The sequence below is a fragment of the Adiantum capillus-veneris genome, chromosome 10, assembly GCF_014529385.1.
Source record: "Adiantum capillus-veneris isolate H3 chromosome 10, ASM1452938v2, whole genome shotgun sequence".
In the NCBI taxonomy this organism is placed as follows: Eukaryota; Viridiplantae; Streptophyta; class Polypodiopsida; order Polypodiales; family Pteridaceae; genus Adiantum; species Adiantum capillus-veneris.
The window spans coordinates 70,510,170-70,571,117 of NC_140940.1; the positions used below are offsets into that span (position 1 = coordinate 70,510,170).

The 60,948-nt window shown below is 43.4% G+C and overlaps 2 pseudogenes; both read right to left on the reverse strand.

Annotated features, from left to right (window-relative positions):
• Window positions 1–44,869: 44,869 nt before the first annotated feature.
• Window positions 44,870–45,768, reverse strand: LOC147449033 (uncharacterized; annotated as a pseudogene).
• Window positions 45,769–45,833: 65 nt separating this feature from the next.
• On the reverse strand, window positions 45,834–60,700 carry LOC147449034 (uncharacterized; annotated as a pseudogene).
• Window positions 60,701–60,948: the final 248 nt, after the last annotated feature.

The following is a 60,948-nucleotide window of genomic DNA, read 5'->3' on the forward strand; positions in this document are numbered from 1 at the left end:
GGCTCCAAGGCCACCTTTTCATACTAGTATTACTTGCTAGAGCTTCAACCTGTTCAAATACCTCATCACCTGCAACGTTGGCGGCACCTTCCGCCTTGCATGGAGCGTCACTCTTATAGTCTGCACCTGTATCACTCTCCATAGAATCATCTGCCGGAGCTAGCTCTCCACGGCCACAAATAAACTCCGAAACGTCAAAGTGCACCACGACATGCCCACCAAAGCAAAGTTGCCCCACCCCCTGCATAGACAAATTAACTTGACCTACCACTCCTTTTGTTCCTAGTTCCTACAAGTCATCCTCAAAAACCTGCTCTTCAATTAAGTCGGATACACAATCAAACCATACCTCTTCCTCCAATAGTGACTCACCATATCACGAGAGATAGGGTTGCTCGACTGGAAGATTCACACAAGGTGCAACACTATACTTCTCTTTGACATTTAGCTAGCTAGCAGGCAACTCGCATACATTTTTTTCCACTTCCTCTACATGAAAAACATCATAAGTGTCATAGCTAGAAGACATGGATTCTGTCTCCCATGTAGCATCTGTATCCAAACTGTTGCTGGAGCTATGAGAGCTTTTGGACTCTTCTAAACTTGTTGATTCTTGCACCACTGATGTTGCTGGCTCTACAACCGACACCTCTTCTTTAAGATCTTCTATCACCTCGTCTTCTTGAGCAAGCAAGCTGGGTGGCACTCTGAATATGCCTCTCTGTATCTTTTGAGACCTGGTTGGCACTTGTTCTACCTCTTCTAGCCTGGCATCAACTTCACGTGCTTTGGTCAAATGCATATCAAGAAAAGGAGCTTTTACCTCGTGATGCTCATCCATCTGTTTGGGCTTAGGTCCACTGGCTACCATGATTGCCAACTGTATCAATCCTATCTCCACCTTCTTCATCTTTTGACTCTTTTCTCTAGTAACTTCGACAGCTTCATCAAAGTTCCTTGGATCTTCATAGTCCACTCTCTAACAAACATAGGGATGCAAGCAAGAAAGAAACCTTTCCAGCATAAAGTATCCCGCATTGGTTGCTTGGATAACAGCCGCAAAAACCCCCCAATAAGCTTCAAATTTATCAACAAAAGCATCAAAATTTGGACTTATGTTCTGCTGCATGCCTTTGATCTTTGCATCTGCTTCCAAAGCCGACACCACTTTTCGATACTTTTGTAGAAAGTGCTCTTGAAATCCGATCCAATTCTGCTTGTGCACACCTTCTAATCCATCAAACCAAACTTTTGCTTTACCTCGCAGCACCAAAGGTAGAGTCCGGAGCTTTGCTTCATCACCTGGCATCTGCAATACTGTGAGCATGAATAGCTCAAAATCGACAAACCAACCATCTGCATCTTCATCTCCTTTGAACACCGGACCAAATTCCTACTTCATCTTGACTCACGAACACTTTGTTAGGAAGCAATCAGTGGATCCTCAGTGGGGGCACCACAAGATGGAAAGGGGGAAATGGGAAAATGAGAAAACCACCAGCACACAATCTGAATGCCTCTCTATAGCCTAGTGATTTCAAAGCACCCCTATCCCCTAGTAGATACACACCTAGACTCCTGATCTGCCAACAATCACTGCCCAAGCCCGTACCCAACCATCCTAGTCCATACATACTCAGTCGCTCGCAAAGTAAACAAGCGTGGCTCTATCTCTAACCTCTCATTGCACTTTGTACCATAAATAACTAGCACTGACTCCCTTAGGCACCCCAAGGTTACAAGTCTATATGATAAGTTTTCCTACAAGCTAGGAAATATCCTTTAGCACACATGAGGCCCGTACAGATACCATTCACATTTATGACACATCATTAGACATGAAAGCGGAAGAGAAGGTCGATATTGATTTGACAAAAAACCCTATTAAAATCCTTCAAAGGAAGGTATATAATGGTGCTGAACCCCTTCTGTTAGTCGAGAATGATGCCTTCGACCCTTTATAGGCGCAATCTTCCATGAGCCGCGGACAACCTCTGTTCACTGTCTTCGATCCCGACTTGTGCTTGACATTCCTCGGACTTTCTCAGCACATGGCCAGCCCCTTCTCTCTCAGTAATAACGACCACTCCTCAGCTCCTTGCCATTCTACTTACATGTAGCATCTAATATCACCCGCAAGCTAGGGTGCCCTCATCCTTTGGCTGCATCTCTGTTTTCAATTCTCCAAGCCCTTGCAGGGGTCGCCCTTGCCACTGGTGAGCACCCCTCATAACCATTTACCCCTCTCGGCTTTGCAACACCAACCCTTTGGCAGCCCTTCAACATTCATCTCCCAGACCACCCCAACTCCCCCTGTATTCAATTGGCGGGTTCCGTTAGCACGAAGGCCAGCCCCTGCTAGCGAGCTTCACTTTTCGGCCTTGCTCTGCAACGCTCTCAAAAGACAGACAAGACCCGCTCCCTCCTGCTTTCCCTTTCTATCGCACTGGCTGGCCTTCAACACCTCCCCAATAACCCTCAAACCTGCTCCCTTCTCAGGCAACTCTCTCTCATCTTTCTCTCTCTCGCCACTTGCCAACCTGCAGGCGTCACTCCTTGGCAACTCCTTGCCTTTAAACCTGATCCTGGGTCCTCCTCTGCACCACGAGCCGCCCATCACTAGCAGCCCTCAGCCCTTCCAACTCTACTGCAATCCATCAACCTGTAGATTCCCCTGTGGTAATCGGCCCCCCTCAGCCAGCCCTTCAAAACCGTGCTACTGGCCCCCCCGCATGAGGCCCATGCACTGGCCTTGCCCTGTGGTTCCACTCCCCCTTGTCCACTCAATAGCGAGGTCCTCCCCTCTGCAAAAATCTACCCCGTCCTCATGCAATGGCGCTCCCCCTGTATCCAGATGGCGCCACCCCATGCAAACCTCCAAGTGGTGTCTCTTTCCTTCAAGCAGCCCGCCACCTGCTGCAGCTCGTTTTTTTTTCTGTTGCAACCTTTAAAAAATGCTTTGTTTCCTTTTTTTGTAACTCCTGACTGGGGCAATGTTCGCACGCGTCCCATGGCTCCGCTCGTCGACCTCAAAACAATTCTCCAAGGCTTCATCATTATTGTTAGTTGGAGAAGTGTCATTCCCCGGTATGCGAGCATCCAAAGAGACTTTGGACTCGTCAAACACGAGGAAGCATTCTGCATATATTGTGGCATCAATTGAAGATGAGATCCTTCATCCCTTGGCACCTTCAAGCATCATGACATGGCAAAGTTTCTTAACCATATCCGACCTATTAAATGTCTCATTTGGCACACATATCTCAACCATGCTAGTTGTACCTTGCATCAAATAGCCATTGAAGCAATTTGCCATCTGTTTGCAAATATCCATGTACCAACTTTTGAGCTCTCTTTGGGCCGACCAAATCTAGCTGCACCAAGGTCCAAAGATGTGAGAGACGTCACCCAAAAAAGCAGGGAACAGGAGACGTTAATAATAAAAGAGTCCTCAAAATAGAGTGACATGAGATGAAAGATTAACGACCATAATATGAATAAAAAAAGCTAAATTTTCTCGAAAAAGTTGACACCAAAATTAGAAAAACGATCGCGGATGCTTCACGAAAACGCACGAAGACGAAAGCTACCTCAAGATGAATTGCAAAACAAACAGCATAATTTTCTGCTACGAACTCCGATTGACGCAAAACTAGAACTCAAATCAAAGAGCTCGAGAAGACGACCAAGTTTTGGATGAAAAGTGCCATATACGTTGCGCTCCATCGCGCTTTTCCCGTTTCTTCAAATTTTGAGCAGAAGACCCCCAAAAATTGAGACGAAGTTCAAGGTGTCAAAAAACAAATCAACAAGAAAACATAATCATTGATTCATTATATCGACTAGCAATAAATACCACAGAAAACACTAATCATATTCTTCTTAACACAAACCAGCCACAATTAACAAGAATAAATCCTCAAAAAATAAAATTTGTATTCTACCTCGAGTCTCGCTGCTGTTGCACGCTCCCCCCCCCCATGTGCCATCGTTGCCCCTCACCCCCCCTCTCTCTCTCGCCCTCGCGCTGCCTCCAACCCCCACCCCCCCCCCCCCCCCCCCCCCCCCCCCCCCCGCGCTGCCCCCCCTTGCCCTCGCGCTGCCTCCCCTGGCCCCCCCTCTCGCCCTCGCACTGTCTCTCTCGCCCAGCCCAGCCTGCCGCTCTCGCCCCTAGCTGCCCTTTAACCCACGCGCTGCCCCCCCATTCCCTGGCTGTTTTCTCCCCCCCCCCCCCCCCCTCCCCTCCACAGCCTTTTGTTCCTTCGCTCGCCACTGTATCCTTCCCTCCATCCCCTCCCCCTGTCCGCATTGCCCCCGAAGGTTTTCTGCACATGGCTCAGCATCGCTTTTTCTTCGGACTAGTGTTCGGCTTACTCGGTTGCAGTTCGTCTTCACCATCCGCTTCTTCAACTCAGCAGTAGACATAGATGGAGGCTCCAGCTCTGCCACAGAGGGACTCGCCTGAAGCCCCCTCGCCCAACCCCGTTGAGCCCACCATTCGACTTGCTCTTTCGTCGACAAAGCAAGCGAGCCTTGCCGCAGAGGTAGAGCGCTTGCAGGCGACTTTTGTCATCTGCAAGGTTCTCGGCACCCGTCCTAGCAGAGGAGAGCTGCGAGACCTTCTCTAGGCCCACGTTCTCGCAGAGGTGGGCAAGATTTTGGATGTCCAGATCCTCGGACGGGGGTACTACCAGATCCAGTTCGAGACTTCCGAGATGGCCTCCAAGGTCATAGTTATGAGTCCACTAGCCATCCGAGCATCACGCGCCCACTTTCGACAGTGGCGACATGGTTTTGACCCGACTTCGGATGTGCTAGTAGAGGAGACAGACATTCCCATCTCAGTCTGCTTTCCGGGTTTACGGAGGGACTACCTTCCACTTCTCTCCAGGATTGGCTCTGCCATCGGGACTGTCCTGGAGACACCTCATACGGCAGCATCAGTAGCTGCCAAGGCGGCTGGCATCCCTTCAGTTCGAGTTTTGGTCATAGATACCTACACGCTCTCGAAGGTCATCCTTCTGCCTCGGGTGAGTGGGGGTTGGTTTAGACAAAGTGTGGAGTACTCGGGTCTCTCGAACCAGTGCTCCATTTGCAGACAGATGGGCCATCTAGCGAAGGCCTGTCCACGGAGGAGGCCACGACCTGCACCTCAGCCTCAGCCCCAGCCTGCCAAGGCTGGGCCGCAACCACCGCCAGCGGCACAGCGCACAGATTTTGAGCCACCCTCCGAGCCTAGGGCTCCAGCGGAGGATGGATGGCAGCACGCCCGTGGCCGTCGACGCGAGGGGCCACAGCGGCAGCCTAGCACTCAGAGTGGCCCTCAAGTGCCTACTCAGCAGCAGTGGGTTCCCACAGGGAACCGCTTTGGTCCTCTTGAGCGGGAGGAGCTCCCTACGCCAGCCTCCACTTCCGCTTCACCCTCACCAGCCACCCCACCTTCAGATTTCCCCTCTTCCTCCTCATCCCCTCCCCCGCCCTCTGCTCCCGCCCACTCCCCATCTCGCCCCCCTGTCTTTGTCGCCCCACCCCGCTTCTCTTCTCCTCCGCCCCCCCCAGCTCCTTCTCCCCCTCCTCCTGCTCCAGTACCACAGTCGACTCAGGAGACTTGTCCCTCGCCGGCGGCTAGGAGATCTCTTGGCAGTGCCTTTGCCACGAGTCGCCTAGCGAGAGAGGGTCAGCCCTTCTTGCTGCCCCCTCTGCAAATTCAGACATCTTCCCTTGCAGCTATCCCTCGTGGTCTGACGAGCATTGACCTCCGACGCCGCTGGGATTTCTTCGATTACGGATTCACTCGCTTTCTCGACGATTCCGCAGTAGACCACGAGGCAGCCTGCTTCAGGGTCCACGCTCTGTTCCTCGCCGCTAGGGGGACAGAGGCCTTGGACTCAGTAGTTGGTTTCTCCTTTCCCCTCTATGGTCGGACCGAGACAGAGTGGTCCCTAGACTCAGTGGTGGGATGGTCGCATACATAGGTTCTCGAGTTCTCTCACCACATGGGAGAACTTGGAGTTACAGATTTCTTGTAGACTTTGTGGCCACTGTCCAAGTTTGCGGTGACACCCCCAGACTCAGCAGGATGTAGGCACATTGTGGTGTACTTTTTTGCTGATACGCAGTGTTTGCCTTGCTATGTATACATTCATGAGGACTCCTAGACAGAGGAGGTTGCTTTGCGCATGGCTCGCTCTGCTTGGGCTTGGGCCAGGCACTCACTACAGGCTCGCCTATCTAGAGGACGCTCGGATGCGGATTACTCCCCATCCAAGCCTGCCTCGAAGATAGCCCGTCTTGCTGGGCATGGACAGCCAGGCTCTACCTGCAGACAGAGTGGCCTTAGGCCTAGCTCAGCTTAGCCACTTTTTTCTCCTGGACTCTTTGGCTCGATGAGGCATTGCTTCACTACAGAGGATGCAGGAGCGGCATCCAGATAGTCCATGGTTGGAGGAGCAGTTACAGCAAGCTCGACAGGAGCTTGCTTGCAGAGAGGAGAGGCGCCATGAGTTTGCCTTTCACCGACAGGCCTCTCAATGGACTCAGGTGGGTGACAGAGTGACAGGTGATTTTTTTGAGACAGTGGGACCTCGGCACTCGCATACCAAGGTCAATCAGCTGAGGAGACCCAATGCGTCAGTTGTTTGTGAGCCTGAGGATATGCGTGCAGTTGCTACTGACTTTTACCGTGAGCTACTGTCGGCTGAGTCCCAGTCAGAGAGACAGGATGCATGCACGGAGCAGGTTTGGGCGCAGATGCCTTGTCTTGTGACTGAGGGGATGCGCCAGAGGCTAGAGATACCTCTTCAGCTTGAGGAGCTGTACACGACTCTTAGGGCCCTCCCTCGTGGTAGCTGTCCAGGTGAGGATGGGCTGACTCCCAGCTTCTTCTTGGAGTACTGGGACCTGCTTGGCCCAGATCTTTGTAGTGCCTTTCAATACAGTCTGCACACAGGAGTGATGCCGGATAGCATGAGTGAGGGCCTCATTTACCTCATTCCAAAGGAGGGTGGCTCCTTGGATGAGATTCGATAGTGGCGCCCCATCACCATCCTCAACTCAGCCTACAAAATTCTTGCCAAGGCTCTGAGTTTGAGGATTCAGCCACTTTTGGAGAGCCTTATACATGGGAGTCAGACAGGTTTTGTCAAGGAACGCAGTATCCTTGACAACATCTTCACTTTCTGGGAGGCTTCTGCCCTGGCACGTCTCCGTGGGGAGGACCTTGTGATTCTTCTTCTCGATTTTGAGAAGGCATACGACAGAGTTGACCGGGACTTTCTAGAGGGCACGCTTCGCAGGATGGGCTTCTCAGATGCTTGGCATTAGAAAAAATATGAACTCTCTAGGGGCCCTTTGGGATTAAGGTTAATTAGAGGCCAGCCAATAGGAAGAGGGTGGTGGACACACTCTATACCCTCAAAAAAGTAGGGGGACAAGGTAGCCTTACACCTCTTAATGGCCTCTTACCTAGTGAGAAGGTAAGGGAGGTGGCTAGGGGAAAGGGAGGGGGGGGGGGGGGGGACCACTTTGACCTTTTTTCCCCCACTTTTTGGCCCGGATTTAAAAATACACTAAAAATTTCAAAATTCAAAAAATTTCAAATTTCCAGTTTTCCCTCCTTAAAAGGTCCCCTAACCTATTTCATGGTCAAAAAAGCATTTTTGACCTCCAAAAGTCAAAAACGTGCACTAAAAAATTCCAAAAAATTTCAAAACATCATTTTCCACCCTAAGTCTTTCCAAACCTATTCTATAGCTAAAAGTGATTTTCTCTCTCTACAAACCCTTTTCCAAGCTCTCCATGGCTGCAACAACCACATGCACCCCCTATAGTCCAACATTATCTCTCTACTAGCTTTCTCCCATCTCCATTGTAGCACCAAGCAAGCTTCTTCCCCATCTCTTCCCCTTGCCCACCACATAGTTCCACATCAAGCTAGCTCCTCTGCCTTCTCTCACCTCCATTACAGCATGAAACAAGATTCTCCTCCTTCTACTTTCATTCACTCGCACTACATGGAAACCTCTACTCCCGAAGGTGGAAAAAGCATCAACTCACATGACTTGCATACCACAAGAACAGGAGGTGTGAATACTGCATGGTCATTGCAAGGATTCATCTCCAACATAAAGAAAGAATGGTGAGAAAACTACCCTTGTAGCTTACATTCAGAGCTTAAGATCATCTCCATCTTTAAGTTTATCATGCTGGAGGGAATTAACCTCTTTATGGCTTTCAATGTTTAGGCTTCACACCTCATAACATTGGGTGGTGCTATTTTGTTGATGGCTTTGGTGCGCCATCTATAGTTTTGTAGCATGTGATTGAGTCTCACAATGTAAGTAAGTTGTGTTATCTATGGAGAGTCATCAAAGATTTTTCTTATAATTTATTCTTTGTATAGTTGTCATTAGATTATTAGAATGATATCATTTTGTACTTTATAACTTTGTGCTCACATAATCTGTTGTTTACTTACAGAGTCAACTTGTTTTGAAAGGACATGAGCAAGCAACCATGTGCAGAGATGGAAATCACCCTATTTTTGTTCCGTGAGGAACCTTTCACTACCGTGTTAAAAGATTTTGATAAGAATAGTAGGATTTTTGTAGAATCTTGAACCAATAGGTACTCTCTAGGAGCTCTTAGAAAAGCCATCCCTATAGTACTACTATCTTCCCTAGTGTCATAGACACACAAATACTCGTGTATATGAATCTCTAGATGAGAAAGACAAATACTTGTAAGAGAAGCCTAAGAGCAACAACATTGTCTCCATTTGTAATTATTTTTATCAGGCTGGATTCCTCTATAAATGCAATATAAATATTTCTTTTTGTTAAATGGTGTCGCACTGAGTGAGAGTATTTTATTTAGATTACTGGAGTTTCATACAAATTTGAGAAATATTGTTTATTTTTTTGGATATTCTGATTTGTCTGTAAGATGTTTGAAGTTTCAAGTCTTAATCATTCCACCATGAAGAAATTCATGCAATATTTTGATTTCAGTTTAATCACTAATGTTTATTCTTATTAAGTGGATCATAACCTTTGTCAAGATGTCCTCATTTGGGGATATATGTTGAATATATATCAATAGCAACATTTCAAAAGTTGAGAAAGCTAATTCTTGCTTTCCAAAATGTTATTGTTTCCATACTATTCCAATGCCAAGCTTGACTTAGAGAAATGACAACTTGAGATGGAGGTGTAGATATATAGGGGTGAATTATTATTGATTCTTGTTTCATCATATATATTATAAAGCCTTTGAGTTTCCACCTTTCTGAGTAGTGTTGACAAGTTTTTGGTATCAAACCTTCTTAAATATCCCTATTCATTCGCTATTGGTAGCTATTTATTTGGTATTGTTAAAGATCATACCAATAGCTATCACCTTGTGAACTTAATTGTTGAATTGCGGATTTGATTTTTACTATGTAGCTCATTTGGATAGAGAAAGTGTAAACATAAATTATAGATACATGCATTGTTAACATAGAAGATATGTATCACTCGAACCTATATAACTGCTAATCAAGAAACCTTTGGTCGCATACTATAACAATAGGGGTCACATGTGGTTTTAAATACCAAAGAAATGGCTTAACCAAAATATTTCCAAGAACACGAGGTGAACACAAGGAAGTAAAAATTGGCTCCTTGTTTGGTTGATTTCTAGTGCTAAATGTTCTGAGTGCACAAAATTTGTGAGGCCTTTGACCTTGCGAGTTCACTAAAGTATATGTAACATAGCACATGTGTTCAACAGAAGGGAATTTATATTCTTGTAAAGTTACAGAAACATGTGTAGGTAAGGCCTATAAGGGCTACTTTCAATCCATTGTGGTGAACGGACATGATATAGGAAAATTTGACATAATGAATACTCCGGACATCAAACACTACAACTCTATCTCATGGCCATACATTAAAACAAAGCCCCTATTTGTCATTTTGAAGCTCCCAGAGACCCTCAACAAGAGGGACCACAACGGCGCGTAGAATGCCCATCCAGACACAAATAGGGACCAAGATATTTCCAAGAACAGGGGATGGACACAAGGAAGTAAAAAATGGTTGATAAGCATGATACAAGGTTTAGGTATCTACCATTTGGGGGGGGGGAGGGGTTGCTATGAACACATTAAACTGCCTAGTTCTATCTCATGGCCATGCATTAAAAAAAGCTTGTACTTGTCATTTTAGGGGCCCAGGGACCCTCAACAAGAGGGGCCACAAGGGCGCGCAAACTGGCCATCCAAAATTTTTGGATGGCCAGTTTGCGCGCCCTTGTGGCCCCTCTTGTTGAGGGTCCCTGGGCCCCTAAAATGACAAGTACAAGCTTTTTTTAATGCATGGCATGATACAATGTTTAGCTATTTGCCATTGGGGGGGGGGGGGGAGTTTGCTATGAATACATCAATTTGCCCAACTCTATCTCATGGCTATGCATCAAAATTTTTGGATGGCTGATTTGCGCGCCCTTGTGGCCAAATTTTGGATGGCTGATTTGAGCGCCCTTGTTGCCCCTCATATTGAGGGCCCCTGGGGCCCTAAAATGACAAGTACAAGATTTATTTTTATGCATGGCATGATACAATGTTTAGCTATTTGCCATTGTGGGGGGGGGGGGGGGAGTTTGCTATGAATACATCAATTTGCCCAATTCTATCTCATGGCTATGCATCAAAAAAAGCCTGTACTTGTCATTTTAGGGCCCCAGGGACCCTCAACATGGGGGGCCACAAGGGCAGGATTTATTTTTATGCATGGTCATAATTCAAGTGGTAAGTTTTAGGCTGTTTTCAAGAGCTGTGTTGGACTTTTAGGCTGTTTTCAAGAGCTTCTAGTGTTCAATTGGCTCTGAATCTGTCTGGGCTTGTCTCACATAAATTTGTTCATCTCGTCGCGCTCTCCGACTATCGTGTGATGCAAAAAAATCATATCCTACTCGGATTTTCCAAAAATCAACGTGCAAGTTGGCAATTTCTTAAAAAATGATGTAAAACAGACATTTCTTACTTTTTCCTTAATCTACGGGCTCGAACGGGCATTAAAACCATGGAATCTGAAAATACTCAGAGAACCAATGTTTTTTATTGTGTTAAGGTCTGCATTTCCTACATACAAAACTTTCTCAAAATCTCACACTAACACCTTCAAAAGTGGCTTCCAAGGAGTGCCCTCGATCAAAAATTGAAACTGAAGGAAAACAATCAGAATGAACTCCTAGACTATGTACAAACTTTAAAATAACCAAAATTTCCTTTTAAAAAAATTTATTGCTAAAAATTTGAAAATAGACTACCCTTAGACTTCCCACAATGATAGAAATCAAAAGGTTCAAGGAGAGGTCTGGTGTCACAAGTGCATGGTAGGAATCTAATCGAGGCTTATTCCGTCAAGATCTCTTATACTTTATTATGTCTTCTCATGTACAATCTTACCAAACAAAAACAAACTTACACTTTAAATGACTACAAATTTTATTTAACTTATCAAACAATCTTAAATATGGTAGACCTAGAGTGCTCTTACACATCAACAAACAAAAAAGTCCAAATTTCTTCTCATTAACTTTGATAAACATACATCTGTGAACACTTTACAAGGAGTAGTGTGGTCATAGTTCTTACATCCATTCCATGACATGGTATGCTCCTGGGGTGACCTATCACATAAAAATATCTTTGGTAGGAGTGCCCTCATGTTAGGAAAGAGTGTGTTGCTGCTGATGAAAAGTTTTTACATTGTCCTACTAGGGATCTCTTCATGTCAGCATAATGATTTTTGGTGTAGTGGGAGCCACATTGCCGCTGAGGAGAGCTTTGCTCCACCGTAAAAGCTTCATGTTATGCCAGTTCCTTGAGCTGTTCTTGCAAACAACGCCACTCAACTAGCATAGCAAGAGGTCACCTTGTAACAAAAACATGTATGAATTCAACATTTGCAAGCTATATAATGAAGACACTTGTTAAGTATATGTTTTACAAATTTGCAAGTATTTCTATCTAGCTGGGAATAAACAATATAAAAATATACATTAGGATGAGACTACCACCCCTAATAAGCATGGATTTGAATCACCTACCTACAAGATGTAACAAAGAAGACTGTTTTAGAGGAAAAGTGGTGACACTTGGCCTCTCTAACCTGCAGCCTTTCACTATTTGTGCATAAAATAAACCTTTGTGCAAAGCACTACAAAACAAGTAGAGGCAACACCTTAGACTTCAAAGTTTATGATAAGAAGAACACAATCAAAAGTAAGAAGTATATTGTTACCTTGCATAAAGGGTTGTTTTATTCAAATATGTGATGGTATTGGCAAGATATTGAAGAATCGTAAACATTCATCTCACTGATGCTACGACGTTCCTGGGATGACCTCTGCTCACCCTCACGTGCGGTCTTCGATGCAAACGTTGCGAACAAGCAAATATGTATGCATACGATTTGTGATGTCCTTGAGCACCATGGTAGTTGTTGCATGAGGAAGCAAAGGATGAAAAGAAAGAGGGGGGAGGGAGAGAGAGGAACATGGGAGAAGATAAGGGGGTAGTGGGAGAGAGAGAGAGAGAGAGAGAGAGAGAGAGAGAGAGAGTGGAGAAGGAGGAGAGAAGGGGGCAGGGAGGGAGAGGGAGGAACATGGGAGGAGAGAAGGGGACAGTGGGAGAGAGGGAGAGAGGGGAGGAGGAGGAGAGAAGGGGCAGGGAGGGAGAGGAGAGGGAGAAAGGAGGGAGGAGGAAGAGAGAAGAAAGGTTTTTTTTTTTGGGGGGAGTTTTTGTTTGAAAAATTGGACTTTTAGTGCTTGTAAGTTTAAAAAAATGTACTTTTTTGATATGGATATATGTTGGGGGGGAGTTTTAAGTCAAAAATAAGTAAAAATAACTTCTTTTTTTTAAAAGTCAAATTTTGGCTCTTAGTGATCCACGTTTTTGATGATGTGGCCACACCTCTTTACTCCCTTCACTTTCAAAAAGCTAGAGAGAGAAGGTGACCTCTTAGGTCCACATCCTACATGTGTCTAAAAAAAAGGCTAGAAAAGCCTACTCAAAACTAGCTTTTTGAATGCCCTTGTCCCCTTAACCCTACACACCATTAGCCTTAATCCCTAAAAATTAGGATTCCTTACAAGACCCATGCAAGGTTCATATTTCTCCTAATGGATCAGAGGGGTGTTAGCTTTATACAGACAGGCTCACAATCAAGTGCTTTTGACAGGAGGTAGAGGTGAGCGCTTCATGCTCACACGATCGGTCAGACAGGGTTGTCCTCTTGCCCCCTTTCTCTTTCTGTTCTATGCGGAGGTGATGAGCAGATTTTTGGTGTCACAGGAGGTTGGTTTGAGGGGCTTAGCACTCCCTATACGGGGAGATGAGCTTCTGGATGTTGAGTTTGCAGACAACTCAGCCTTGTACTTAGAGGGTCAAGAGGCCAATTTACACAGATGTGGGCAGGCTTTGCAGACCTTCTGCTGTGCATCGAGCGCACTGATCAACTGGAGAAAGACAGTGGATTTCTCGGTTGGTAGTGCTCCTGTGCCAGATTGGATGCCAAGAGAGGATTTCAGGTGGATTCCTCCACGGACTGCAGTTCGGTACTTGGGTTGTCAGATGGTTTGGACTTGTCCCCCGAGCAGCAGATTGCTCCTCTTCTCCTGTCCATCAGGAAAAAGCTGTTACATTGGAGCTCAGCACGACTTTCGCTGGCTGGTATAGTAGCAGTTGCCAACCAGGTGTTGTTGGCGACTATGTGGTACATCACTTCTTGCTAGATCTTCTCGAGTTCTTGCATCAGCCAGGTAGAGAGGCTGATCAGGAACTTCCTTTGGTCAGGTCGCGACACTCAGATTGCCCGAGCCAAGGTGGCTTGGTCGGTCATCACACTTCCTTATTTGAAGGGAGGGCCTGGGATCATTGATCCAGCACAGCTGAGCAGATCCCTTCTTGGAAAGTTCGTCGTCAGAGGACTTCTTCCAAGCGAGGAGCCTTGGAAGGAGTTCTTCCTGCAGAGGCTTTGTGCCTGGGTGCCTCAGTCAGGAGGCCCTTGGAAACCTTCGACCAGATGGATATTTACAGATTTGCGCCGAGTTGGTTTGAGCAGGAGACTGGAGGACCGATTCGCTGTGAGTTTGCTGCGTTCTTGGGAGCTATTACGGCGTGGCCTAGAGCAAAGACAGCCGACATGCACGGAGGAGCGCCTACGGCAGCCCCTTGTCTGGAACCACATGGTTAGCACTCAGAGAGGCCACTTGGTTGGGAGTAGGCCTCATGTTTCTTGGGGTCCCATGGCAGCAGGTCCAGCACGCTCTCTAGGTGACTGGCTAGAGTTCATAGGTTTGTCAGAGGAGGTGCAGGTTGTCCAGCTACAGGGCATGAGAGGGGTTCAGAGCATGTGTCAAGACATCTCAGAGTTAGTTCCAGCTGAGTGTCTCACGCCTCTTAAGCCAGTAGCACCCCGGTGGATGGGAGCCTTCACACGACTGGAGGTTCTCATTTCAGTCAGGGCTTGCTCAGAGATTGTCCCAGCCCTGTTCTTCGAGCTTCAGGGTGGGGGACAATTACAGCGAGTTGCAGTAGAGGCCCCGCAGGTAGCAGAGTGCTGTTTCCAGAGGATCCGAGTTGTGGGCATGTGTGGGAGGACTTGCGTCATAGACCCTGACCCAGCAGCTCTTGATACAGGACACTGGAGGCTATGGGCTTGGGAGTGTTGTCCACTGGCACGAGTACAGTGGGATCCTGGTGAGTGGCTTTAGAGGGACCCCTTCTCTTCTGCAAACCGCCCAGGAGTCCCTTTCTTTCAGTACACTGTTCGGCTTGGACGTCATATACTTGCAGCACAGAGAGAGAGGCCCGCCCCGCCGCAGCACGTCATTGGCAGGAGGAGGGCCTCACAGTTGAGTTCTTGGCAACTTTTTGACAGAGGCTATGGGACTCCAGACAGCCGAGGCGCGTCACTTTGTTCTAGTGGTTGGTTGCACACAGAGCCACAGCAGTAGGGAGCTGGCTTGTGCATAGTGGTCTCTCGGCCACATCATTAGGAGAAATATTAACCTTGCATGGGCCTTGTAAGGAATCCTAATTTTTAGGGATTAAGGCTAATGTTGTGTGGGGTTTAGGGGGCAAGGGCATTGAAGAAGGTAGTTTTGAGTAGGCTTTTCTAGCCTTTTTTTTAGACAAATGTAGGATGTGGACCTAAAGGGTTGCTTTCTCTCTCTAGCTTTTTTTAAAGTGAAGGAAGCATAGAGGTGTGTCCACATCAGCAATTCCGTGGGTCAAAAAGAGTCAAAATTTGACTTTTAAAAAAAAAATTCATTTTTATTTGTTTTTTACTTAAAACTCCCTCCCAACATATATACATATCAAAAAATCATTTTTTGACCCATTTTTTAACCCACAAGCTTAGAAAGTCCATTTTTTCAAAAATCTTTTCCCCCAAAAAGTAATAAACATTTTGTTCTCTCCTCCTCCTCCCTCCTCCCTCCTCTCTCCCTCTCCCTCTCCTCTCCCTCTCTGCCCCTACCTTCCTCCTCCTCCCCAATCTCTCCCTCCCCTCCCTCCCTCCTTCTCTCCTCCCATCCTGCTCGGCCTCTCTACCCTTCCCCCTCTATCTTTTCATCATTTGCTTCCTCACGCAACAGCTTCCATGGTTCTCACGGACATCACAAATGGTTTGCTTCCACCACCACGTACTCCGCACACCAAAAGCATACATATTCGCCTACCCACGGCATTTGCACCGAAGACCACTAGTGAAGGTGATCAAAGGTCATCACAAGAACGTCGCACCGCTTGTGAGACCAATGTTGACATTTGGGTGGATGGCCATTTGTACCCTTACGATCCTATAAGCCGCTTCCATCCACCGTTTAATAGCCTTTCCACATTTCTTCAATTTCTTGGGAGGGGAGAAGCAGGCTTGTTAGGCTATTGCAAGCGGCTGTGTATGGGTGCAGGTGCTTCTTTGCATATGTGGATGCACGAATGTCAAGCTCTTCACCTCAAGACGACGGCATTACAAGAGAGTGTTGCCTCTTCGGAGAGGGTAGTTAAAAGTCTTGAACAAAAAATGCAAGAAAAGGAGTCCCACATCCAGAAGCTAGCTTACCAACACCATCACATACTTGAAAGAAACACCCCTTGGTGCAAGGGAACGCAAACGCCCGTATTCATCCATTGAAACTCTTGCACATTCCGGAGGAGCACGCAAACGACGAGTTACAGCCACAAGGTGATTTGGTCTTTACTTGCATGCTGCATTCTTACTTCACACTATTTTCTAACATTTATGTTTATTTGTTGCTAGAAACTTCATCCAGGAGGCATGCGGTGGAACAAGCCAAGATAATCGAGTCAACCTTCTCACTAGTTGTCTCAATACCGAGGACGTTATTTCTATCTTACAATCACCTGGAGGTAAGCACATTAAGGATGCAGTCACCAAGGACCTTATGCGTAAATTAAAAAATGTGGTTAATGATGATGACATTCAACAAGCTTGTGATGAGGCTGGAATTAGCACCAAAGCCTATCAGGCTATTTTTCAACTCCTAAAGGATGCCCTCAAAGAACATGGCATTGTGGAAAACCTATTTCCCGTTCCTCACAAGGTCAAGCTCGCAAAGAAGGCCACAAACGAAGATGTGTTCTCCCGCATTGGGACATACCTACACATTGAGGACACAATGCCAACTTCCCTTTATGCTTCGTGCGCAACAAAGACAAGGGGAAAAGGTAAGAAACAATCCATAAGACCTTCGAATAAGGGCTTTCCTTACACAATGTGGAACAATATTTTCGTGGATCTTAGAAGGCTTCAAGCTGAAGCCATGCTTAGATTTTACGAGTTACCTGAAGAAGGTGACACACTTTACTTTTTTCTTTGGTATTATTCTTTTCATAGAAGCTGAAGTTTAAGGTCTTAGCACTATTTATTTTGTAGTGCTTGGCACAAAAGTCGCTTTTGTGCTGAAACTTGATGAGTGTCAAATAGTGAAAGGCCGAAGGTTAGAGAGGCTAAGTGTCACTCTAATGAACGAGGCCCTTCTGCAAACCAAGCGAAGGGATTCAGTCAAGCTATATCCCACCCTATCTTTTAGCGTGCAATCAGAGAAAGATATTTGGTGGTTGGGTGCTATTGAGGTGCCCAAAGAGACCAATGGAGTACTTTCGTGGATTTTTGAGAGAACTCCATGGATCACAGAAGTAATACACTCCCAAATTGCAGGTCAGAAGTTGGGCATTGAGGGCTTTGGTAGTTATGATGTGGAGTGGCACTTAGGTGGGGATTTGAAGACCATAAAGTGTTTGCTTGGCTGCAAACAAGGGGCTTCTTCTCTCATGCCTTGTCCATTTTACACTCGAGGGTACAAACCTAATGGAAAAAAATCAAATAAGATCACTGCAAAGGCCAGTTACATGCTTCCATGGCAAGGGCATGGAGAACAAGGGTTAGATTTTCATGATGTCGGAGATGAAGGTAGAGTATGGGAAGCATCTATTCTGAGATGTCCCATGCTCAATGCCCCAAACCGTGATGAAAAGGACCACACTTGGAATCCAATCTTTCGATTTCCTCTATCGAATGTACATTTTTGTACATTACACGCATTCATGCGTATTTTTGATAGGCTATTGAAGCTCCACATTGACTATGCTTTCACAATGAAACCGTTGGAAAAGTCCCAGGAAGCGATCGAAAGAGTGGAGGTACTCTTGAATTCCATTGGCTGTCACTGTGGAAATGTGTCTATAGTTGCTGCAAAGAACACAGGGGAGGCCCATGAAATTGCTCAACAAGTGTCAATGAGTGGACAAAAAGCTAGACACTTTTTGAAGAAAGTTTCCCAAGGAAAGCCAAGTCGATATGATGCTCAAAGCAGCTCCAACCAGTAGGCAGGTAACCTTTGGGAGCTCTGGAAGGAGTTATGCAAAACTACTATTGACAATGATTCAAATGGCGAGCTTGCAAACAAGCGCAAGCAAGTTTGGGCCCATTTTGATAAAATGGTCAAGCTTATGAGCCTTAACAGCACAACAGAAGAACAACGGCAATCATTTCAAGAAGCTTTGGCGGATTTTACCAAGGTCTTCACCCTTTCTTGGGGTGAAAATAACATCACACATTACATTGTAAGTCATTCATGGTGTATTCATTACAAGGAATTGTTTTTATTTACTAATGTGGATCGTTTGCTCATGTGAACAGCATATCTTGTTTGCGCATGGTGCATTTTTTATGCACAAGTATGGATCGCTTGAAATTTTTAACACTCAAGGCATGGAGAAGTCCCATTATCGAGCAAGGGGAGTGTACTTCAAAAATACTCGACACGGTGGTGGAATGGTGCAATCCAACTATTTGGAGGAGATGTTCAACTGGTGTTTTCGCACAACATTTGCTCGTAAGCTCACAATGGAGCGTGCGCGACAATCCAAGATTGCTATTGAAGTGCGCAAATGGAGTCGTCAAGAGCATAGCAACAAGTGGCAAATGTCGCAAGGTCCCACCAAGCATGCTGCATGGCGGCGATGCAGAGTGCGACAAGGATCAAAGTGGATACTGCGCGAGTAACTAAACGTGAACGCAGGGTCCAACTCTTAGTGACACGTTTATTTAAACAATAATACCTCTTTTAATAAAATTCGTGTGAACAGGGCCCTTTTTAAATGGGCCCTTATAAATATTGCATGCTCTCATAAATCACTCATTTCTTAAGAACAGGTGAGCTCTTACCAACAAAATGGCGCGCACCAAACAAACCGCGAAAGAGCATCCGCCTGCCAACAAAAACACCCTCCAAGGATGTGAGAAGCCGTCATGGCTTAAAGGCACAAGAAAACGGCCACGAACACCTGGCCGTTCCAGGAACTCTTCTGGTAGTGGGCATGGTGGTAGGGCACGAGAGTCATCAAGGACTGTTGAATCTCCACCTCCTCAAGATATAACACCTAGAAAGAGAATGAAGCAACGTGCCCAGCGCTGGAGAGAAGCAGAGGGCCAGCAAACATCAGAGTCCGATAGGGAGCAGTCGTCGCGCCTCCATCGAGGACTCGGGTGGTCAATACAAACACCGAATCAGAGAGTGAGCCACCATGGCTCCGAGAAAAAATACCGCGCACACATCGGGTGGCCGTTGGGGGGAAGACTTTGCCTCAAGGCAAGGGAGCTCTCCCCACACGACAAGATCGGCAACCAAGGGAAGAGGAAGAATCAGAACAATCTGCAGAACCAGCCCCTAAGCATGTAAACAGACGCAAGTCTAAGTTTTTCAAGAAGCCTTCACACCGCCCGCCAACAAATGTGCAAGTGCCCCCAAGACAACCGCAGCGGCGCCGAAAAATAGCAAGGGCATTTGCAGAAATCCGCCACTACCAGAAGACGACGGAGCTCTTGATTCGACGCGCCCCCTTTGCTCGCACTGTGAAGGAAGTGCTTCAAAGTTATGGAAATCAGTATAGAATGCAAGCAATAGCGCTAGAGGCTATTCAAGAAGCTGCAGAGGCCCACATCATTTCAGTGTTGGAAGATACCAACCTATGTGCCATTCATGCAAAGCGAGTGACAATACAGCCAAAAGATATGCAGCTTGCACGACGATTGCGACGAGACTTCGAGCATTAGCCGAAGTTACCCCTCGTTTTGTATTGCACAGCCTTATCTTTGTAATGATTTGACTTTCCAATGACAATATGATCAACAGTTGTGTCTACTCTGTCTATTATCTTTGTAATTTCAAGTTCTGTATGTAATTGCAATCAATTTCAGTAAATTTGTGCATTTTAAGTACCCTTAGGGGTAGATAAGCCTACAAGGGGCAGAAAAAGACCTGGCCACAAGGGCGCGCAGTTTTGGATGGGCCATTTGCGCGCCCTTGTGGCCAGGCCTTTTTCTTCCCCTTGTAGGCTTATCTACCCCCAAGGGTACTTAAAATAACCAAATTTACTAAAACCTATTGGTTTTGTATCAATATTTTATATGGATCCTTATGGACACCTTTTTTTGGTCATTTCAAGCTTTGAATTGCTTATAGGATATCAAAACAAATAACATATTGTGAAACCAAGTGTCCAATGTAATTTGACTTTTTAATGCAAGGGTGTAGTAGGTAGAGCTAAAGCAAGTGATAGTTTGCTGGAAACTTCATTTCATAATTGATTTGAGCTTTTCTAGTGTCCTTGAGTGTGAACATATACTGGAATTGCCATAAAAAGGTTGCATTTAAATGAATGATGCAAAACCAATCCATTGCAATAAATTTGTGCTTTTTAAGTACCCTAGGGGGTAGATTGGCCTATAAGGGGCAAAAAAATGCCTGGCCACAAGGGCGCGCAAATGGCCCATCCAAAACTGATCGATGGGCCATTTGCGCGCCCTTGTGGCCAAGCATTTTTTGCCCCTTATAGGCTAATATAACCCCCTAGGGTACTTAAAAATCACAATTATACTCAAATTGACTGCAATTACATACCTTGAAATAACAAAGTCAAAAAACAATTCATATCACCAATTGAAACAATTTTCAAGATTGACAAATCAAATTGAAAAGAATTTGCAATATAGAGAGACAATTTCAAATATTTTTTATTCCTTCTAGCACGGTGATTTTACATCATGTATCTGAGGAGTTCAGAATTTTTTTGACCATTTCCTGGCGCCTATTTTGCGTGTAAGGCAACTCCCCAGTCAAGAGGGCCTGCGCTATGGCATTTGGGTCAGTTGAGCCAATGGAAGCATGTATCCCTATCTGGGCAAGCACTTTACCACGAAAGCCAGTGCCAAACGCTGTGCATACAAGGGATCTACGCACTAGGAACACTTGATGCGCAATTTGAGCAATGGTACTCAAACACAAAAACTTGCTCAAAGCTTTTAACGACCAAGTCATAAAATGGGCTTGGGGAGTAAATTCATTATGGATAATGGCCACATCGCCAGGGGGGAGTTGTCCGAGGTAATGCGCAAGGGAAGCTTGAGGTCCAAAGCCCATCTGCTTGCCACCCGTCCTTGCAGCAAAATCATCAACCTCCACAACATCCTATCATAAACCGATGAAGGTTGAGAAAAAAGACAACGAAGGATAAAATAGTAACATGAAAATTAGGATACAGTTTACCTCCTGCTCCTTGTCGTCCTCCTCTCTGTTGCCCTTTGCATCCAAGTCAATGCTCCCATGCACCACAGATACAAACTTTGGATCATCAGATGGGAGGTTGCATAATGGCATAGGCATCCTAGCAGCCTCAACCTTGGCTTGCATGGCTTGGAAATCTTCATCAGCCACGTGCAACTGCTCTGCTGCCAGGACCTCCGCACATACAACTGCAATAGTGTCAGCAACAGAGTCCCCATCTGGCAAGAGCTTGCTTTCTAGGACATCTGGCGTATTGTCTAAGGGACATTTGCTGCTGTTGCATAGCACGCTCAAGAATTCATCCATGCGCAGGCCAAATGCTTTTTCCAAATCATGCAGGAACACAAACTCCTCCCCATCCACTAACACTGAGGAGAAGCGGCTAATTTCTACATCTGGGATAGCCACATCCGTTAGTGGTAGTGGCACTGGAGTGTCACTAGGGCCAGCCGCAACTATGGATTTCTCAACCACTTCCTCAAGACCCCTAGGGTACTCGAGCTGGTGTGCTTTTCCTTTCGCTGCAGGGTTCATGGGGATAACCTGCTGCTCCTTGGTGTCCTTGATAAAGGACCCAACTTGAAGGTGTGGTAATCGGAGCTCCTCCAAATCAGGTTCCTCGCTCACCAAGAAGATAAATGTTGCGAGCCGAGAAAGGTACTCCACCCCCAACTTGCGCTTCTTGAGCGCTGACACCCCAGGGGCTTGCTCGTCCAAGTAATGGCCTGCATTGGTTGCAATTTCTTGGAATCGTTGCAACCGCTTGGAGAATGGGAGATCACCTTTGTGTATATAGCGCAAAAGATCGCAAGGCACCCAGATCCCTACATGTGGGGGGATAGATACAGAATATTTTATGATGTGCTCCTCCATGAACGTAGAAATCTCCTCAAATGCATCCATGTGAAGGGCAACTGTGGCGTCAAGGTCAGGGAGACGAGTAAAAAAGGTGTGGAGGTCCAACTTCCCTTTGTATTGGGTGTCCTCGAGGAAGAGGATGAAGCATGACAAAGGGGTGGATGTGGGTACAGATGCAGAGGCTGTGGCAGCATCCATGTTTAGCCTAGGGTGTGGATAGAGAGTGGAGGAGCTCAAGAGTTTCAAAAGTGAAAATAGTGAATGAGTTAGGTGGCCCCCCTTTTATAATGTACCCTTTTTTTAAGACATTAGAAAAAAAGGCACTTTCACCAAAAAATGATTTCTCATCCCAATGCAAAAAATTATATTCAAAGGCATGATTTGCCGAAGCAAATCATGTTGATTACAGCGGGGATCAATATGAAAATTGCAAGAGTTACAAAGTTATAAGATCGATAGCATAGTTCCATCTATCCCCCAGTCCTCCTCAACCTTCAATTTGTCTTCCATTCTCTTCCCAATCTGCGGACATTCATTACAATAAGCATCTAATGATCGACAAACCATGATGTATTGAAAATGTGGTGGAAGGATTCTCATGACCTTGTGACCTTGTAAACGAAATTGTGCTTGTTGAAGGGCCTCAAAACCCATAATAACCAAATGTTCTCGAACATTACTGAGAGTCCAATGCTTGTTCACTTGGACTGCCTCCAAAGCATCGTTGGGCATCTTCACTGCAATGTCAAAGCTTGCAATAGCGCCGTCTACACTCTATAAGGGAGTCCACACTCCAAGCTTGCACATCCAACGATCATAGTGAAATCGTATGTACAAGGAGGTGCGGGATTTCAAATAGCGCATTCCAGTACCTGATGCTCCAACCTTACAACGGTACCGGTCTCCGTTGTGCATGCCCTCCACAAAACCCCAGTCCTCTTCTAAAAGCCTTCCTAATTCCTCGTAATGCGCATCTTTACATACAAGCATTGTGGTAGTCTCCACAAATCCAAACTCTTTAAAAATGTGCACAAAACAATGAATAGGCAAACACCAGCTCAAGCCCACAGACCTAGAAGCTTTAGAATATTTCAAAGAGTTTTGGACATCCATTATCATCTTTTGCTTGAAAGATGCTACCGACCACAAATCTGGGACCGGCCACTCCATACTTAATAAGGAAGTTACTTTGATGGGTTCAAGTGTTCCAAATGCTTGTGTAGAAGTAGGGACAATATAGGAGCCACCTTCTCAGTAGGTAAGAGCCCATTTAAAAAGTGTAAGACTACTTTGTCCCCCTACATTTTTTAGGGCATAGAGTGTGTCCACCACCCTCTTCTCATTGGCTGGCCTCTAATTAACCTTAATCCCAAAGGGCCCCTAGAGGGTAAACTTATCATTTTGTTATATATCCACGAGCAATACATCTAAAACGGTTTGGTAATGGAACCTTGCAAGCATTATCCAGATTAGCTTTGAATTAGAAAACATGGAAGATATATTTGCTGACAATTTTCTTAAACTTACCAACCGATCGTGTGATCCGCCTTCTCTCCCAAGCCTCTCGCCCAAGTGAAGACTCCCCAACAAACGAAGTAGTGTGCACCAATCAGGATGTAGTGGGCACATTAGAAGAGGGTTCAATATGGGGTATAGTGGTTGCCAAAGAGGACAAGTTGGGATCGTAGATGGAACAATGGGAGGCATAGAAGAGGGAGTGGGTATCCTTGATGTACTTGGAGGATCCATTTTTCCTTTACCCTTCTTGAGTGCATTGCTTGCTAGTGAAGTACCTTGAGAGACACTCCCAACGGTGTTTTGAGTAACTCCATGAGAAACGGGAGGGAGAGACTCTTCTTGTGTATCCTCTAAGTACTCATCACTCTCATTTTGAAACCCTTCACTCACAAACCATATTGCACAATATCACATATATTCACACTAAAATAATATACACATTCTCAAAAGAAAAGATCCACAAGTGTTAAGGTACTTACTCTTTTAAAATTTAATCTCTTGCTTTGGAATAGCTCCTAGTGGATAGTTCAACCACCAAGGACAAACATTGGCCTCCCATGTTGTCACATTCCTTTCAAGAAAAGAGGGAGAGAAAATTATATTCTCATCACGCACATTAATCCACTCTCTAGTGAGTAATGGGGCCTCATTCAATTTTTTCACCTCAACGTATTGCATAACCCATCTACACAATCTTTAGAGCATCATCCACTTTAAAGAGCACATAGATGCAATGGTAAATGACATATATCCAAAAAAAAAAAATCTCTAGAGTCTCCTTTGTATGGAGAACACTTTTTCAAAATAAACCATAAAACCTATCTTGGGCTCCCACAAGGAATGTAAGGATTTTCCATATAGACTTTATACACAACCTTATTGTCAAAAAAAACCATCCACCTCATATTGGGATTCCACAGGAAATTTAAGGATTTTTTGGAAACACAAAATGATATGTCATCATACTCAAAATGACCCACTATCACAAAACCATGGCAAAAAAATTAAATGCTCTTTTTTTGCAAAGAGTGCAAGTGAAAGATGCAAACCTGTAAATCACTCTCTTAGCCAACAACACAAGCTCTGGCATCCTCTCAGTAGAGTGAGAAGACTTCACCGCATCCATTAGGTAAATAAAAGCCTACATACATAGCAACAATCAATAAACACACTCTAGTTTGATCTTGTGTAAATTCAAACATGTATATATTCTATTAAAAACAATGCTCAAATGTCTACCTGCAAAATATGATTCTTCATTCTCAGTTTGTAGAATAGGTCAAAAGAATTTGGAAGTTGTGGACTTTCTACTTGTAGCCTTTCAATCATAAGTGTAGCCTCCCCATGCAAGTGAGCCCAATAAGTTTTATTTTTCATGTAGCTTCTAAAATGCTTGTAGTCACCAAAATGAAGATATTGTGGATCTTTAGACTTAGTGAGATTCATGAGGTGTAAAATTATCTTCTTTCTACAATATATAAGAACAAAATATCAATTAATCATATAGAAAAATGAAATAGCACGATCATAATTATCAAATGAGAAACCAATAGCTTCATTACCTCTTTGGAGTGATTTTTGAGCTTGTCAAACAATAGAGCTTATCTCTAGTGATCTTTAGCATGCCGAGTTCATCCCATTTAATGCTAAGTAGAAACTTGAAGAACTCATCACCATTAAGAGTATTGGTGATTGATAGTACTTGTATCCCCTATCTTTCAAATGTTCCTCTTCTAACTTTGTGGCCTTGTCTAGTCTCTTTTTCTTCTCAACATCAATTAGTCCAACTGCATCAAACTTTGCTCTTTCTTTGGACATAAATGTAGTCAACTCATCCTAAAATAAAACACTTTTTTCGAAACCATAATAAAATTCTACATTAATCTAAAAACATGTAGTGTAGGTATCACCTTCCACACAAGTTGAGATATCAACCACCTGGAGTGTTGTACCATGGTGCAGCACCATGGTAATACCTTGTCTCCACAGTTAGATCCACCCTAGCCCATTCTCTCATATCGGGTGTTACTTTTTTGACTCTTTATTTGCCATGCCAAATCTTTAAAACATATAAACTTCATGAGTGATGTTTGGCATGACATGTGCCCTACAAATGCTGTAAAAAAACAAAAAATAAAGATCTGAACACAAGCATCATTTTTAAAAACAGGAGAGTTAGTATGTGATTAACAAACTTACGCAATGGAAGTGTCAAGTGCAAGAAGCAACTCCGCTTATTTTTCTCTGGACAACTGAAAGAATTGGCAATGAACACTAACATGGTATTGATCATTGTCCAAGTACTCTATCACAAAAAAAAAAAATCATCATTTGTAAAAAGAAATCTTTACAATAAAAGAGTAAAAAGGTGAAATATTTCACTATCTTTGATTCTCTTCCGCCAAGTTTTTAGCCTATGGTTGCCATCCCATACCAGAAATGTTTTTCATTTGAGCTCTTGCTACTCTTTTCCAACAAGTGCTCTCTCAAACTCAACATTTATTTCTTGCCAAACTGGTCCCCATTCCTCCAATTCCACTGCAGTCACGAGAATGCTATCTCCTCTGTAATCCCCAAATGACATAAGAAATTGGCCCATAGTTTCTAAATACCCAGCAGAATCGAATGAGGAAATGAGTCATTCTACACCATCTCTAGCAAACCTAATAGACTTATGCACCATGACTCGTTGAAGTGGAACAAGAGGAGGCAATGTCCTCTTCTTTACATAAAACTGTCTCAGAATATCTTTCATCAAGCCAAGAAACATTTACTTGCCTAGGTGTTTGGAATCGTTATTCTCCTCATCCCCTTCTTGATCACTATCTTCTTCATTGTCATGTGGATCTTCAATGTGCACATTGGTCTCTCCATAGAGAAAACAAATGACAAGCATATATAATCCAAAAACATATGCAATTAGGATTAGATAGTCACAAGTACATGTTTTACAAAAATATTGAGTCAGAGTCTCCTTTGTACAAACACCACTTTTTCAACAAAAAAAACATACACCCTATATAGGGCTCTCACATGAGATTTAAGAACCTTGTCTCTAGCGTTAAAATAAACAATACTCAATATTTTCACTAGCATGTATCAATGGTATGAATTTTAAAAAATGGCCCATCCGTTCTTAATCTCCCAAATGGAATATATGGATTTTCAGTATGGCTATTTATTACCCAACTTTCTCAACCCCATCACATTTATCCATCTACCATTGCAAAATTTACAATACAAACTACACACCAACATTAATTTATAACATACACTAATAATCTACATGTGATCTCTACATCATCTTTGACGTTGTTGGAGTCTTCATCAACTTGAGCCTCATCATCAATAAAAACACGCCTTTTGAGAATCTGGTTCTTTTTATTGGGTGCAGTGTCCAAATGTCGGACTAGTGATGATGCCTCCTAATCTTTAGTTTCCTTTGAAATACAGCTGGACCTAAGCTTCATGCTCACTTGACGGTTGTTGAAAGGAGAGATTGAAGGTTTTATTCTTTTTCTATCCCTCTTAGGTGCCATTATCTACAAAACACATATTATATAGTTCTTAGTTTATATAAAACCAATAATATAGAGTTTAGTGCATATTTCATAAAGTAGAGTAGGTACTACTTACATAACATACTACAAAATGTAGATTATAGTATATAGCACTATATGTGGTATACTATAATATGTACTAAGTATATATTAATATATGTAGTATGGAATATATTTACTATATGTAGCATGTACTTTATATACTATACGTAATATACAGTATATATAATATATGTAGTATGTATTTTATATACTACATGTAGTGCATCTTATGAGGATTCAAAGCATATATACTATACATAGTGTGTTGAAAGAGAGGCTTGAAAGAAGAAGAAAAGCATAAAGTGCAAAATTTGGGGGGAGAAACATGTAAGAGTGTCCCAAACATTTATGGGGGGAGGGGACTGAATATATGAGAATTATATTGATAATTCAAACCTAGAGAGGATTCAAACATAAGAGAGCGTAAAACAAAGGGCCCATAGTACCCGCTTCTTTAATTAGCCTCTCGGGCTTTGCCCCGGAAATATCTTCACTTGCATCTTGGCATTGGCCTTACTACGGGCTTTCCCTAGCCCAAAGTGTAGCTTGCTAAGATGGTGCATTCTTTACAGATGTTAATTATAGGGGCTAGCTTCATGCAGTGAGTCTTTCAATGAACCTAATGTCGTAGGAGGGGGCATATTGCTGTTAGTAAACAAAGCGTGCGTGTTATCTTTGCTTTTACAAAGCTAAATGTATTAGTCCTGACAATAAGAACGATGCTGGAAAAAGAGATATAATTATAATCCATGATCTATTCCCCACAAGCGAAACTCTAGTCTAGGACAAAAAGTCATATACCTGGACCTCTTTATTGGCTAGATACTTTCGTAAGCACAATCTCGGATACTGTCTTGGGCAGTTCTTCTTAAGCAAGCTGAAATGACATCAAAACACACTTAGCAAGTGTGAGATGTAGAGAGAAAGAGAGAGGTGAGACAAGAGACACACCATGTACGCTCTCAAAGACTAATTCATATTGAGGACAATACACAAATATATAGGTGAGACCAAGTTGAGTAGAGTGAGCCATATATAGCTCCAACACCCCCACTCAAACAAAGGTCTCTAGCTTTGGATGAAAAAACCCTTGGGGAGTTCAAGGGAAAAACCCAAGACCCTATACAATGTGAAAATATGAACCAATGATGATGATGTGAAAGTGAATTGTGTATCTATGTACAAATATACAAGTGACTTAGAGATCACAATGTGAAAATGTGGAGTGTTCATAGTGCATGGTACCTATAAAATTACAATGTCATATGTACAAAGCTATTACAATAGCAGGGAAGCTAATCTAGAAGGAGTGAGGCCGAAGCAACTTCAACCTCCAAGCACAAGAGGATGAAACGTGACTTGTTCAGGCCTTTAGTAAGAATGCTTGCAATGATCTGGTCACTTGGACAATGTTCAACCATAATGGCTCCTTTGCGTACTTCATACCTAGCATAATGATAATGGACAACAATGTGCTTTGACTTATTATGTTGAACATAGTCTTTTGCAAGACCAATAGCACTTTGGTTGTCACACCGCAAGGGTGTCCTAGAAAGAGGAGAATGACCAATATCAACCAACATTTGTTGAAGCCAGATCAACTCACGAGTTTCAAGTGATGCCGCAACATATTCTGAATCAGTCGTAGAAACTGCAACGCAATGTTTCTTGCTGGACCAAGAAACAAGACAACCATTTATAAAGAATCAATTTCCACTAGTAGATCTCATAGATAAATGTGGGCTTGCCCAATCTGCATCTATGTAACCCAAAAGAGAAAGAGATTACATAGAATCCGATGTGAGTTGCCGTCGATAGACCAATCCAAAATCTATAGTGCCTTTCAAGTATTTCAATACATGCTTTGTTGCAGACCAATCCAAAAGAGAAGGACATGCAACATGTTTTCTAAGATAATTAGAAACAAACAGAATATCGGGACGAGTTTTCCTGCCAACAAACTAAAGACATCCAATCAAGTTAGCATATGATTGATTTGTGACAAGTTGACTGCCACTGTTAGAAGTGTTCTTCGTAGAGCTCGCAAGACAAGGTGCGTTGGCCGAATGTGTAGATTCCATACCAAATTTTTAAATAGTATCTGCAATAAACTTTGACTGTCAAAGGAATAAAATACCTTTTGTACGATTCCGTTGAATCTGAATGCCAAGACACGAGTGAATCCCTCCAAGATCCACCATATCAAATGTAGAAGACAATAACTTTTTCACCTGCTGAGAAACCCCAAATCATTGGAAACAAGGATGGTATCATCCACATAAAGAGCAAGAATCACAAAACTACTACCTTGGCATTTGATGTATAAGTTGGCATATGAAGAGCAAGAGATGAATCCTTTAGAGGTGAGAAAAATATCAAATTTTGTATACCAGGCTTGCGAAGCTTGTTTAAGACCATATAGTGCCTTGCAAAGTTGAGCAACAAGATCTTCTTTACCTGGAATAACAAACCCTTCTGGTTGTTCCATATAAATTACCTCTTCCAAATCACCATTAAGAACAGGAGTTTGCACATCCATTTGATGAGCTTCTAAATCAAATTGAACAGCAAATGCCAATAAAACTCGAACTCTTGTAACGCAAAAAACTGGTGAAAAGGTCTCTTGATAATCAACACCAACTACTTGGGAGTAACCTTTTGCAACTAAACGTGCCTTGAACTTGTCAAAAGATCCATCTACCTTTACTTTTGTCTTATACACCCACTTACACTTAATAGCTGTACGACCAAGAGATAGATCAGTTAGTATCCATGTACCTTTAGAGATAAGAGAATCGTACTCTACTTCCATAGCCTCTTGCCATTGATCCTTTTGTGGTGAAGAGATAGCTTCATCATAAGTAACGGGATCTTCAGAAGTAGATAAAGAATTATCAACAATATCGTCATCATAAACATGACATGAGCCATGTTCAAAATCAATAGGCAGATCAACAAAAATATCAATATCATCATTGGCAACATTCGGAATGGATGGTTGTGAAGAGGAAAGTTTCTCCATAGAAGATTTTCATCATCTGAAAGAAATGGAAAAGCCTGAAGCAATGATTTAGTATCATCAAAATCATCCATGGACCATGATCCTTCCATAAGCTGTTCATAAAAAGTCGCATCACGATTCACAATTACTTTCTTGGAGGAAGGGTCATAGAACTTGTAGCCTTTGGAAGTGTCAGAATATCCAATAAAAATAGCTTTAAGACCAGGAGCATCAATCTTTGTTCGTGTTTCTTTGGGAACATGAATATAAGTAATAAATTCAAAGGTTCGAAAAGGAGATACATAAGGAATGTCACATGTCCATGTTGTGATGGGTATCTTACCAGAGGGTGCAGTAGTAGGAAGATGGTTTTGAATAAATACTTCTGTCAAAGTAGCTTCAGCCCAGAATACACGAGATAAACCAGAATGAATCAGCATACATCTTAGAGTATTGAGAATAGTGCAATTCTTTCGTTCAGCAATGCCATTCTGTTGAGGTGAATATGGAATAGTGTGTTCATGATGAATTCCATTGTCAGCACATTAACTCACAAACTCTTGAGAAACATGTTCGCCTCCATTGTCACTATGAAGCTTCTTAAGGCGATGACCAATTTGAAGTTTCGCAGCCTTGTGGAATTGTTTAAAAACAGATAAGGCCTCAAATTTTTGTCTAAGTAGAAATACAATTGTATACCGTGATAAATCATCAATGAGAGTAATGAAGTAGCGATATTGTGATCTCGAAGAAGGTAGAGGTCCACATATATCAGTATGAACAAGATCCAATATATCATGAGAATGAGTTGTATTTGAAAGAGGAAAGGGTTTACGATTATGTTTCCCAAGAGCACAAAACTCACAAATTCTCATATGGGGATGAGCTTTAAGATCCATGCCATCAACAAGATCATGACGCTGAAGATCAAGGAGTTTTGAGGAATCAGCATGAACAAAACGATGATGCAATACTTTGCAATCATGATCACCTAGAGCAGTGACAACATTTGCTACAGCATCATTGAGAGAGAGTTAAAATAAATTACCATTCGAAGAGCAGTGGCTATAGTCTGGCCATCTTTCTCAATTCGGCACTTGGTATGATCAAATCCAACAAAGATCTGGTACATGTAATACTCATAGCAATATTCGAGTGGAAGAAGATAAGGTACCAAGATATAAATCCCAATACCCTTTACTTGACAAGTCATATCATCAGCAAGATAAATAGCACGTTGAACTGGTAGTGGATGATAGTTATGGATCCACTTAGACTGATATGTGATATTTTTTGTAGCACCAAATTGATAATAAAAAGTGATCCATCACATACATGAAGTATTCTGTCTAGAGCAATTGAACATAGGACGTAGCTTGTTTCTGGTACAATATTGTTTAGATGTTCAGTAGCATATGCTCTATTACGATCTGTGTCGAATCGACACTTATAGCACATATGAGTGGGATGATCAGATCGTCCATAATATTCACAAGAAGAAGAAGAAGAGTCTCTAGATAAACGTGGTTGTTTTGTAGTAATATTATGTTCTTCATCATATTGACGTGCCCAACAATCATCTTCAGTATGTTCATTTCTATTGCAGTAAGAACATTGCTTATTAGGAAATTTGAGACGAAAGAAAATATTACCGCGACGGCCACCTCTGCGGTTTTCTCGTTGAAATGGACGCCTTTGAGCATAAAAAGCACGTTCCATCTGTTGTGACTCAGTCTCCTCTTGTAAAATCATAGCTGTGACATTCAGGCTTTGTCAAAATCAAGACCATCTTTATTAGAGAGAATAGTAACAATGTTATCGTAAGAAGAGTCCTTCACCATATCAAGGAGAAGTGTAATCAGTTGTTTTTGTGGAACGGGATCACCGACAACAGCAATTTGATTGATAATAGATTTGAAAGACTCAATATGTGCCGTCATGGTAGTACCAACTTCATATTGTAACTTGTTATGCAACCCTCTCAAATAAAGTATTTCTATAACAGATTTCTTCTAAAAGTTTGCAATAAGGTACTTCCATACGTCGTGAGAAGTAGGCAGTTCATACATATCACAAGCAAAATGGAATCAGTAAGAGCAAAAAGAATATACCAATGAGCTGCTTTATCATGTTGTTGCCAATCCGTATACGCAACATTCCAATCTTCAAATATAGGTCCTTAAGTCATAAGCACATTATCATGATCTGTATCAACAGGCCCAGGTGAACAAACACGATTTCCAAGAACAACATCAGAGAGTTCATCGCCTTCAAGAATTAACATCATCTTTGCTTCCCAGCCTAGAAATCCCTGGCCTTGGAAAAGAGGAACAGAACGCTGGCTAGAAGGAAAGGCGTTGACAAGAATAGTCATAGCCATATCTGGTTGCGAGAAGACGTATAAGATAAGATCGTAGAATCTGCACACCATATATGATGAAGGCTACAATTGAGAACGAGAGCAATATGACGACTTTGTTCTTTCAACGATAACTGCGAGAAGGATGCTCAATAAACATTGGAAAGGGAGAAATGGAAAAACCACCAGCACACAAATTGAATGCCTCTCTATAGCTCAATGATTTCATAGCACCCCTATCCCCTAGTAGATACACACCTAGACACTTAATCTGCCAACAATCACTGCCCGAGCCCGTACCCAACCATCCCAGTCCATACACATTCAGTCGCTCGCAAAGTAAACAAGCAAGGCTCTATCTATGACCTCTCATTGCACTTTGTACCATAAATAACTAGCACTGACTCCCTCAGGAACCCCAAGGTTACTAGTCTATATGATAAGTTTTCCTACAAGCTAGGAAATATCCTTTAGCACACATGAGGCCCGTACAGATACCATTCACATTTACGACACATCATTAGACATGAAAGCGGAAGAGAAGGTCGATATTGATTTGACAAAAAACCCTATTAAGATCCTTCAAAGAAAGGTATATAATGGTGTTAAACCCCTTCTGTTAGTCGAGAATGATGCCTTCGACCCTTTATAGGCGCAGTCTTCCATGAGTCGCGGACAACCTCTGTTCACTGTCTTCGATCCCGACTTGTGCTTGACATTCATCGGACTTCCTCAGCACATGGCCAACCCCTTCTCTCTCAGTAATAACGCCCACTCCTCAGCTCCTTGACAGTCCACTTACATGTAGCATCTAATATCACCCGCAAGGTGGGGCGCTCTCATCCTTTGGTTGCAGCTCTGTTTTCAATTCTCCAAGCCCTTGCAGGGGTCCCCCTTACCACTGGTGAGCGCCCCTCATAACCATTCACCCCTCTCAGCTTTGCAACACCAACCCTTTGGCAGCCCTTCAACATTCATCTCTCAGACCACCCCAACTCCCCCTCAGGGGTATTCAATTGGCCGGTTCCCTTAGCACGAAGGCCAGTCCCTTCTAGCGAGCTGCACTTTTTGGCCTTGCTCTGCAACGCTCTCAAAAGATGGATGAGACCCGCTCCCTCCTGCTTTCTCTTTCTGTCGCATTGGCTGGCCTTCAAACCTCCCCAATAACCCTCAAACCTGCTCCCTTCTTAGGCGACTCTCTCTCTCTCATCTTTCTCTCTCTCGCCACTTGCCAACCTGCAGGTGTCACTCCTTGGAAACTCCTTGCCTTCAAACCTGCTCCTGGGCCCTCCTCTGTACCACGATCCGCCCATCACTAGCAGTCATCAGCCCTTCCAACTCTACTGCAATCCATCAACCTGTAAATCCCCCTGTGGTACTCGGACCCCCTCAGCCATCCCTTCAAACATGCTATTGTCCCCCCCGCATGAGGCCCATGCACTGGCCTTGCCCTGTGGTTCCACTCCCCCTTCTCCGCTCAATAGCGAGGTACTCCCCTCTGCAAAAACTAACCCCGTCCTCATGCAATGTCACTCCCCCTGTATCCAGATTGCGCTATGATCATAGCATGGCACAGGATGGCCAACACGATACCAAACACAAATGGTAAGATTAAGTATCTTCATTAAAAAAAAACAAAGAATGAATGTCTTAGCTAAAATGTTTTAGTTAGTAAATTAAATTATGAAACTAAGTTTGTTATCTCACCGCCTCTCTATGATGACATGTCTTCTTATTACACATGAGGGTCCATGTACGTAAGAGCTAGATGATGGTGACTAAAACTAAGTCCTACTTAGTTGCATCAGCAATAAAATCTCCAATATGCTCTACCATGCCTCATCGGCCAAAAACTCACGCGCAACATCCATGCACCCTGTCACTAGACCCCTGGAAAATGTGTTCCACTTGGTAACACTCATGTCCTCTACAAAAGTGGATGATGACATGTAAGAATACAACCATAGTTATTTGTAGGTACTAGTCCAAAGGAAAGCTACTTAACCAATGGGATTGGTCCTAGAACATCCACAAGTAAACTTGTAGGAACATTTGCAAAGATAAGCCTAGCAACCTCATGACATGGCACACCATCTTTGCTATATAGATTTGTATTATGTGTTGCAAAAAATTTATTGATGCTACAAGAAAACCAAACATGATTTACATTCAGAACCATAGAACATGCAAGAAGAAAATGCAAATAAGTAACCATTATCCAAATCTACCTAATAAGGGCAAACTTATCATTTTGTTATATATCCACGAGCAATACATCTAAAACGGTTTGGTAATGGAACCTTGCAAGCATTATCCAAATTAGCTTTGAATTAGAAAACATGGAAGATATATTTGCTGACAATTTTCTTAAACTTACCAACCGATCATGTGATCGGCCTTCTCTCCCAAGCCTCTCGCCCAAGTGAAGACTCCCCAACAAACGAAGTAGTGTGCACCAATCAGGATGTAGTGGGCACATTAAAAGAGGGTTCAATATGGGGTATAGTGGTTGCCAAAGAGGACAAGTTGGGATCGTAGATGGAACAATGGGAGGCATAGAAGAGGGAGTGGGTATCCTTGATGTACTTGGAGACTCCATTTTTCCTTTACCCTTCTTGAGTGCATTGCTTGCTAGTGAAGTACCTTGAGAGACACTCCCAACGGTGTTTTGAGTAACTCCATGAGAAACGGGAGGGAGAGACTCTTCTCGTGTATCCTCTAAGTACTCATCACTCTCATTTTGAAACCCTTCACTGAGAAACCATATTGCACAATATCACATATATTCACACTAAAATAATATACACATTCTCAAAAGAAAAGATCCACAAGTGTTAAGGTACTTACTCTTTTGAAATTCAATCTCTTGCTTTGGAATAGCTATTACTCTATTACAAGAAAAAATAATCATCATTTGTAAAAAGAAATCTTTACCATAAAAGAGTAAAAAGGTAAAATATTTCACTATCTTTGATTCTCTTCCGCCAAGTTTTTAGCCTATGGTTGCCATCCCATACCAGAAATGTTTTTCATTTGATCTCTTGCTACTCTTTTACAACAAGTGCTCTCTCAAACTCAACATTTATTTCTTGCCAAACGGGTCCTCATTCCTCCAATTCCACTACAGTCACGAGAATGCTATCTCCTCTATAATCCCCAAATGACATAAGAAAATGGCCCATAGTTTCTCAATACCCAGCAGAATCGAATGAGGAAATGCGTCATTCTACACCATCTCTAGCAAACCTAATAGACTTATGCACCATGACTCGATGAAGTGGAACAAGAGGAGGCAATGTCCTCTTCTTTACATAAAACTGTCTCAAAATATCTTTCATCAAGCCAAGAAAACTTGCCTAGGTGTTTGGAATCGTTATTCTCCTCATCCCCTTCTTGATCACTATCTTCTTCATTGTCATGTGGATCTTCAATGTGCACATTGGTCTCTGCATAGAGAAAACAAATGACAAGCATATATAATCCAAAAACATATGCAATTAGGATTAGATAGTCACAAGTACATGTTTTACAAAAATATTGAGTCAGAGTCTCCTTTGTACAAACACCACTTTTTCAACAAAAAAAACATACACCCTATATAGGGCTCTCACATGAGATTTAAGAACCTTGTCTCTAGCGTTAAAATAAACAATACTCAATATTTTCACTAGCATTTATCAATGGTATGAATTTTAAAAAATGGCCCATCCGTTCTTAATCTCCCAAATGGAATATATGGATTTTTAGTATGGCTATTTATTACCCAACTTTCTCAACCCCATCACATTTATCCATCTACCATTGCAAAATTTACAATACAAACTACACACCAACATTAATTTATAGCATACACTAATAATCTACTTGTGATCTCTACATCATCTTTGATGTTGATGGAGTCTTCATCAACTTGAGCCTCATCATCAATAAAAACACGCCTTTTGAGAATCTGGTTCTTTTTATTGGGTGCAGTGTCCAAATGTCGGACTAGTGATGATGCCTCCTAATCGATAGTTTCCTTTGAAATACATCTGGACCTAAGCTTCATGCTCACTTGACGGTTGTTGAAAGGAGAGATTGAAGGTTTTATTCTTTTTCTATCCCTCTTAGGTGCCATTATCTACAAAACACATATTATATAGTTCTTAGTTTATATAAAACCAATAATATAGAGTTTAGTGCATATTTCATAAAGTAGAGTAGGTACTACTTACATAACATACTACAAAATGTAGATTATAGTATATAGCACTATATGTGGTATACTATAATATGTACTAAGTATATATTAATATATGTAGTATGGAATATATTTACTATATGTAGCATGTACTTTATATACTATATGTAATATACAGTATATATAATATATGTAGTATGTATTTTATATACTACATGTAGTGCATCTTATGAGGATTCAAAGCATATATACTATACATAGTGTGTTGAAAGAGAGGCTTGAAAGAAGAAGAAAAGCATAAAGTGCAAAATTTGGGGGGAGAAACATGTAAGAGTGTCCCAAACATTTATGGGGGGAGGGGACTGAATATATGAGAATTATATTGATAATTCAAACCTAGAGAGGATTCAAACATAAGAGAGCATAAAACAAAGGGCCCATAGTACCCGCTTCTTTAATTAGCCTCTCGGGCTTTGCCCCGGAAATATCTTCGCTTGCATCTTGGCATTGGCCTTACTACGGGTTTCCCTAGCCCAAAGTGTAGCTTGCTAAGATGGTGCATTCTTTACAGATGTTAATTATAGGGGCTAGCTTCATGCAGTGAGTCTTTCAATGAACCTAATGTCGTAGGAGGGGGCATATTGCTGTTAGTAAACAAAGCGTGCGTGTTATCTTTGCTTTTACAAAGCTAAATGTATTAGCCCTGACAATAAGATCGATGCTGGAAAAAGAGATATAAGTATAATCCATGATCTATTCCCCACAAGCGAAACTCTAGTCTAGGACAAAAAGTCATATACCTGGACCTCTTTATTGGCTAGATACTTTCGTAAGCACAATCTCGGATATTGTCTTGGGCAGTTCTTCTTAAGCAAGCTGAAATGACATCAAAACACACTTAGCAAGTGTGAGATGTAGAGAGAAAGAGAGAGGTGAGACGAGAGACACACCATGTACACTCTCAAAGACTAATTCATATTGAGGACAATACACAAATATATAGGTGAGACCAAGTTGAGTAGAGTGATCCATATATAGCTCCAACACCCCCACTCAAACAAAGGTCTCTAGCTTTGGATGAAAAAACCCTTGGGGAGTTCAAGGGAAAAACCCAAGACCCTATACAATGTGAAAATATGAACCAGTGATGATGATGTGAAAGTGAATTGTGTATCTATGTACAAATATACAAGTGACTCAGAGATCACAATGTGAAAATGTGGAGTGTTCATAGTGCATGGTACCTATAAAATTACAATGTCATATGTACAAAGCTATTACAATAGCAGGGAAGCTAATCTAGAAGGAGTGAGGCCGAAGCAACTTCAACCTCCAAGCACAAGAGGATGAAACGTGACTTGTTCAGGCCTTTAGTAAGAATGCTTGCAATGATCTGGTCACTTGGACAATGTTCAACCATAATGGCTCCTTTGCGTACTTCATACCTAGCATAATGATAATGGACAACAATGTGCTTTGACTTATTATGTTGAACATAGTCTTTTGCAAGACCAATAGCACTTTGGTTGTCACACCGCAAGGGTGTCCTAGAAAGGGGAGAATGACCAATATCAACCAACATTTGTTGAAGCCAGATCAACTCACGAGTTTCAAGTGATGCCGCAACATATTCTGACTCAGTCGTAGAAACTGCAACACAATGTTGTTTCTTGCTGGACCAAGAAACAAGACAACCATTTATAAAGAATCAATTTTCACTAGTAGATCTCATAGATAAATGTGGGCTTGCCCAATCTGCATCTATGTAACCCAAAAGAGAAAGAGATTACATAGAATCCGATGTGAGTTGCCGTCGATAGACCAATCCAAAATCTATAGTGCCTTTCAAGTATTTCAATACATGCTTTGTTGCAGACCAATCCAAAAGAGAAGGACATGCAACATGTTTTCTAAGATAATTAGAAACAAACAGAATATCGGGACGAGTTTTCCTGCCAACAAACTAAAGACATCCAATCAAGTTAGCATATGATTGATTTGTGACAAGTTGACTGCCACTGTTAGAAGTGTTCTTCGTAGAGCTCGCAAGACAAGGTGCGTTGGCCGAATGTGTAGATTCCATACCAAATTTTTAAATAGTATCTGCAATAAACTTTGACTGTCAAAGGAATAAAATACCTTTTGTACGATTCCGTTGAATCTGAATGCCAAGACACGAGTGAATCCCTCCAAGATCCACCATATCAAATGTAGAAGACAATAACTTTTTCACCTGCTGAGAAACCCCAAATCATTGGAAACAAGGATGGTATCATCCACATAAAGAGCAAGAATCACAAAACTACTACCTTGGCATTTGATGTATAAGTTGGCATATGAAGAGCAAGAGATGAATCCTTTAGAGGTGAGAAAAATATCAAATTTTGTATACCAGGCTCGCGAAGCTTGTTTGAGACCATATAGTGCCTTGCAAAGTTGAGCAACAAGATCTTCTTTACCTGGAATAACAAACCCTTCTGGTTGTTCCATATAAATTACCTCTTCCAAATCACCATTAAGAACAGGAGTTTGCACATCCATTTGATGAGCTTCTAAATCAAATTGAACAGCAAATGCCAATAAAACTCGAACTCTTGGAATGCAAAAAACTGGTGAAAAGTTCTCTTGATAATCAACACCAACTACTTGGGAGTAACCTTTTGCAACTAAACGTGCCTTGAACTTGTCAAAAGATCCATCTACTTTTACTTTTGTTTTATACACCCACTTACACTTAATTGTTGTACGACCAGGAGATAGTTCAGTTAGTATCCATGTACCTTTAGAGATAAGAGAATCGTACTCTGCTTCCATAGCCTCTTGCCATTGATCCTTTTGTGGTGAAGAGATAGCTTCATCATAAGTAACGGGATCTTCAGAAGTAGATAAATAATTATCAACAATATCGTCATCATAAACATGACATGAGCCATGTTCAAAATCAATAGGCAGATCAACAAAAATATCAATATCATCATTGGCAACATTCGGAATGGATGGTTGCGAAGAGGAAAGTTGCTCTATAGAAGATTTTCATCATCTGAAAGAAATGGAAAAGCCTGAAGCAATGATTTAGTATCGTCAAAATCATCCATGGACCATGAGCCTTCCATAAGCTGTTCATAAAAAGTAGCATCACGATTCACAATTACTTTCTTGGAGGAAGGGTCATAGAACTTGTAGCCTTTGGAAGTGTCAGAATATCCAATAAAAATCGCTTTAAGACCAGGAGCATCAATCTTTGTTCGTGTTTCTTTGGGAACATGAATATAAGTAATAAATTCAAATATTCGAAAAGGAGATACAGAAGAAATGTCACCTGTCCATGTTGTGATGGGTATCTTACCAGAGGGTGCAGTAGTAGGAAGATGATTTTGAATAAATACTTCTGTCAAAGTAGCTTCAGCCCAAAATACACGAGATAAACCAGAATGAATCAGCATACATCTTACAGCATTGAGAATAGTGCAATTCTTTCGTTCAGCAATGCCATTCTGTTGAGGTGAATATGGAATAGTGTGTTCATGATGAATTCCATTGTCAGCACAGTAACTCACAAACTCTTGAGAAACATACTCGCCTCCATTGTCACTATGAAGCTTCTTAAGGCGATGACCAATTTGAAGTTTCGCAGCCTTGTGGAATTGTTTGAAAACAGATAAGGCCTCAAATTTTTGTCTAAGTAGAAATACAATTGTATACCGTGATAAATCATCAATGAGAGTAATGAAGTAGCGATATTGTGATCTCGAAGAAGGTAGAGGTCCACATATATCAGTATGAACAAGATCCAATATGTCATGAGAATGAGTTGTATTTGAAAGAGGAAAGGGTTTACGATTATGTTTCCCAAGAGCACAAAACTCACAAATTCCCATATGGGGATGAGCTTTAAGATCCATGCCATGAACAAGATCATGATGCTGAAGATCAAGGAGTTTTGAGAAATCAGCATGAACAAAACGATGATGCCATACTTTGCAATCATGATCACCTAGAACAGTGACAACATTTGCTGCAGCATCATTGAGAGAGAGTTAAAATAAATTACCATTCGAAGAGCAGTGGCTATAGTCTGGTCATCTTTCTCAATTCGGCACTTGGTATGATCAAATCCAACAAAGATCTGGTACATGTAATACTCATAGCAATATTCGAGTGGAAGAAGATAAGGTACCAAGATATAAATCCCAATACCCTTTACTTGACAAGTCATATCATCAGCAAGATAAATAGCACGTTGAACTGGTAGTGGATGATAGTTATGGATCCACTTAGACTGATATGTGATATTTTTTGTAGCACCAAATTGATAATAAAAAGTGATCCATCACATACATGAAGTATTCTGTCTAGAGCAATTGAACATAGGACGTAGCTTGTTTCTGGTACAATATTGTTTAGATGTTCAGTAGCATATGCTCTATTACGATCTGTGTCGAATCGACACTTATAGCACATATGAGTGGGATGATCAGATCGTCCATAATATTCACAAGAAGAAGAAGAAGAGTCTCTAGATAAACGTGGTTGTTTTGTAGTAATATTATGTTCTTCATCATATTGACGTGCCCAACAATCATCTTCAGTATGTTCATTTCTGTTGCAGTAAGAACATTGCTTATTAGGAAATTTGAGACGAAAGAAAATATTACCGCGACGGCCACCTCTGTGGTTTTCTCGTTGAAATGGACGCCTTTGAGCATAAAAAGCACGTTCCATCTGTTGTGACTCAGTCTCCTCTTGTAAAATCATAGCTGTGACATTCAGGCTTGGTCAAAATCAAGACCATCTTTATTAGAGAGAATAGTAACAATGTTATCGTAAGAAGAGTCCTTCACCATATCAAGGAGAAGTGTAATCAGTTGTTTTTGTGGAACGGGATCACCGACAACAGCAAGTTGATTGATAATAGATTTGAAAGACTCAATATGTGCCGTCATGGTAGTACCAACTTCATATTGTAACTTGTTATGCAACCCTCTCAAATAAAGTATTTCTATAACAGATTTCTTCTAAAAGTTTGCAATAAGGTACTTCCATACGTCGTGGGAAGTAGGCAGTTCATACATATCACAAGCAAAACGGAATCAGTAAGAGCAGAAAGAATATACCAATGAGCTGCTTTATCATGTTGTTGCCAATCCGTATACGCAACATTCCAATCTTCAAATATAGGTCCTTAAGTCATAAGCACATTATCATGATCTGTATCAACGGGCCCAGGTGAACAAACACGATTTCCAAGAACAACATCAGAGAGTTCATCGCCTTCAAGAATTAACAACATCTTTGCTTCCCAGCTTAGAAATCCCTGGCCTTGGAAAAGAGGAACAGAACGCTGGCTAGAAGAAAAGGCGTTGACAAGAATAGTCATAGCCATATCTGGTTGCGAGAAGACGTATAAGATAAGATCGTAGAATCTGCACACCATGATGAAGGCTACAATTGAGAACGAGAGCAATATGACGACTTTGTTCTTTCAACGATTAACTACGAGAAGGATGCTCAATAAACATTGGAAAGGGAGAAATGGGAAAACCACCAGCACACAAATTGAATGCCTCTCTATAGCTCAGTGATTTCATAGCACCCCTATCCCCTAGTAGACACACACCTAGACTCCTAATCTGCCAACAATCACTGCCTGAGCCCGTACCCAACCATCCCAGTCCATACACACTCAGTCGCTCGCAAAGTAAACAAGCAAGGCTCTATCTCTGACCTCTCATTGCACTTTGTACCATAAATAACTAGCACTGACTCCCTCAGGAACCCCAAGGTTACTAGTCTATATGATAAGTTTTCCTACAAGCTAGGAAATATCCTTTAGCACACATGAGGCCCGTACAGATACCATTCACATTTACGACACATCATTAGACATGAAAGCGGAAGAGAAGGTCGATATTGATTCGACAAAAAACCCTCTTAAGATCCTTCAAGGAAGGTATATAATGGTGTTGAACCCCTTCTGTTAGTCGAGAATGATGCCTTCGACCCTTTATAGGCGCAGTCTTCCATGAGTCGCGGACAACCTCTGTTCAATGTCTTTGATCCCGACTTGTGCTTGACATTCAGCGGACTTCCTCAGCACATGGCCAACACCTTCTCTCTCAGTAATAACGCCAACTCAGCTCCTTGACAGTCCACTTACATGTAGCATCTAATATCACCCGCAAGGTGGGGCGCAGCGCCCTCATCCTTTGGTTGCAGCTCTGTTTTCAATTCTCCAAGCCCTTGCAGGGGTCCCCCTTACCACTGGTGAGCGCCCCTCATAACCATTCACCCCTCTCAGCTTTGCAACACCAACCCTTTGGCAGCCCTTCAACATTCATCTCTCAGACCACCCCAACTCCCCCTGTATTCAATTGGCCGGTTCCCTTAGCACGAAGGCCAGTCCCTTCTAGCGAGCTGCACTTTTTGGCCTTGCTCTGCAACGCTCTCAAAAGATGGATGAGACCCGCTCCCTCCTGCTTTCTCTTTCTGTCGCATTGGCTGGCCTTCAAACCTCCCCAATAACCCTCAAACCTGCTCCCTTCTTAGGCGACTCTCTCTCTCTCATCTTTCTCTCTCTCGCCACTTGCCAACCTGCAGGTGTCACTCCTTGGAAACTCCTTGCCTTTAAACCTGCTCCTGGGCCCTCTCTGTACCACGATCCGCCCATCACTAGCAGTCATCAGCCCTTCCAACTCTACTGCAATCCATCAACCTGCAAATCCCCCTGTGGTACTCGGCCCCCCTCAGGCATCCCTTCAAACATGCTATTGGCCCCCCCGCATGAGGCCCATGCACTGGCCTTGCCCTGTGGTTCCACTCCCCCTTCTCCGCTCAATAGCGAGGTCCTCCCCTCTGCAAAAACTAACCCCGTCCTCATGCAATGGCAGTCCCCCTGTATCCAGATGGCGCCACTCCATGAAAACCTCCAAGTGGCGCCTCTTTCCTTCAAGCAACCCGCCACCTGTTGCAGCTCTTTTTTTTTTCTCTTGCAACCTTTAAAAAATGCTTTTTTTTCTTTTTTTTTAACTCATGGCTTGGGCAATGTTCCCACGCGTCCCATGGCTCCGCTCTTCGACCTCAAAACAATTCTCCAAGGCTTCATCATAATTTTTAGTTGGAGAAGTGTCATTCCCCGATATGCGAGCATCCAAAGAGACTTGGACTCGTCAAACATGAGGAAGCATTCTGCATATATTGTGGCATCATTTGAAGATGAAATCGTTCATACCTTGGCACCTTCAAGCATCATGACCTGGCAAAGCTTCTTAACCATAGCCGACTTATTAAATGTCTCATTTGGCACACATATCTCAACCATGCTAGTTGTACCCTGCATCAAATAGCCATTGAAGCAATTTGCCATCTGTCTGCAAATATCCATGTACCAGCTTTTGAGCTCTCTTTGGGCCGACCAAATCTAGCTGCACCAAGGTCCAAAGATGTGAGAGACTTCACCCAAAAAAGCAGGGAACAGGAGACGTTAATAATAAAAGAGTCCTCAAAATAGAGTGACATGAGATGAAAGATTAACGACCACAATATGAATAAAAAAAGCCACTGAAGCACTTTGCCATCTATTTATCCATGTACCAGCTTTTGAGCTCTCCTTGGGCCGAGCAAATCTGACTGCACCATCATTTCCCAACCCCTCGTTGAGCATTCATGCTCCATAGCATTATTTTGGTAAAATTGGACTGTATAGAGAGAATGATATAACATAGCTACATAGACTGGATAAGAAAAATGATATAATGGCTATATAAATAGGATAAAGATAGAGAGAAAAGTGTCTATTGCATCACCCTCCAGGATCAAATGGAAAACTCGAAGCTTCCCCAAGCATGGTATAGAGTCCACCTGGATCAAAAGCAAAACACTTGTCGTGGCCATCCACCCGTAAAGCATGTATCTCTAAGCTTTCCTTTGCACTTGTAGGCCAATAGACACGCCACCCTTCCAGCTCTTCGTAGCATGGAGCTTCGTCACCCTGCATCCATAATCCTTTATGCCAACCATAAACATGCTTTCGACCACTTGAATCATTGATACCACAAGCCGCTATCATGCCATCTGTATAGAACCCTCCATAGTAAGTCCACTTCAAAAAAACCTCGCAACATCTGATATAAAGATACCTGTAAAGAAACCTCCCACAACATAGCTATCAATAGCATAGCATAAAGTAGCCAAACCCTGCCATTTGCCTCCACTTGCTACATAGCGAAGCAAACATGTTCCCTTTGCAAACCTGTATCCAAACCCTCTGAAAACGGCTCCAAGGCCACCTTTTCATACTAGTATTACTTGCTAGAGCTTCAACCTGTTCAAATACCTCATCACCTGCAACGTTGGCGGCACCTTCCGCCTTGCATGGAGCGTCACTCTTATAGTCTGCACCTGTATCACTCTCCATAGAATCATCTGCCGGAGCTAGCTCTCCACGGCCACAAATAAACTCCGAAACGTCAAAGTGCACCACGACATGCCCACCAAAGCAAAGTTGCCCCACCCCCTGCATAGACAAATTAACTTGACCTACCACTCCTTTTGTTCCTAGTTCCTACAAGTCATCCTCAAAAACCTGCTCTTCAATTAAGTCGGATACACAATCAAACCATACCTCTTCCTCCAATAGTGACTCACCATATCACGAGAGATAGGGTTGCTCGACTGGAAGATTCACACAAGGTGCAACACTATACTTCTCTTTGACATTTAGCTAGCTAGCAGGCAACTCGCATACATTTTTTTCCACTTCCTCTACATGAAAAACATCATAAGTGTCATAGCTAGAAGACATGGATTCTGTCTCCCATGTAGCATCTGTATCCAAACTGTTGCTGGAGCTATGAGAGCTTTTGGACTCTTCTAAACTTGTTGATTCTTGCACCACTGATGTTGCTGGCTCTACAACCGACACCTCTTCTTTAAGATCTTCTATCACCTCGTCTTCTTGAGCAAGCAAGCTGGGTGGCACTCTGAATAAGCCTCTCCGTATCTTTTGAGACCTGGTTGGCACTTGTTCTACCTCTTCTAGCCTGGCATCAACTTCACGTGCTTTGATCAAATGCATATCAAGAAAAGGATCTTTTACCTCTTGATGCTCATCCATCTGTTTGGGCTTAGGTCCACTGGCTACCGTGATTGCCAACTGTATCAATCCTATCTCCACCTTCTTCATCTTTTGACTCTTTTCTCTGGCAACTTCGACAGCTTCATCAAAGTTCCTTGGATCTTCATAGTCCACTCTCTAACAAACATAGGGATGCAAGCAAGAAAGAAACCTTTCCAGCATAAAGTATCCCGCATTGGTTGCTTGGAAAACAGCCGCAAAATCCCCCCAATAAGCTTCAAATTTATCAACAAAAGCATCAAAATTCACTATTAGAGGCTATTCATATTAGCGACGCTCACACAGCGACGCTCAAAAGAAAAATTCCCGGCGTCGCTATGAGTGTCGCAAATTTACAAAGAAATTTGCGACGCTCATAGCGACGCCGGCTGGGGTAAAAAAATAACCGAGCGTGCCCAAAAACTCAGATCTCAGATCTGAGTTTTTCGGCGCCCTCAAGCAAGGAGCAGGTAACGCTCTCCCTCACTCTCTCTCTCTCTCTTTTTCTTCTCCACACACACACACACACACGCACACACGAGGAGAGGAAGGAGAGCCAGGTATGCTCCTTCACTCTCCTCATTCTCATGTTCCCTTCCCCTCTTTCTCTCTCCCTCTCTCTCTCTCACACACACACACATACACACACACACACATAGTGTTTTTGAGAGAGAGAGAGAGAGAGAGAGAGAGAGAGAGAGAGAGAGTACAAACAAAAACAAAAACGCACACACACATACATAAACAAAGAATGCACACACACATTGAGAGAGAAAAAGAGAGAGAGAGCATGCATAATTAAAAAACGCACGCATTGAGAGAGGAAAAGAGAGAGAGAACATGCATAAACAAAAAACGCACACATTGAGAGAGGAAAAGAGAGAGAAAACATGCATACGATCCAAAAAAACGCACACACTTGAGAGAGAAAGAGAGAGAAACTAATTTAACGTCGTAGGAAACTAATTAAAATTAAAAGACCTAAAGATCTAGCCGACGAGGAGTTGAACTCAAGACCTATTATTCAAGAGGGAAATGGCATAATCAATCTATCATACTTGGCATGGGTGATAGAAAGGTTATACCATTTATCTCTTTTTATTGGCACACACATCCACACACGCGCACACACACAAGAAGAAGAGAGTTATAACGTCGTAGGAAACTATCTTAAAAGACGTTAAAGATTAGGTTATATGTAGACTTACATTAAATTAGATTTAGGTTTATTTTTAACTAGATTTACATTTATTTAAGCTAGATTTAGATTTACGTTATATTAGATTAGATTTAGGTCTCCATAGACTGCGATGCCTGCATGAAGCGGGTGAAGAAAGCCCTCAATGGAATATAGGGTATTGCTGCCTTCACTCATGGTGGGCTCCGTCGATCCAAAAGTACTGGTGAAATGTCTTCAGAAGATAGGGAAGAAGGTGGATCTTCAGGGCGGCAAGAGTCACTACATCCCCGACACAATGACCATCTAGACAACCTCTAGTCATTAGACTTACGTTAAATTAGATTTAGCTTTATTTTTAGTTAGATTTACGTTTATTTAGATTTACGCTTATTTACGTTAGATCGAGTCCACGCAAGAATTACTTACGGTTTAGGGTTTAGAGTTAGACGAACAGTGAAAAGATCTACTGTGAAAAGATGTTAAGATGCTGTGAAGTGCTACAGCTAGAGAAGAGGCAAAGGGGTTTTGTCCACTACATGCAATATCATGTAGACGTGGGTGTTTAGATTTCTTGTACCCACAAATATAGGTATTGACCAATAAAGACGAGATTATAACCCGGTGGTTCTGATCTCCGTGCACCTCTAGACCGAGGTGTGCGGGGATTGGACATGACTAGAGAATGTGAGGTAAAGAGAGAGAGAGAGAGATAAGACGAAGAATGCCAATAGAATATTAAATTTGTTGTCCAGGTTATAAGTTTTTTATCCTCATTATGAGTAGCGACGAGGATGTGGGATCCTCCAACCGAAACACCTATCTCTCAACGAGGGTCTTATGTCCTTGTAATCAATGCAAGCATGCTGTGCGACGGACAAGACGTGTTTCTTTGCAGCACGTTCGCGAATTTGGCGAGTTCGATCCATCTATTATAGATCGAGTTTTTGCCAATTATAACTTGTCGGACTCTGACGCTGGCCAACAAGCAACAATCTTGCAACCCAATAGACGTGTTCGCAGGCGCTTTGGTCAAGCAGCATATGTGAGGCCACAAGATGTAGCCTCTGACAGCTCGGGGGATGATCATGCAGAGCACATTCCCAACGAGGCAATGTTTGAGCCCGAGATTGATGAAATGATCGAGACGATCATGGATTCAGAAAGGCTTATCTATGATGATATGAAAAGTGAAGCCGATACGCCATTGTATAATGGAGCACGTATGTCTAGATTGAAAACACTCCTGGTTCTTCTCAACATGCAGGCAAAGTTTGGATGGAGTGACACTAGCGTCACAACGCTTTTCAGGTGATCTATTACAATTAGTTTACTTTAATAGAACTCTAAATATATAATGATCTGATAGATTTTTACACGACTGTATCATATTTTTATGTTGTGTATATTGCTGAAAGAGCACATACTACCAGCTGACAATGTGATGCCAGATTCCCGAGATGAAGCAAGAAAGATTTTGCGAAACTTGGGGATGGATTACAATTCTATCCACGCTTGTCCTAATGACTGCATTCTTTTCAGAGGGGAATACATAGACATGGAGAAGTGTCCGAAATGTGATTCCGAAAGATATCGAGTAGATCTCCACGGGACAAAAATTTCACAAAAGGTTTTGCAACATTTCCCTCTGCTTCCTCGCATCAAGCATTTCTTCGAATGTAAGTCCATGGCCGCCCTAGCATCATGGCATGAGGAGAATAAATCTTCGGATGGTGTGCTACGAATTCTTGCAGATTGCGTAGCGTGGAAACATATAGATGGAACATGGTCGGATTTTGTCAGGGAAGCTCGAAATTTGCGCTTAGGCCTGGCTATGGATGGCGTAAATCCATTTGGTCAAAGATCAACATCTTACAGTGTATGGCCCGTTGTCATCGTCAACTACAACATTCCCCCGTGGTTGACTACGAAGAAGGGGCACCTATGGCTAACCTTGATTGTGCCAGGGCGATATAAAGTGGGGAATATGGATGTGTATCTTCGTCCACTATTGGAAGAGCTACAACAATTGTGGATTGGCATAGAGGTGGTGGATATGAGCCGACACACAGGACGACGGAATGCTTTGATCAGAGGCATTCTAATGTGGACCATGCATGACTATCCCGGGCTAACAGAATGCTCAGGTGATCTATTGACACTCCTCACTCAGACACTGTAAATCTTGTTTTTTCCCATAGTTGATCTATTATCATGTGTATACATGCAGGGCTTCAAACAAGCGGATACAGAGCATGTGTCACATGTGGACCTAGACTGAATGCACGTAGGGCACCCTCACTGAAGAAGCAAATCTACGAAGGTCATCAAGCGTATCTTCCAGAGAATCATGTGTTACGCGACGGCTTTTTGGGAAGAGAGCCACCAAGGATGTCTGCACAAGCAAACAGCGTCTGATGGATCGATAAAACTCCCTAAAGCACCATGGATTTTCACAGGAGCCCAAGAACGCAAAGTAAAAGAGACCATTCGATCTTTGCGGACCCCCACTGGCGTAATGCACTCGCTCCGAACGTGTTTTACTAAAGAAGGAAAGCTTACCGGTTTGAAGTCACACGATTGGCATAAAATGTGTCAGGTACGTTCATAGTGGACTTTAATATCATTGCATAAAATGTGGACTTTAATATCATTGCTGCACATACTTTACAGTTTATTTTACCGGTTGCCATTGACGGATGTTTGTCTCTCGACATCCGTAACACAATCTACAAACTTGCAAAGCTGGTGCAATGGATCTCACAAAAGGAGATCAACGTAGACTCCATACCATTCGCCAAACTAAATGTTGCGGAGCTTGTGTGCATGTTTGAGAAACATTTTCCTACTACAATGCTAACCATTCAGGTGCATCTTCTTGTTCACATAGTTGATGAGGTGGAAATAGCTGGCACAGTTCATTCCAGATGGATGTTCTTCTTAGAGCGTTTCATGAAAACGCTTAAGGGATATGTGCGTCAAAAGGCACGTCCGGAGGGTAGCATGGCAAAAGGTTGGTTGGTATCAGAGTCCCTAGTGTACATTGGAGAGTGGCTAGACGGATTTGATAAATCCCGGGACACGCTATGGCGAACCATAGATGATGAGCGCATATCTGGGATTGTCATGTGCAATCTCGGTGTTGAGAAGAAGATGACGGAAGATCTAGAGGCTAAAATCAACCGATTTTGAGTGCTTCACAATCCAGTGATGCAAAAGTGGATTTCACAATATGAGGATGCAAAGCAAGAGCGACAAAGGGCACGAATCGAGTGGAGATGGGGAAGACAACCACCGATGCACTATCCAGCGGTTCTGGAGAGCCTACCAACCTTCATGAGCTTAAGATGGTTGCACAACCAATTGAAAAGCGCACAACAATGCGGTGACGAAGTGACTGAAGAAGAGTGGGAGTACTCTCGGGGTTGCGCGACCAAGGTGAGTTTGCAATGTACGACTAGCAAGTGACTTTATTTATAAACGTTTGAACGGCCACTCATAATCTTTGTTCGTTGTAGTATAAGTCATACACAGCAGCATGGTGTAAAGGTCGACATTTTAGGGTGGAACGAATCGACAAAAAGCGTTTTACTCAAGATTATGGAATCATGGCAAAATTTGAACAGTCTAGTCGACGACGTTCCTCTGATGCAGATCCTGTGGTGGCGGAACTCACTTACTTCGGCACGCTGCAAGAGATTTTGAGGATCGATTACAGAGGATTTTTTGTCGACTTGTTCGACGTGCAATGGTTCAAGATAATCATGGAGGGTCGCAACGCTACTGTGCGTAGAGGAGAGTCTGGTTTTCTTGAGGTGGATTCTACTAAGAAATGGACTGACCTAAGAGACACTTTCGTACTACCCGAGCATTGTGAACAAGTAAGTATGTAAATAGTTAACATCCCCCTTTTACAAGTTATGTGCTTGAAAGCTCTCATGTAAGTTATGTGGCTCTGGCAGGTAATATTTCATCCTACAAATTCTACATCAAACTGGTGGTACGTCATAGAGGTAGCCTCTCGTAGTGCAAGGACGTATGAAGGCTACCATGTTCCAATCACAACGACATCAATGGAGGAGATCAGAGAAGATGCTCAATCAGAAGCCGCTGCGGTGGTGCCAGACGAGCATCAAGATGCTACTACTCTATATGGGGTGCATACAGAGGAGCTACAAAATGAAACAGAGGATATGTGTTTAAACGGAGAGCTCTATATAGATATAGGAAGTTATGCTGAGTTATGCGAGGATGAGAGAGAGATCTCTTAAAGCCACAAATATTGTATTTGAACAATTTTTCTCCGTGTTGTAAAAGCTCTGGCTCTCAAAGTACCTTCCATGGTGTATAACGCTCTTTTCTACTCGCGCTCATATCTTTTGATTGAAAATTCTGAGTTTTCGACTTGCCTCTTCTATCACTCAATTCATTGCGTCATTGTATTTATATGCGTCATTACGTCATTGTATTTAATGGTCTTTGCGTCATTGTCTACTCTATTCATTCAATATTAAGTTTAAATATTCGTGTGTTTAATGCAGGTATGGATGATGAGGAGTTTCTTTCTTCTTTGTCACCGCAGCAGAGACAGTGGTACGTGGAGCGTCATCGCTCTGGCGCATCATCGCGCGTTCCTAATCCATCCGCATCTCCCTCTCTTTCGGAGCATTCGGCGCGCTCGAAAGCTTCGGCGTCGACGAGACGAGCTTCACACTCGTTGTGAGCGGGATGAAAACACACACAGCGCCTCTATAACGACCCGACACACACTCTTGGGAAGATACACACACACACTATGGGGCACCACTCGACTTACACAACACACCTGGCCGAGACAGGGAACACATCTCTGGAGTGAGAGGAGAGAGACTATCCACTTGCCCACTCCACACAGACACACACACACACACACACCCAAAAAACACAGCTCAAAAGAGGAGAATTTCTGATGTTTAGATACAATTGAGCTTGGGCCAACATCAATGGGGCAAACAGCTCACACAATATGGGTAAAAGATACCAGATACAATCACAAACTAGAGCGGAAACTTCGCTCATAGGAGAAACTTACACAGAAAAACAGCAGGAAAAGAGTGAGGAATTTGGCAAAATGGACAGCGCCATCGCGTCCGGAACGGCCCAAAACCCCAGTCTACAATGTCAAAGTGCTCAAATCCGACCTCGGATGAGCAGTTTACGGCCAAAACAGGCTCCAAAAACCCAAAAAACACACCTGCGGCTGTTCCTCCTCTCTTCTCCACGTTTTTTCTGGTCTTCTCTCAGTTTTTTCAGTTCCCACACTTAGCTTTATTAGTTGGGCACCCTTGGCCTTTTAGATGACCTCAAACGGACCCCGAACAAGCCAAAAACTGACTTCGCAGTGCATAGTTGTCACCTTTTTGCATCATTCGCACACCTGGCACTCAGCTTTTTTCCAATAATGCACCTCGCCACCACGTCAAGTGGCCCCAAAAAAAGGTCCTCATGATGACCTTTCTGCATAACTCTCACCAGAAAACACCCATGTTGTGCCCGTACTTCTCCACGTGCAAATATTGACCTCGTTCGCCCTCGTGACGCCACTAGATGCCATCTGATGCACCTGCTGACCTCATGTCGTCGGCCCGCGGATAGCTTCCTCGAGAAGTTTTACACGCTATAAACTCCTCATTATTGTAGAAAAACACAGTGGTACTGGTAATAGTGAAAATCGATGCACTATGTACACCCTGTCCTACCTGTACACATGTGGGCCCCACATAACCACCTGGCTCTGGAGAATGGGCAATACTTTACTTCATGCACCATGCATGGGTATGTACATATGCGCAATCCCTTGCTCCAAAAAACTCCTGACATAATTTGCCCACCCCCTAGCCTGCTAGAGCATTCATGCTCAGCAGCAGCACTAGTAGATGCTCATTCCACCTGGATCCCACACAAAAACACTTGGCATTCCTTGCATCAAAAGCTTAATCAAACTTTCACCTGGTTCCCAAGGAAAACCTGTAGAGATTCCATTTATCAACCTCCCATCAAGAAAATCATCAATTACTTTGGCATAGACTTGCATGTGCAAATATATCTCCTTCTCCATAGCTGAGAGGTCTCCACTGATCATTTGTGTCATTAATTCCTGCTTCTTTGACAACTCAACTTTGGTTTGCATCAGCCCTTCAATCACTTCATAAGGCCCTTCACTTTCATCTTCAACTTCCTTCGCAAATGCGACTAAACCAATCTCCTGGATTTCTTTATCCATCAAAATAAATGCAACATCAGCATCCTCATCACTGCTGGTAGTGCTATCACTGTCCTCATCTGTCACCGTGGAAGAGTCTTCATCACTAGACTCATCCTCATCTTCATAAAGCTCCTCTAATCGTTTCCTTGTGTCCATATTATAAAGCTTCTTGGTACCTGTCTTTCCATAGAGGCTAATCGTACCATGTCGCCAATCTTGAACAACTCCCACTGCACGTAACCATGGTCTGCCCAGTATAATAGGATATGCTCCCAACCCTGCTGGCATCACATGAAAATCAACCACTGCCTTTGCATCATATGCCTCCACTTCTAAGCTCTTTACAACACCCAAGCATTTTACTTTTTGATGGTTTGCCAATCTGATCCGAAAACCTGACACCCCAGCCACTGTGAGGCCCATCTTCTCAACACATGAGTGTGTTATGACGCATATTTGGGCTCCGCCATCCACATAACCTTGTCCCAAATTTTTCCTTTTATGCCACACATCTACTATTGGACAAATGTCTGGTAGCTCGTCCATTGCCAACACCTTCACTGAACCTCTCTCTGGCTCTTTCTCCATTGGGTTAACCATCCTCTTCCACTGTCGCTTTAGCTTAGGCACCATCTCTATAAGCTGCCCAAAAGTAACATCTGCCTTCCTGCTCGTCAGATCCTCCTTCAAGTCATAGCTTAATGGCCCATCCCCTAGTGGAAAATCTGAAACATGAAACTTTCGACGAGCTCTCCTTTTCCTCTTGGCCTTGACATCCTCGCCTTCATGGCTCTTTCCTTTCTTCTTACTAGGACCTGAGGCACTTCTTCCTTCCTTATCCTCTGTGGTCCTCTTCCCAATAGGCATCACTAATGTATCCTCTAGCTTTGATGCCTTCTCCAAGGTGACTACACTTAGCACTTTTGTCTTTCCTTTTTCCTCCTGGGTCAGACCACTGGTTCCTTCGTCTCCCTTAATTTCGATGCCATAATCATTTGATCTAGTTAGCACCTGTCTTGGCAATGGATACATGTCTCCCCCCATCCTTGGTGGCTTATCACATTGCGGGCTGATGTGACCCAACTCTCCACAATTATAACATGTGGGCGTCTGCCTCCAAAACCTACTATTACTTTGTCCAGCACCATTCCTAGGTTTTTCTTCACCTCCTGGCTGATTTGCTAACCGCCCTCGACCTCGATTATTTCCCACTTGACCTAGCATGTTTAGGCTAAGATTCTTCATCAGATCAACCACTTGCCTCATGTCTTGCCTTAGGCCATCATCTTGCACTGCTGTAGTGACCACTGCTGGCATAACCTGAGTAGTAACAGGAACCACTGGTTCATGATGAACCCCTGACATACGACCTTGTAAAGAGTCCATAGGCTGAAATTCAGCTCTCATGGGCAAAGACTCCACCCCTAACTGGCTCATTTTTCTCAGCTTCCACTCTTTGTTCCTTGCTACCTCTAGTGCATCTTCATATGTCCTAGGCTTCTTTAGCTCTACTCTCCAACGTATATTCTCCCAAAGACCAGCCAAGAACCTGTCCTTCTTCATCATGTCAGGCGGGGGTACCTGTGGTGCTAAAGCCTTGCACATTCTCTCCCATGCCAATGAAAACTTACGTATGTACGCATCTACTGGCTCACCTTCCTTCTGCACCAAACCTTGTACTTCTTGCCACACTTTGTCAGGATCTTCTATCTTCACAAACTCCACTTCCAATCCATGCCTTAGATTGTCCCAACTCAATCTTATAGGTGGATCTGCTGCACGCAACTCCTCTTCAAATGCCTTGGACCAAACTCGTGCATCACTCTTCAAACAAATTTGGAGAAGGCGTAACATTTGCGTAGGGTCATGAATCTGGTTGCTAATGCAGGCAACCTCCATCTTTTCCAAAAATTCTTCCACATCTTCATCACTTCTTCCATGAAACTCCGGATAAGAGAAAGCCATGGCTACCCAAATTATGATGCTTTGAGAACCCCTTCGAACACACGTGCAAGAACCCAAAACTTTTCACTTCCCAATCCCTAGAAACTTCAATGGAGCTCAACTTTAGATAAGGACAAACACATGCACATCAAATGAGTTTTCATAGTTGATCATCGGAATGACAACAGGCAAAGGACATTCCAGGATCTCTCTCAATCTTCTTGGCCCAAACATAAAGACTATGCGCTGCTGGAAAAAGATCTTCCTGGACACATGAACATTAATCTGAATTCTTTGCGTTAAATGAAAAGGAGTGAACTGAGGGCCATTTTGATCATCCATTAAAGCCAACCATGAAGCTCCCAAGAAGGCACACCTGACTCAACCTCTGATTTTGCCAAAATTTCAGCAGCATAACAGCATAAATGGCTCAAAATACCAAAAAACCAGCCATCATAACTTGGGAAAATTTCGACAGAGTTTCCCCAGAAGTAGAGCAGTAGGAACCCAAAATATAGACTGTCTATGTATGCATAAACTGTCAACAATAGAACCCGAGCATCAAGTAGGACTCACTAGTACATAGCCTATGGCGAGGTCACGAAAAGGGTGCTCCAGCTACCTGTATCACCGAAAGGATCTCCACATTTGAGAATCCCCCAGCTCAATAAAAACCTCACGCTATCGACCCTCACACGAAAGCTAATGCAAATCGCGTATAGTCAAGTCTCAGAAATGACTATCTTCCAGACCAAGTCTCAGAAATGGCTGGGACTGCCAAATAAAACCATATATGGCTCCACAAAGGCGTACAATGGCAGTTTCCACAAGTAACGTACAATCCAGCAGACCATGCGCTCAAATAGGCGCCAAGTGATGCATTCCCACAACAACTGCAAGTGACATCATTGCTAGTATATCACTGTACTCCAGCTACCTGTACCTGTGTGAATCACCTGTACCTGTACCTGTCCCTGTAACCTGTAACCTGTAATCTGTAATCTGTAATCCTGAAGCTCGAAGCTCGAAGCTCGAAGCAGAAGGTACTCGAAGAAGATCCTCCGTGGGGGCGCCAAAAGAATGTGAGCGGGATGAAAACACACACAGCGCCTCTATAACGACCCGACACACACTCTTGGGAAGATACACACACACACTATGGGGCACCACTCGACTTACACAACACACCTGGCCGAGACAGGGAACACATCTCTGGAGTGAGAGGAGAGAGACTATCCACTTGCCCACTCCACACAGACACACACACACACACACACCCAAAAAACTCAGCTCAAAAGAGGAGAATTTCTGATGTTTAGATACAATTGAGCTTGGGCCAACACCAATGGGGCAAACAGCTCACACAATATGGGTAAAAGATACCAGATACAATCACAAACTAGAGCGGAAACTTCGCTCATAGGAGAAACTTACACAGAAAAACAGCAGGAAAAGAGTGAGGAATTTGGCAAAATGGACAGCGCCATCGCGTCCGGAACGGCCCAAAACCCCAGTCTACAATGTCAAAGTGCTCAAATCCGACCTCGGATGAGCAGTTTACGGCCAAAACAGGCTCCAAAAACCCAAAAAACACACCTGCGGCTGTTCCTCCTCTCTTCTCCACGTTTTTTCTGGTCTTCTCTCAGTTTTTTCAGTTCCCACACTTAGCTTTATTAGTTGGGCACCCTTGGCCTTTTAGATGACCTCAAACGGACCCCGAACAAGCCAAAAACTGACTTCGCAGTGCATAGTTGTCACCTTTTTGCATCATTCGCACACCTGGCACTCAGCTTTTTTCCAATAATGCACCTCGCCACCACGTCAAGTGGCCCCAAAAAAAGGTCCTCATGATGACCTTTCTGCATAACTCTCACCAGAAAACACCCATGTTGTGCCCGTACTTCTCCACGTGCAAATATTGACCTCGTTCGCCCTCGTGACGCCACTAGATGCCATCTGACGCACCTGCTGACCTCATGTCGTCGGCCCGCGGATAGCTTCCTCGAGAAGTTTTACACGCTATAAACTCCTCATTATTGTAGAAAAACACAGTGGTACTGGTAATAGTGAAAATCGATGCACTATGTACACCCTGTCCTACCTGTACACATGTGGGCCCCACATAACCACCTGGCTCTGGAAAATGGGCAATACTTTACTTCATGCACCATGCATGGGTATGTACATATGTGCAATCCCTTGCTCTAAAAAACTCCTGACATCGTCTAAACACCGGCGCTCTAGTGGTGGCAGTGGCGGTTGTTGTGGGGATTCCGCCACCGATGCCTCCACACCGCCTAGCATCGCCATCTACGCCAGGTTTTGCACGGCTGACTGTTCCTAGAAGCTACACACCTCTACCTACTCCGCCAGGAGCCACCCCACTCGACACTCCTCGCTTCGGGGCCCAGACGCCGGTGGAGACACCTGACGTCCGTACCCCCATCGACACGCCGCTAGAGACCCCTGCCGGGACACCCAGGTTCACGCGTCACCGGCCAGAGGGCTTGCCTTACTCCGTCGACATCAGCGGCGGCATCATCATGGATGATGACGGCAAGAAGGTGATCTCCTGCATGCGTGGTCTTTGCTCTCTGCTATTTAGACACTACATACTAAACAAATGGAGTGAAGTACCAAGTGATTTAAAAAACAGAGTCATCAGCATACTTCATAATGAGTTTCCCGTTCCAACACGGGATCAGTGCTTCAATGAAGACCTGATGAAGATTCGAATGCGCAAATACTGTAAACACAAGCGTTCCGAAGTGCAAAAAGCAATCAAGAATGGGTGGAACAGGCCAGATTGGCTGGCCAAAGAAGGTTGGAAGAATGCGAAGAAAGCAGCGCGCGAGAATCCCGACAAGTGGAAGCAACAAAAGGATGCAGCTAGAGCGCGAGTAGAGGCAAGGAGCTCGCACCACTTGGGGAGCGGTGGATGGGCATCATTTGAGGCCGATTTTGTAAGTGTTTTCACATTGCTCTTTATGTTCGATAGTTTAGGGTTTATGAGTTTTTTAGTTCTAACATAATGAAATCTTTGTATGTTTTGACAGTGGTCGATGACAGGACGTGATCCCACACCGTACGAGCGCGAGTACACAGGCAAGAAGGGCTTAAACGCCCTGATGGACATTCTCAGTTCTCGCGGCGGCATGGTTAGTATTAGGGTTTACTCTTTTTTATTTTTTGTATTGTTTTATAAATGTCGTTATATGTTTATACTTACTGAAAGCTGTCTTATTGTCTTTTTTTGCAGAATCCGACAGATACTTCGCTTGGACGCGATGAGACGTCTGACTAGACGACGTCAGTTTAGCCGTAGCTAGATAGCATTAGTTTAGGGTTTCTCATAGCTTATGTATCATGAGACGGATTTTATACGTCTTTTTGAACCATGTATATTATTATATTTTTCACCGCAGTTCCTTTTGCCAATCAATTCTTTATGCCTATGATGATGTACAATTGTCATTATTACATTTGCCAATCAATTCATTTTGCCTATGATGTGTACAATTGTCAATTTTGCAAACAATGCGTCTTGTGGGTGACTATTTTGGGTCTATTATCTACCCTTGCACTTTTTTAAAAAAGTGAATCAAGTACAATATGGTTGATGGGTGGCAGGGCATTGAAAATGGGTGGCAGGGCATTCAATGCCCTGCCACCAAAAAAAAATTCTCTCGGGCGTCGCTATTTATGGCTCTGTAGCGTCGCTATGAGCGTCGCTATAGTCTTCTGTGTAAATGTCGCTATATGCGTCGCTATGAGCGTCGCATATAGCGACTCCTATAGCGATGCTTTCGTAGCGACGCTCGTAGCGACGGTTTTAGCGACGCCGGGGGTTATAAAAACCCAGTGTATTTCCGTCGCTAACAGCGTCACAAGAGCACACAACCTCTTGTAGTGATTTGGACTTATGTTCTGTTGCATGCCTTTGATCTTTGCATCTGCTTCCGAAGCCGACACCACTTTTCGATACTTTTGTAGAAAGTGCTCTTGAAATCCGATCCAATTCTGCTTGTGCACACCTTCTAATCCATCAAACCAAACTTCTGCTTTACCTCGCAGCACCAAAGGTAGAGTCCGGAGCTTTGCTTCATCACCTGGCATCTGCAATACTATGAGCATGAATAGCTCAAAATCGACAAACCAACCATCTGCATCTTCATCTCCTTTGAACACCGGACCAAATTCCTGCTTCATCTTGACTCACGAACACTTTGTTAGGAAGCAATCAGTGGATCCTCAGTGGAGACACCACAAGATGGAAAGGGGGAAATGGAAAAATGGGAAAACCACCAGCACACATCTGAATGCCTCTCTATAGCCTAGTGATTTCAAAGCACCCCTATCCCCTAGTAGATACACACCTAGACTCCTGATCTGCCAACAATCACTGCCCGAGCCCGCACCCAACCATCCCAGTCCATACATACTCAGTCGCTCGCAAAGTAAACAAGCATGGCTCTATCTCTGACCTCTCATTGCACTTTGTACCATAAATAACTAGCACTGACTCCCTTAGGCACCCCAAGGTTACAAGTCTATATGATAAGTTTTCCTACAAGCTAGGAAATATCCTTTAGCACACATGAGGCCCGTACAGATACCATTCACATTTATGACACATCATTAGACATGAAAGCGGAAGAGAAGGTCGATATTGATTTGACAAAAAACCCTGTTAAAATCCTTCAAAGGAAGGTATATAATGGTGCTGAACCCCTTCTGTTAGTCGAGAATGATGCCTTCGACCCTTTATAGGCGCAATCTTCCATGAGCCGCGGACAACCTCTGTTCACTGTCTTCGATCCCGACTTGTGCTTGACATTCCTCGGACTTCCTCAGCACATGGCCAGCCCCTTCTCTCTCAGTAATAACGACCACTCCTCAGCTCCTTGCCATTCTACTTACATGTAGCATCTAATATCACCCGCAAGCTAGGGTGCCCTCATCCTTTGGCTGCATCTCTGTTTTCAATTCTCCAAGCCCTTGCAGGGGTCGCCCTTGCCACTGGTGAGCACCCCTCATAACCATTTACCCCTCTCGGCTTTGCAACACCAACCCTTTGGCAGCCCTTCAACATTCATCTCCCAGACCACCCCAACTCCCCCTGTATTCAATTGGCGGGTTCCCTTAGCACGAAGGCCAGCCCCTGCTAGCGAGCTTCACTTTTCGGCCTTGCTCTGCAACGCTCTCAAAAGACAGACAAGACCCGCTCCCTCCTGCTTTCCCTTTCTGTCGCACTGGCTGGCCTTCAACACCTCCCCAATAACCCTCAAACCTGCTCCCTTCTCAGGCAACTCTCTCTCATCTTTCTCTCTCTCGCCACTTGCCAACCTGCAGGCGTCACTCCTTGGCAACTCCTTGCCTTTAAACCTGATCCTGGGTCCTCCTCTGTACCACGAGCCGCCCATCACTAGCAGCCCTCAGCCCTTCCAACTCTACTGCAATCCATCAACCTGTAGATTCCCCTGTGGTAATCGGCCCCCCTCAGCCAGCCCTTCAAAACCGTGCTACTGGCCCCCCCGCATGAGGCCCATGCACTGGCCTTGCCCTGTGGTTCCACTCCCCCTTGTCCACTCAATAGCGAGGTCCTCCCCTCTGCAAAAATCTACCCCGTCCTCATGCAATGGCGCTCCCCCTGTATCCAGATGGCGCCACCCCATGCAAACCTCCAAGTGGTGTCTCTTTCCTTCAAGCAGCCCGCCACCTGCTGCAGCTCGTTTTTTTTTTTCTGTTGCAACCTTTAAAAAATGCGTTGTTTCCTTTTTTTGTAACTCCTGGCTGGGGCAATGTTCGCACGCGT